At 38.9% G+C, this 72089-nt stretch overlaps 1 pseudogene; it reads left to right on the top strand.

Moving 5' to 3' along the window:
• Positions 1-29237: 29237 nt before the first annotated feature.
• LOC125914313 (cleavage and polyadenylation specificity factor subunit 5-like) lies at positions 29238-52845 on the top strand (annotated as a pseudogene).
• Positions 52846-72089: the final 19244 nt, after the last annotated feature.

The following is a 72089-nucleotide window of genomic DNA, read 5'->3' as shown; positions in this document are numbered from 1 at the left end:
ACATGAATCCTTTTTTCCTAAACCTCCTTAGCAAGTTTTGTTTATAACACCTATGGAATACTTGGATAATTAGTGTCCTGGAATTTTTCTAAACATTTACAAAGATGTATTTTGATTCCTCAACAAGCATGGGAGCCCTTAGAGAAGGACTGCATAATACCAGGCTTCATTTAAGCCACACAAAATTTCTTTGTGTAATTTTGACAAAGTATGGTATACTTGTCTGTTTGGATGTCATCGATATTCGTGATAAAACTTCTGAAAATCAATCAATCATCCAGATGATCCAATTCCACTTGTTGCTAAACATCTGAGTGACACTGAAGGAGTACCTTGCCTGCCTTCACAAGGCCAGGGTGGGCAGGCTTCTCAGAGCTACTGGGAAGTGAGCAGAATTCTGAAGGCCGAGGACAGAAAAGCCAGGGGAAGGGCCGGGTAGAAGGAGACACAGAAGTAGAAGTAGAAGGTGTGACATTCTCAGAAACCCAGGGACAGGACCTAAGAGTTTAGGTTGGGGCCAGACAAAGTGGAGCAGAAGAGGAAGACCTAAAAATAAAACAGATTAAACAAATTAGTTGTCTATAATTTAGAAAGATGGAGGCTGAAAGGAGAGAAAACCCAAATCTGCCCTTAAACCATATGCAAAATAAATTGATATAATATTATTTGATATGGACTTTTTAAGGGACATATAGAAAACCCAGTGGCATCTCTGACAGATTTTTACCCATATTTTTAAGTACTAGGAAGAAGCTCACAACTCTGTTTCAACTTGCTCCATTTTAGTTGACATTTTTTTTTTCTTATATTGAAATAAAATACCTCCTTGGTTCTACTGGTCCCAGTTTTGTCTTCAGGGATAGCTAAATATAAATTCACAAAACAGTAATTGCCATGAGCCTTGTATAAGAAAGACTGCCTCTATCTCTCCACCAGAACTGTAGGTACTTATCCTAGATGAGGTAGAATGCTGCCATTTTAACCCCATCATTTGACTTGACCACATAAAGCCTTTCATCTACTATGGAGTTTTGTTCCAAAACTAAATACTAAAAAAAAAAAAAAAAAAAAAAACCCGAAGTTAAAATTATAAAAGGTTAACACTGCACACAACAAAATTAAAAGGAAAATCAACTGAAAAAATCTCACCGTGTTAATAAACTGACCAAGAAAAATTACCCTTACTAGAAACAATCATTGCAAAATAAAACTGACAATGGCCATAACTGCATTATGGAAGAATGTGCTATTGAGTAAAAATTGACAGAAGAATCTAATTTTCTTTCCCAAATGTTGATCTGGAGAATCTGATCCAGGAAAATTGGACATGGTAAAAATAACTGCCATACAAGAAAATTCAGACTGGCAGAAGCATTATTGCAAGATTTTTTTTATACATGATTGATGAATCAAATCATTATTATAAATTTTATGCATGGAGAATTGTTCCTGAAGTAAATAATTTTAATAAAATAGAATTAGAAAAATAAGAAATAAGTAAAAGGCTTAACTATACTTTGTAGAAAACTGACCAAGGCATTAAACTGGCTTGAGTTCACTCTGAAAAGTCTTTCTCAATGAAAATTCATTGATTAGAATATACCAGTTGGTATTATTCTGATTTATTCACACAGAGTTCAAATATCATCACTATCTAAACATTGGGGTAAAAACAGCACTAGGTTAATTTAAATTGGTTTCAAACAATAAACACTAAAAATTCTTACCCCATAAAAAGCTTCTGGAAAAGTTTAGACCAATAAGTGATAAATTCAACATCCGTGTTAAGGGGATGTTAGGGTCTTTGAAGCAAATTCTTGTTCAGAAACAAAAAGTTGTATTAAAATAGCATTAATACTGTTCCGGGGTAGCCTCTCTAAATGTTCTTATATTTGAGTACCACAAATTCAATAAACAAATATTTCTTGTGCTTCTACTTTATGGCAGATCCTGTATTAAATGCTGAGGGTACAGACTGAGTCAGCAGACTTGCTCCTGTTCTTGGAGTTTATGCAGAAGTCTGCTCCACAGAGAAACTAAGAGATAACCCTAGGATCATCCAAACTCAGGGCTGTCCTTAAAAGTCACACTGTGAGCTTCCTCCCACCAACTCTTTCCTAAGAACAAAAACCTGTGCGAATGAACATAAAAAATCTTGACAAAGGAGACTGACATTTAACAGACACTACTTGGGTCAGACCAGATTTACTTAATGTGATCGTTATCTTTAATGTATCAACTTGACTGAACTAAGGGATACCCAGCTAGCTGGCAAAACATTATTTCTGGGTGTGTTTGTGAGGGTGTTTCCAGGAGACATTAGCACTTAGATGGGTAGGATGAGTAAAGAAGATACCCTCACAAATGCAAGTGGGCATCATTCAATCCTTTGAACGCTTAGATAAAACAAAAAGAGAAAGGGCAAATGTGTTCTCTGCCTGAGCTGGCCTGTCCATCTTTTCATGCCTTTGGACATCTTAACGCATGGTTCTTAGGGCCTCTAGACTCAGACCAGGACTTACACCACTGGCTCCCCAGGTTCTCGGATCTTCAGGTTTGGACTAGACCTACACCACCCACTTTCCTGAACCTCCAGCTTACAGATGGCAGATCACGATTTTTCTCATTTCTTTCTATACATCTATTTATACATCTACTGTTTTTCTATATGTCTATGTAGATATACAGATACCTCACTGGTTTCTGTTTCTCTGGAGAACCCTGAGTAATACACTTAACCAAAGGACACAAGAGAAAGTAACCATGTTTAGAAACCAAAGAAGAGAACTTAGCAACACACAGAAGTATTAGGTTTCAGACTCTCAACTAATAAAGTACACAACCATGAGTAGTGACACTTGAGTGAGTGAGAGTCCCATTAGACTCTCAGTAGGAGCAGATGGATAAAGAGCATGGACACTTCCCAGAAACCACATCATCTGGGTTAGATACACTCTGCAATCATGGGTCATGCCTACACAACATGACTATGCAGGATAATACAGACACTCAAGCACAGTTTTTCATGTATTTATCTCAGCCTCTATGATAGCATAGTCTATTCCAAGTACATTTTGAATTCAATACCATGGAACCAGAACAAGGATCAGTTGCACAGATACCTCTATTATGCTAACATACAGCTATATGGCCTATACTCAGAAGCTATCAGTGACACAAAGAAAGAAATACCCATAACTCTTATTTAATATTCCCACACGGAAGACTACCAATCATCTCTCATTATGTTTTCTCCTTCTTACATGACAGTTGAATTATCAACAGGGCAACTGGCCATCTAGTTAGGACTATCTTTCCTAACCACATGGCAAAGTTCTCATTACAGAACATTAATGCAACTGACATTGGCAACTTCTGGGATATGCCCTCAAGAAAAGGGTAAAGTCCCTTCCTGTGGAAGTAAAGAAAATATTGACATCTGGCTTGAAATGTGGATGAAGGAGACATCTTGTAGGGACAAATTATCTTTCCCAATAATATTTCTCAACCACATGGACTTTTCTCAACCTTTCTAGGCACCTTATAGTTTTACTGACATTTAAAACTTCCAGACCAGCCTGGACCTTCATGCACAAGAGAAACATACTTCTATATTCTTTGAACCAATTTTATTTTGGGCCCTTGTTAGAACCAAATTTATACCACAACAAATTAAGACATATGTATTATAATTTTTTAATTATGATTATACCTAAAGGTCTTTGTGTAAGAAAGAATATGGTACAAGGTGTCCATATTTGTTCCATCTTGTTCACCTGCCATCCAGCAGAGGATCCCACATGCAGCTTTAGGATTTAACGAACTTCATTGTTTGCACAATTTGCTTGGAATGGACTGTTTCAGTTCATCAGACTTTGACTAACTGAATTATTTTGTGCTCTCTATAGGGATTACAAATCTTCAGAAAAATAATACATTTTGACCCGGAGATTTTGCTGGATATAATTTAATCTTTAACAAATCAGATAATACTTCACAGCCTTGTTATAGCACAGGGCCATGATTTTAAATACCAATACTTGTTATGTTATAATTAGTCGGGTTCAAATTTTTTTAAACAATGAAAGAATGATGGAGGACAGAGTTGATCCTACAGGATGCATTTATTAAAACTGCTAGTTCATCACGTACTTATTGAGCATCTGCTGGGTCCCCTGTCAAGTTTTATCACTTAATTCCTATGCAAACTTGTACAACCTATTCATTTTTTTGAACTTCTGATTTTTTGGAACTTCTCTTCCTCCCCAGGCAGAGAATTCTGAACTATAGCCCCTGGTTTTGAAAGGCTATGATTCTAAGTATGTGGCACTAAGGCCACAGAACAATGGCTCCTGTCACTGCCTCGACTCGCTGCTCTTCTTATGTGGGCACTCATTCTGCAACCAGATGTCTGCAGTTGGAGATATTTCCCCAAAAGCAACATCCTATAACTGCTCCTCTACAGATTCTTTCACAAGTTGAGTTGACAGCAGTAGTGTTGCCTCAGGCCCCTTCCCATGCTGAGGCTATAAATGGGGTATCTGAACCATCAGCCCTGACTGGACATTACCTCCTTGAAATGTGTGTGCTCTTAGAATGCAGAAACTTTTGAATTCCAAATTCCCTCCCTCTGTTAGAGAAATTGCTTGCCAATAATTCTGCTGACCTCCAAACAAGTCCTTTCCAGGGTGCCCTGTCTCTTTCCCTACATTCCAAGAGGCCGGAGGTGGTTCTCTGTTCTGCCAAGGCTGTGTTCATCTGGCCACAGTGAGAAGACCAGGCAGATTAATTAGATGCTTCAGAAGGGGTGAGAATCCTGCTGCTCAAGATGAAGCAGATTTGTGGGTGAGTTAACCGGACTCCTCTGTTCAAGTTGATGATTAACTTCAGACCTGAATAATGCACACGTTGACATACTGGATCCATCCAGGCCAGAACTCTGCCTCCAAGAGCAGCACTGTGGGGCATTTGGAGGAGCAGTAAGTGTAACAGTTACACAGCGTAACAATATAGCCTCAAGATCAACATCCCTGTAATAACAGTTTACAGAGCTATAATTCATGAGTAAATCCACTCTATTAAATACATTTTTAATTTTGGACAATATTATCTTGGAACCCCACTCTACTACTTTTTAGCTAGAAAAATTTAGGCTAGCTACTTAATTTCTGATTTTGCATCTGCAGATGGAGAAAATAACATTCTCACTTGGTTACCTTGTAAGAATTAAATGAGTTATTGTAATGTAAAAAGCTTAAATGTTCAGTACGTATTACATATTGTTTTTATTTTTATAAATATGAGATAACAATTTCCAAGTCCATGAGTAGGACAGGCAATATATAACACAATGGGCTTTGGAGTCAGATCTGACTCAGAGTTTTACCTCTGGTATTTTCTAGCTACATGACTTTAGGTCACATTACTTAACCTTCTGAGTCTTGGTTGCTAGAACTGAAAATGAGAATATTAATGGCAACTTTATAAAGGTAGTGGAAGTATATGTGAAACATCAGGCAGGTACTAAGTATCTACTAAAAGATCCATAGCTTAGCCTTCTTCCCTCCCTCAGGAGAAGCAGTCTGAGCTTCACTATGGAATGAGTATGGCTTATGAAGGTGGAGCCATCTTTCCTAGGATGCAAGGACAACATTGTTCAGAAAATATTTGTTAAAAAGACATTGACATTCAACAAAATAGAGTTCTTGTTTCTCTGACTGAAAACAATTTTAAAGGTCCTACTATAAATAGCTTTTACCCCTGATCAGAGATTTTTGTGTGTGTGTGATTCTCTCAAGGGCCCATTGATTCAACAAAAAAAAACCTGAAAGAATAATTCAGAACAGTGAAATGTGGACTACAGAATAGAAATAAGGACACCCTATTTCTCGCACAAACTAGGTAAAAGATAACCCAGACCTAAAGCATATGGTTGATGGGTGGAGGTCTTACTGCTGTGCTAGTAAGTACCTTCTTTACTTGGACACCATGTCCTCTTCCAGCCAGCTTCTTATAAACATCTGCATGTTCTACCAACTGATGGTTACCAAAGGCACGAGGGTGGGGGGATGGGTTAAATAGATGATGCAAAAATGCTCAACATCACTCATCATCCAGGAAATACAAATCAAAACCACAATGAGAAACCACCTCACACCTGTCAGAATGGCTAACATTAATAACTCAGGCAACAACAGATGTTGGTGAGGATGTGGAGAAAGAGGATCTCTTTTGCACTGCTGGTGGGAATGAAAACTGGTGCAGCCACTCTGGAAATCAGTATGGAAGTTCCTCAAAAAATTAAAAATAGAACTACCCTATGACTCAGCAATTGCACTACTAGGTATTTATCCAAGGGATACAGGGTGCTGTTTCGAAGGGGCACGTGCACCCCAATGTTTATAGCAGCACTACCAACAATAGCCAAAGTATGAAAAGAGCCCAAATGCCCATCGGTTGATGAATGGATAAAGATGTGGTATATATATACAATGGAGTATTACTCAGCAATCAGAAAGAATGAAATCGTGCCATTTCCAACTATATGGATGGAACCAGAGGGCATTATGCTAAGCGAAATTAGTCAGAGAAAGACAAATATCATATGACTTCACTCATATGAGGACTTTTAAGATACAAAACAGATGAACATAAGGGAAGGGAAGCAAAAATAGTATAAAAATAAGGAGGGGAACAAAACATGAGGGAATCTTAAATATAGAGAACAAATGGGGTTGCTGGAGGGGTTGTGGGAGGGGGGGATGGGCTAAATGGGTAAGGGGCTTAAGGAATCTACTCCTGAAATCATTGTTGCACCATGTGCTAACTAACTTGGATGTAAATTATAAAAAATAAATAAATTATAGAAAGTAAAAAAAAAAGAAAGGAAGGAAGGAATAGATGATGCAGATTAAGGAGTGCTCTTGTCATGATGAGCACTGGATGATGTATGGATGTGCTGAATCACTACAGTGAACACTTGAAACTAAAATCACACTCTATGTTAACTAACTGGAATTTAAACAAAAACTTTTAAAAAATAAAAAATAAAGATCTACATGTTCTAAATAAAAATGCCAATATCCCTAACCTTTAAAAACATCAACAAAAGCATTTCCCATTCTAACCACTAAATTCAGTTTCTGAGAAGAAAATAAAAATAGGTATTAAATGGCATGAACTTAGCTGGCCAAGGTATGAAGCTTTTAAACATTTAAGACTTGAGAGAAAACATGCACCAATAGGTACAAACTTTAGGTCTTTTGCACATTTTCCCACTTATATATGATGCAAATGGATTAAAGAACAAATATAAAAATGCCTGGGTGCCTCAGTTGGTTAAGCATTTGACTCTTGATTTTGGCTCAGATCATGACCTCATAGTCATGGGATTGAGCTCCACATCAGGCTCTGAGCTGAGCACGGAGCCTGCTTGGGATTCTCTCTCCCTCTCTCTGCCCCTCTACCACACTCATGCTCTCTCTCTCAAAATAAATGAACATTTAAAAATATACATATGTGTGTATATGTGTATATATGTATGTGTGTGCGTGTGTGTATATACACACATATATAAACTAAGCCATAAATAATATTGGAAGAATGTACAGAAGAATATTGGGGTAGGAAAGATTTTCCTTTGTAAGAATAACTGAGAAGGCACAGAGGAGAACATCACAACTTATGTGACTGCATATGACTACATCATACAACTTATAAACTCTCTTAAGACAAATATATACAAACTAATTTAGAAGACAAGTAACAGAGTTGGAGTCAACTACAACACATATAACCAAGAAAAGATTAATATATGTAATACATAACAATTATTTCAATCTATAATAAAAAAAATGGCCAAATTATATTAAGAGACAATAAGCATACCTATTTCAGATTCCAGGTTCCTCTCTGTCTGCCCCTCCCCCACTCGCTCGCTCTCTCTCTCTCTCTCTCTCTCTCTCTGTCTCTCTCTGTCTCTCTCTCTCTCAAAAATAAATTTAAAAAAGCACTTAAAAATTAAAAAAAAAACAAAAGAAGCACAAACTCAGAGGAAAATACTCAATCTCTCTAGTTAGCAGGCAAATGCAAATTAAAAACAACCACTAGAATCTGTTTTGCACTGCATATATACAAAAATCAAAACTATTTGTCCTCATAAGGATGTAATGATACAGGCCATCTATCTATACCCTGTGGGGCAAAGTTTAGAACAGCTTTTTAAGGAGGGCAATTTTGCACTATCTGATATGTATACCTTTTAGCCCCAAATTTCTATTTCTAGGATACAAATCTACAAAAACACACAGATGCCCAAAATTACATTAGCAAAGATATTTGTTCCTGCATTTTTTATATTAAGAAAAAAAAGGAGGCCATCTGAATGTCCACTAAGAAGCAGAAGGTCAAATAAACTTTAGTACATGTTTAACACAGGACACTATACAAGACTCCAGACTGATTTGGAAATACATCTAAGCTACTGTAGCAGATGGTTTGTTTTGTTGTTTTCCTACATGAAGACAAGAAAATCTCCCATCCCCACAAGCTTTTCTCACAATGTAACGTTGACTTTCTTCCTACCTAGAAATGGGACTATGTTCCCTCTCTTTGAATTTGGGTGGAATTATGAGCACAGTGCTGAGTGGAAGTGACGCTGTGTGACCTCCCACGCAAGGTCATAAAAGAAGATACAGCATCCTCCTGGCTCTCTCTGTTTTGGGGTACACTTACTCTGGCAGAAGCCAACACCATTCTGGGGGGGAGCCTAAACTATCCCACACAGAGAGATGAGACAGAGACGCTCACATGGAGGGGAACTAAGACCTCCAACCAATAGCCACATCAACCTTCAGACACATGACTGAATAAACCTTCAGATGATTCCAGCTTCCATCTCTCAAGTCCTCTAAGCCCCAGACATTGGTAAGTGGAGACATACCTTCCATACCATGTTCTGTCTACATTTCTGACCCATAGAATCCATGAACATAATAAATGATCATTTTATGCCACTAAGTTCTGGGATAATTTATTATGGAGCCAAATAACTAGAACAGATACTTTATATGAAAGATACAAAGTCTCAGGACAATATATGTAGTATAATCCCACTTATGGAAAAATATCAATCCAAACTATAAATGTAGGTGTGAATATAGAAGTATATATGTGTTACTATATATATACATATGTATGCATGTGTTTTTGTATACGCCTAAGAATACAGACAACTATCCAGAAAGATACACAGTATGTTGCAAATGTTACCTCAAGAGATGGGAGAAAGAATGGAACAAGAAGATAAAGAGACACGAAACTTGGTCTCTAGATTTCTAGACTGTTTGAATTTTGTGCCAGCAGCCTATTATTTAAAGGGAAGAGAGGGAGAAGGAAGGGAAGAAAGCATGAAAGGAGGAAGAATAGATAAACAGCTTTGTCCAGGAACTGAAAATCTAGCTGAGTCCATGAATAAATAAAATATAGATCAGATTTAGGGGAGAAAGGAAGACAAGGCTGAACCTTGACTGAGAATTGGCATCCTGTTATCACCACTTATAAGTTGTATAATTTTGGACAATTCAATCCTTTCTAAGCCTCAAATTTCCTGACTATAAACTGAGGGTAATATTTTATTTTTTTTAGGGTTGCTAAAAGGATAAAATAAGATGCAGAATGTAAAGCCCCAAATATAAATGCCTGAAAGATACCATGTTTTAAATAAAGGGGAAATTTTTCTTCATCTTTCTTCTTCAAAGAATGGAAAAAAGGGCACTCACTCAAGTGAGCAAAAATATAGAAGAGGCAACTCAGTTAACAGGGACAATGTAGAGATCAAGCTACATAAAACTTGAGGCTACTTTAAGGTGAAGTCAGAGGTTATAAAGAAAAAACCTGAACTAATCATATGCAAATATGTACAAATCATTGTAACTGACCCTCCATTCCCATGCAACTCAGATACCTTTAACCATGGAAGCCAGTTGTGCTATGGCAAGGTGCAATTGTTACTGCTGCAGGATATTGAGCACATGGCTTTCTTGATCAAAAAATAAAATCTAATTTCTTCTCCTCTTATATACAGAGGACTACTTATGGCATTCCTTGGTTTCTGACCACCTAGCGATAATACAGCAAATTTCAAATCTAGGGGTTCTGAAAGAGACATAGTCCAAGGGGAGAAGAATGCACTTGAAAACCCATTAGAAACACGTGCAGAGTGTCCTTTGAAGGCTCAGCTCCCCCACCCTGTATTGTGCCCTGAGTGTAAGACCTTATTCCAAAAGGTTGAATAAAAAGGAAGATAGACTAATGATTAAAAAAAAAAAATCAGATACAGCCTTGCCCCGATAGCCCACCCATCATACTTTCAAATAAGCTGATCACTTACAGTAGAGGTTATTTAGAACAAAGTGGAGCTCCAGAGTCCATTTATTTGAATGTATTTCCATTTCAATCACCCTGTTTCAGAAGTCGCCTCTCCTTCCCGTCACATAAGGTGAACAGATGTGATTTTAAGGACTTACTTCACGAACTCCTGCTCGGAAAAAAACAGCGCTGTCTGGATAGAGAATTTCTTTTTTTTACCCCATTAGGAGCATAAGATTCAAAATTAGTTCATTTCTGATCCTACCCTTGTGAGGGCATCATATTATTGAAGTTTCCTTTCAATACCCTTAGTCATAAGGTTCCCAGATGAGTGAGTTTTCCTCCACTCTGGGCATAAATAGATTAAAGCGATCTGTTCAGGTGAGGAAGCAGAGATCAAGGAGACTTTCTAAAACTTTTCATTTCATTTGGCATAATCATTGGTATACAAAGGCATCCCTCTAACATGAGTGGAAGATCAGTTGAAGTTCCTTTTCCGGAAGATGGGAAAGGATGGGTGGATCTGAAGAAAACCAACTACACAGTTTCTTGTGTACTAAATGCAGTTGTTACAAACAGCCTTTTATTTCAAATGATTAGCCAGGTTGGTGTATCCCCAAGACTAAATCTGGATAGAGATATTGTACATTATGAATGTTTAGCCATATGCTTATTATTTCTAACATATTATAAAAACAACAATACAAACATTAAAAAGGAAGACAAGAGAAGAAATGTATCACCAATTTTTACCTTTTTCACGACTAAGTAAAAATTATGGCATTATCAACCAACATGACATTTTTGAGCACTAGCATCACCCAGGACACTCTGAGAGAAGACAACACTCCTGCCCTCCCTAATGAAAAGATAAAAATTAAACACACACAGGGCGCCTGGGTGGCTCAGTCAGTTAAGCATCTGACTCTGAATTTAGGCTCAGTCATAATCTCACAGTTTGTAGGTTTCAGCCCTACATGGGCTCTGTGCTGGCAGTGTGGAGTCTGCTTGGGATTCTCTCTCTCTCCCTCTCTCTCTGCCCCACCCCAGCATGCACTCCCTCGCTCTCTCTCTCTCTCCCAAAGTACATAAATAAAACTTTAAAAAATTGAACACACACCAAAACTATAAAAATTTAAGAATGTTCTGAATGAATGAAAAATAAATGGGGTACATGTGTGAAGGCAAGGGTGTATGGGAATTCTCTGTACCTTCCACTCAATTTTGCTATGAACCTAAAAGTGCTCTAAAAAAACAGTCTATTTAATTGGTAAAGAGACAGGTGATACATACATACATATGTACATATATACATACATAGAGAAGGTCATCTAGAATGACTTGTCAAAAATAGGCAGAGTCATAGAAAGCTTCTTAGAAGAGGTAGACCTTGATTTCGAACTTGAGAGGGAGTAGAAGTGGGATAAACTTAGTGAAAAGCAGAGAAAATCAATGAGCACAACTAGGAGCCCAAAAGGTTTCGACTTCACAGAAACCATCCTCATTATATCAAAAGGAACATGCTGGAAAGTATTTGCAAATAAATCTGAAGAGTGGAATAGATAGAAAGTAAGATCCTTGTTTTAAAGTTATAACATCAATCATTCTTACTAATTTTTGCTATAACATGCCTATTCCATAGGGTCAAAACACAGAACTAATTAATGATGAGGTTGAAGCTCTTAGAGTCAAGGCATATTATTCCAGAAAATTTGGTAGTGGCCTTACACAATGTTCACCTTTGACACTAGTGCCCAGGCCAACCTAAGAAATCTCTAGCACGATAGTGTTGGAAATATTCAACGATCCAATTTCTATTCAGCCAGACTAAGAAAACAAGGTAGTTTCTCAGGGAAAAATAAAATAAAATCCTGAATCCCGCAGAAATTTTTCTCAGAGGAAGGAGTTCAAGGGGAGAAGTGCCAAGAGCAACTGAAACAAACAGAAATAAATAAATAAATACCCTCATGTAATGGTAATTTGAAGGGTAGGAGGGAGGTGTGTGAATTTAATTATGATAACACCAGTTTGTCAGGAGAGCTAAACTCAACAAGAAAGTCCTTAATCATTAACACTGTCATCCCAGAAAAGTGCCTTCTCTCAACTGCCGGTTTGATAGATTCTGGATGACAAAGGGAGCCTGCAGACAAGAACCTGTCAATCCTGCTGCACAGAATACCAGAGAACCCCGTGTGTGTGTGTGTGTGTGTGTGTGTGTGTGTGTGTGTGTGTGATGTGGTGTGGTGTGTTTTCAGGGTGTGTATTTCTTTCCCCTTTTGCTTCTCACCCTTTGTCCTTGAAAATTCTTCCCTCGTGTTCTCTAAAACAAATTGGCAATGCCTACTTTGCTCCCTTGCACTTCTTCCTCCCAGTACCTTCTGCTTACTTTTCTCCCTGAAGGTTTTACTCAGCTTCACCGTCTGCTTCCAAAGGGGACCATGTTACTGAAAACCATTCTCAAGCCACAGTGTCTTTCCAGCATGCCCCTCCACCCCCACCTCCATCTAATCTCAGAAGAGAAGCTTCTAAACCAGTTGCATAGGTTAAGAGGTAGTTAGAGGCCACCCCCTGGCCCAGACACCCACAGCCGGGACCCGTGCCGATGAAGAGGTCAGACTTTAATTGGTCTCTTGTTGACTACTGCCACTTCTCCCCTCTTCACCAGCCAAGGAACATGGCAGGTAGTTCACCAAGACACACACAGTTCACCTCTGCAGGCTTGCAATCCACTCCTCTAAATCGACAGCCTTTTCTTGTTCCCTCCTCACTTCTCCCAGCACACAGTCTTTAAAAATCACCTACTGATTTAGCATTTAAATTGGGAACATTTATACTAATATTAGAGCTAAGTTATCTAGATGGGGTGGTAATGCTGGAGAGGGAACTGTGGGCAAATATTGAAAGATCACAAGTCCCAAAAGAGGTGAAAAATAGTTCTATTTCACCCAAGAGGGTGTTAGTTAGAACAATGACATGAGATTGAAGGAAGGTAAATATATGCTCTACTGCAAGGGAAGAGCTCCTAACCAAGAGTCAATGAGACAGCAGGATGGCTTCTGTGGGAAATGGTAAGAACTGCAGCAGCAGGGTCACTGAAGATGAACCCCCAAAGTGCCGGAAATAAACTCGAAGTAACATTCTATTCAAAGGGCTCAATTTGGTCAGCGCCCAATCTGGTCAGCACGTGGTAATAGATTTCCCCATTTGGACATCTGTCATTCTCAGACTTTGAGCAGGGGGAAACCTGCTATTCATTTTTTGTACATTTTTTGGTGCCAATTTTAAATACAGTTTTATTTAAGACATTGCATTTTCCACTTATAATAATATAGTGCTTATAAAGAATGTCCAAGATGAAGAATCCCTGAAACTTGTGAGGGGTAAAATCTGGCTTGCTGCCATCTTCTAAAAATACATTTCTAGGATAGTCTTCATTTATTTTATAATCACGGGTCTCTGCTGGGTCTTTGTTTTATTTTAATTCATCAGACAATGAAGTTAAACAGATCTTGTTTTGTACCATCTTTTGTATGACATATACTCCCTTTTGTATTGTTAACAATTTAGGGGCGCCTAGGTGGCTCAGTTGGTTGAGCATCGACTTTGGTTCAGGTCATGGTCTTACAGTTCATGGGTTCGAGTCCCACGTCGGGTTCTGTGCTGACAGCTCAGAGCCTGGAGCCTGCTTTGGATCCTGTGTCTCCCTCTCTCTCTGCCCCTCCCCCCCTTGCTCGCTTGCGCGCGCGCTCTCTCTCTCTCTCTCTCTCTCAAAAATAAGTAAACATTAATTTTTTTAAAAAAATGTCTAGATATATTGGATCAGAGGAAATTTATGGTTGCTTTCCATTCCAAGCTTTTTTAAAAAATTAATCTCTACACCCAAAATGGGGCTTGAACTCAAGACCCTAAGATCAAGAGTTGCATGCTATCAACTTGAACTAGCCAGGCAACCCACTATTGTAAGCTTCTATGATTCTTTGGCTTGAAGCAGAGAGGGAGAACTTGACAATGCTTTTTAAAAGGTGTATGCTTCATTCTTAGAAATTCCTTTTGGTGATCACAATTCCTATAGATTACCATTGAACAATCAGGAATGTTCGTATGTCAATATCTGGTTCTATAAATAACGTTTTCTGTAAATTTTCTGAATTGAAAAGATAATTATCACCTTCAGTTGGGTGTCCTTGCCTTCTTCCAAGAAGGATATGATAGGCTTTTCAGTGGTGGGTGTGGATTTCTCAGTCTCCTCTCTCATATCCCTCTGCAGATTATTTGCTCTTTTCAAACAAACTACTGTCGTTGTTGTTGTTGTTGTTGTTCCTGAAACTGCCATACATCTTCACAGTATGCTGTTCCATTAGCTGGGGGAGCCCTTTCACCAATCTTCAGACACATCCAACTTCCCTTGAGCTTTTTCCCCTTGGACTACCACTATTAGCTACTCCTTCCTACACACAGTGGCTGTGTGCCTAACCCAGGGCATTTCACTCTGCCTGATGTTATAGTTCATTGTTTGTATGGTTCTGTACTCTCACGGCCTGGAAGCTACTAGAGTTAATTATGACTATCCCTCATTTATCTTCTTTCCCCTAGACAACCTAGCTAAGGTGAACTCTAAGTGTTCATTAAATGCCCTGAATGAGTGAAATGATAGATGAAGTAACCATAGAAAGCAAAGATCCTTGATTATGAAAAACTACACTTGAATTCAAAAAGTTTAAACTGGTTTCCAACTTGTATGTGACATGGTTTAAAGTAAATTTAAATTAAAAAAAAAAGTCTTACCCTCCTACTCCCAATTACCTGATGTTCTTTACACTTTATCAAAAGGCAAGTGAAAGGAAATAAATTCTTTCTGCGGTTTCCTGGCCCTGCTTCTATACTCCACAGAAAGAATTAATAAACCAACATTATTCCTGGAACTGGGTTGATATAAATTGATGGTTCTAGTGCCCAAACCAAGATGTGGTGGTTGGATAAGACTGTGAGAGCATAAATTTTTGTTAAAAGAAGAAACTACATTAATTCTATCACCACATATAACAAACCTAAAATTAAAAAAAAAAGAAACATAGAAAGGAGAAAATTACAACATTTCCTTTGTGGAGGTGAACATAGAGAAGGGAGGGAAAAACGCATCTGTTCTTTTAACTTATTTCTAAACCAAGTGAAAGAAATTAGACATAGGAATGAAGACACTTGCTAAAACAGAGAATATTGCATTGAGTTTGTTCTCACTGCAAAACTATTTCTTCTATAAACTGCAGAAGGGCAGTATACCATTAAGCACAGGACCCAGGACACAAGAGCTGACAACTGCTAACATGAACAAATTACTTCATCCTGGTCAGGTACTGTGCTAAGCTCTTTACTTGCTTATAATATTTTATCCTTACAATAGCCCTCTGAACTGTGAATTGAGTACTGTTATTATCTCCATTTTTCAGATGAGGTTTAATAATATTAGGCTGCCCAAGATGATGGAGTTAGTAAGCAGTGAGACCAGGATTCAGATCCAGGTAGTGTGATTTCAAAGTCTTAACCACTTCCTATTCCTAGTATGCCTCAAGAATAGGAAATCTGGAATATAATCTGAATTCTATATTTGAGCTAGATTTTGAACATAGGCAGAATTTCAACAAACCCAGGCTGAGGATAAGACTTTTCAGTTTGAGAAACCAACATCAACTAAGATGTGGAAGTGAGAAAACAGGAGGTATCCCCAGGGATAAAAATGACCCAGTGAGAAAAGAACACAATATCTATGGAGACAGTGGGGCCCGTAAAGTTAGGCCCTGGAGGCCAAATCTGATCTACCACATGTTTTTGTACAGCCAGTGGCTGAAGAATGGCTTTTACATTTATAAGTGAATGAAAAAAAAATTTTTCAAATAACATTTCAGAATAAGTGAAAATGACATGAAATATATAAACTTTGAATAAAATTTCAATGTCCATTAATAAAGTTTTAGTGGAACACAGTCATACTTATTCATTTTGTACTGTCTCTATTGTGCAAAGTTATCTGTAAGTAGCCACTTACAGAATTGAATGGTTACAGTATAGACTATGGGGCCTAAAAAGCCTAAATTATTTACTAACTTGCCTTTTACAGAAAAAAACTTACTGGCTCCTCATTTACAGAAGTAATAGAGGAATGTTTAGAAGGGTATGTATATGACAGGCAGTCTTAAAAACAGGCTGATCAATCACATTTGAAAGGTACTGGATCCAAAATTCTTAAAGATTTTGAGACATAAAGTGAAATAATCAGGATCCTAAGTTTTTAAGATATAAGACATATTCAGATGTCTTCTGTAATGATCATTTTTGTAAGGTCACAAAGGGAAGCAGGACAGCAAGGCAACTGCCTTAGGAGCAGTAAAGCCATTCTGAGTCCTGGGGCTTCCAACTTCCAAGGAAAGCAGTTCATCTACCCCAGGCCTCACCATGACCTCAGGCAAGCCACCAGCCCTGTGTGCTTATAGCATTCATTCCTCCAAGAGAAACTATTTGGTTGGATTAGTGCCTTATTCCATGAAGTACAGTGGTTAGCCTCCTGTTTATCCAGCCTGTCCATGGCTGCCCTTGACTGAGACCATTCCTTGTTCCAGACAAAAGGAAGTGAGTAGTTTCTGAGGTGCCCAGCAACTACACAAGAACTGTCCTTAAAGCCTGGTCCATTTTATCTACCACTTTAATCACTTATCTTTTCTGCAGCATTCTTTTACTGCAGTTACTTTTGTTCTTTTCCAAAAGAAGGAAGAAAGGGAGGAGGGAGGAAAGGGGACAGAGGGAGGAAAGGGGACAGAGAGAGGGAGGGAGGGAGGGAGGAAGGGAGGGAGGGAGGGAGGAAGGGAGGGAGGAAGGAAGGAAGGAAACAGAAATGCTCTTGAGAGTATATCTCTCCATTAGTGATTGCAAGTCAGTCATTTATTCTCCTTTGAAGATCTTTATTTGTGTCGTACTTACTTTGAATATAATAGCAAAAGATTATCTATATAACTAGCTCAGCAAGTCCCAACAGCTCTCAAATCTGAATCTTTAAAAGGCTTTTTGTCCTCTCTTCTTAAGTATTTAAACTATTTGAAGATTTGAAGCCAAAATCCAGAGTTTGGCTGGAAACTGTATGGATAGAGAGAACCTGAGTTCTAATCTTCACTCTGTTACTCATAGGCTGTAAGATCCTAAGGAAGACAAAACCTTTTGGAGCTTCATATTGGTCAGATATGAAATATGAATACTAGTATTTCTGTGACATACTGCACATATGGCTCAAGTGATCAAATGGGAAGATAACACATTTCAAGCTTCAGAAATTGTCAAACATAGAATACATATGAATAAAGGATACAAACATTAGTATGCACAATATACATCACAAGGCTACAGAACAATGAGTCATCATGCCAGGCCAGATTGATAAGGGGTTGCTTTGTGAATGATTTAAAATTTCATCAGGATCTTAAAGAAACAGGAAACATCTTAGGCCGGAACAACGGTATGGAAAAAAGCTTGACGTATGTTTAGATGAGTAACTAGCACAGTGGGAGAAAACTAAGTACAAAGTCAAGGGAGATGAATGTGTAAGAGGTAAACTGAAGCCAAACTGTTAGAGTTGTTGAATGCCAGGGTTAGAAGTTTGGAGTTTTCAGGAGACAAAGAGAGATATTTTTAGACCAATGATTTGGGAATAGCATGCAGGATAGATGGGGAAAAGAATGGGGAACAGGGCCATTAGAGGCTATTGCTGTCACCAATCTAGAAAGGAGATCAGGGCCTACTGAAGTTATGGCTGCACTGGCTACCATGAAGGATTTATCAAATGATGAGGATGCTATTGTTGTAAATGGTGAATTAATAAGTGGGAGCCATCCTAGAAGAAGAAATTAACTCACTTTCAGCCTCGGTTTTTGAAGTGAGGGCATTTGGGCTTGAAAAGATTCTAATATATCACACAGAAAAGGTTTGGGGGAATGAATGAGCACGAAAGGGGCTTGGAGCCCCAGAGAAAGACAGGAGGCAAGCATTTCCCCAGACTTATGGATTGAGTAGGTTCTCCTTAAAAAGCATGAGGGAGACTTAGACCAATATAGCCAGAAGGGAAGGCAGCTCCCTTGGGAGCCTGAGTAATGGAGAAATAAATGTAGAACTGTCATACTGTAGCCCTTGATGGTCTAAACCTGACCTTCTCCAGAGATGTCCAACATAAAGGAAAACCACAACTCAAGACAAATGTTTTTGAACCAGGCAAATGGGGAACCAAACACCAAGGAGAGCTGATTTGTATTTAAATACAATATTTTTATTACTTTTCTAGAAATTTGACACCAATCCTCATTTTAAACTAGACAAAGCAGCATAAATTTTTTCTTTCAAAATGATTGACACTCAAAAGGTAATACCCTTTAAATTCCTCCAATTAAAGTAAATTTAATTTTAAGTTTAATTAAAGGAAACTTTAATTAGAAAGAAGATTAAATTTTAATTAAATTTCTCTAAAATCTTCATACCGGCCTTTACAGCTAATATTTCTGTCAGAAACCAAATCCCTTCTTAATATTCTTAAATTCTATTCTAGCATTTTCCTTCGTATTAAAACAGCATCTCACCAGCTGAACCTGCCACTGTGAAAATTATTCCCATCTTAAAATACTGGAAATGCAACTGAGGAACCAAAGTCTCCCTGGGCAGAGGAGGGAAAACAACAGATTCTATTATTGATGAGATTTTTATTTTCAATCTCTTCCCACTCCTTTCTGAGGCGATTAGGTACGGTGGGCCTGCTGTGAGCCAGTTGTACTGAGTCTACAGCATCAACAAATGTTTATGGAACACCTACTGTGTGCGTGGCCCTGCACTAAGTTTGCTGTCTAACAGGGAAACATTGTTAAAATACCAGCTCAGGCAGAGGGCCCAGTCCACAGAGCCTGGACCAACTTTGCCTCCTGGATTCTTCGGCTGCTTCCCTCTTCCTAGAGTCAGGAAGAGAAACATCATCTGACACCTGACTGGTACCGGAACTTTTCGCTGCCCCACACTGCTCCACAGCTCACTAGCAGAGGAAGAGCCCCAGAATAAGAGAGAAAAAGTCAGATTCTAGACCTACACTGCTGCTAGACAGCTATATCATCTTTAAGGAAAACCTAAACTCTCCATTCTCATGTTCCTCGTCTATAGAATGGGGTAATAAAACCTGTCATGCCTAACTTTCCAAAGATGTCATAGGATCAAGTGAAATACCGTAGATAGAAAAAAAAAGCTTCTGAAAACCGCAAAGCGCTACATATACCTACAGATAATCACCTCCTATTGCCACATTGCACATCCTCATTTCATTCCTCCCAGGAATGAATTCCTCCCAAGCCCTGCTCTCTTTTGATTCAAACCCAACTTCAGCTCATATTTTATCTCCTCCTAAAGCCAGCACTGAACAAAGACCCCTGAAAAAAAATTCTCTTGCTTGGATACTCATTTATATATGAACCCTGGCTTAGACTGCCTTATATTTAGAGATACTGATATATAGCAGAGCCCTCCCTTTTGACATACATGAAGCAAGCTTCAAGATCCCAAGCATTGGAGTGAAGTTAAAACAAAATGAGAATAAACAATTGCATTAAAAGAATGTTACCTTTAGTTTGCGTGACAGGAAGCAAATCTCCTCTTTGCAGGTTACTAGATTAAGTTTCCAATCACTGTGAACAGAGGGCTGTGCTGAGCTCTGTACCCACTACTACATGTTCAGTTAAACACCCCATTTCCTTGAGTAGCTCAAATGCTCAGGGGCCTAGGCCGCATGCTACAGAAAAACTTTAATTTTTCTGTTATCATCTCCTAACAACCCATCTCCCTGGCATCTCAGGGTACCTTTTGGCCCTGGGCGTGGAAAGCCTCTCCTAAATCTACTTACCTAGCCTTCAAAACTGTCACCAAACCCAAGATCTTCCAAGAAGCCTATCTGACCCCCAGCCCTTCCTTCTGAATTCCTGGATCCCTAGGACTTGATAACACACGATGAAGCCTTTGATGCATGGCTTGGCTCCTTGCTGTACCCTGGGTCTCAGTCCTGTTCCTTCACCTGCCTGCAGTTTCCACAAGGACGATCTGTGTTTTATGCTGTAGCACCTGCACTCCTTGGGCCACCGCTAAGCAGACATAGGAGGTAACCAGGAAACATTTATTCATTAACTGTTTTCAAGGAAGGAGTAGAAGTCCTATTCTAATTCATTAAGTTCAAGGTACACCAGAGACATAAAAATTCTCACAAAGCACAGAGACAATGATTATTCAAGAAGCAAGCAAAAGAGAGGGACAATAAGAAGTGGAAGATGGAATGGAAAGGTGTTTAAATCAGTGGGGTTGGCACAGGGTAAAGATGAGAATGTGGAGGTGGTTTTTCCCAAGGGGGCTGAGAGGCCCCCAGCATAAGAAAGAAATCAAGGGGAGAGGACTCAGAGAAGACTGTGGTTCCATGGCCAACTCTGGGCCTAGGGTGATCCATTATTCAACTGTAAAATGGGTACAGGGTAATTCCCATGTTCCTACTTTGAGGACTTTTGTGAGATCTAATTATTTATTGTTTGTAAAGGGCTTTGAACTCTCCAGATGAAAGATACCATGAGCAGTTCAAAGGATGACTCTAGACCATTATTAGCTGTAGTTAGACTCAAAGTGAGAGGAACGACATGACCATTTTCAGCACACCTGTCAGCTCAACCTTTTTTTTTTTTATCATTTGTAGGATTTTTGTGGCTAAATTAGAATTGCTCTTCATTACTTTTTCACTGGCAATTAAAAAAAGATCAAAATGGGACTTGCAACAAGGAGGCTGAATGCTAATTTTTACTCTCTATAGAAAGGCAAAATATACATCTCAGGAATCCTTTCCTATTACATTTACAGTCTGCAAGAATTTTAGGGGAAATGGGACTTTCCTCTTCTGTCTCAGAAAAACTAGGTCTAAAAGAACTGAGGTGAGAAGGTAAAACATCACGTTTAAGTGTTGATTTTTCCTTCTTTATACTAGTTACTAAACTTCCCTACTGCCAAAAGACAGAACACCATTTTATTTTTTGAAGTTGAACCTCTGAATAGAATCATCTTTCTCATTATCAAAAATGCTGCCAACAATGAATTCTAACATTTTCTCTTCTCCCCCTCCTACTTCTCCCATCTCCCCTTCCTTAAAGGGAAGGTGAGTTTCTCAAGGATCCAATGAGACTGAGGTATGACCATTTTCTTTTCCTGTTCTAGCAGAAGATTTCTTTGGGGCCCCTTTTCCATCCAGGGCTACTGGCTACAGGTCATGTCCACCTCATGCTGAGGTCCCCATATGCCCCTGGTTTTCTTTCTTTCTTGCCTTTCCCTTGACCTTTTCACTTGCAGGAATATTTAACCGAGAATTAGTTTGCTCCAATCTTTTTTTTCTTTCTAGCTTTATTCAGGTATACTTGACAAATAAAAATTATATACACTTACATAGATGTGACATTTTGATATATGCAAACATTGTGAAGTGTCACAATTAAGCTAATTAAAATATCCACCACCTCATATAGTTATGATTTTTATGTGTGCATGGTGAGAACATCTCCTATCAACTGTCTTAGCAAATTTCAAATATATAACGCAGAATTCGTAGCTATAGTCATCACGCTGTACATTAGATCTCCAGAACTTATTCATCTAACATAACTTAACCTTTGTACACTTTGACCTATTATCTCCCAATATCCCAGCCCATTCTCCTCTCTGTTTTTATGAGTATGACTTTTTTAGATTCTACATATAAGCGAGACTACGCAATAACTGTCTTTCTGTGTCTGGCTTAGTTTGCTGAGCATAACATTCTCAAGATTTCTCAATGTTTTCATAAATAGCAGGATTTCCTTCTTTTTTTAAGGCTGAATAATATTTCAGTGTGTGTGTATATGTGTGTTTGTGTGTGTTTCACATTTTCCTTATCCATTCATCCCTCAACAGACACTTAGGTTGTTTGTATATCATGGCCATTGTGAATAATGTTACAGTGAATATGGAAGTACAGATGTCTCTTCAAGATACTGTCTTTATTTCCTCTGGATATATACCCAGAAGTGGGGTTGCAGGATTAAATGGTAGCTCTATTTTTTTTTTTTTTGGTGGCTGTATTTTTAATTTTTTGAAAAACCTCTATACTATTGTCCTAAGATCCTGGAGAATTAGGGCTAACCATAGTCATGGTTCTTGTTTCTTTCCAGTAATTTCCCTTCTTCTCTCACATACGGAAGTCAATACACCAACATGGATATGCATGGAGTCACTAATGGAGATTAGAAAAAGCAAAGGTGTCAACTGCTCCTTCTCCATCTTAGATTAATCCTCACAGATAACCTAAGAATCTAGATTTGTAAATAATTCTTGAAGATGACAAGACTAACCTAAAACAAGGAGTTGAGAACGAGTTGACTGGAAAATAAACTTTTGAACTGAAATGCTTCCTGTTTCTCCCACCAAAGCTGGGAGATGGCAGGGTTTACATAACATTATGCCTCCACAACAGCATCTAACAACAAAAGATGGTGAAGTAACCCACCCACATGAGCTAGTACAGCAAAGATCCACTTTTCCCCAATCCAGGAGAGTTGTAGGATCCCTGAACTGTGCCGTGGGTATATAAGAAACTTTCCTGGCCCCCCCCCCTTCAAAAGTCCGGTGTCCATATTCAGAGTATTCATAAGTATTCTCTAAAGGGCTTTTCATCCCACAGCAATACTTGTGTACCACAGGACTACTCAATCTAAAATATCTTGAATGTGTGTTTAATGAGTCTACTCTTTTCATAAACTGTTTCTCCAAGAACACAAGTTTCTCTTTTCAATAATTGTTTCTCATCTTCTGTTGTTGCTGTTGTCACTGGGGTATACATTGTATAATACAAAACCAAAGGCATTTATTTCAATAATTCCTTATGATATAATAATTCAACAGCAATGGCAACAACAATTAAAAAAACCTAAATATTCAGGAATAGGAGCAATGACATGGAACTTTTAAAGACTTCACAACATTCTTATTTCTTTACTCCCTATCCCAGAGTCCTTTTTCCACGATAATCTCTACCCTATATCTTCCACTTTGCACACACACAAACAATACCCTTTCTGCTCTCATACCCTATACACACATCAACATGGTACTTCTCAATAGCTTCATTTCCAAGACTGCTCATTATTTTCAAATGTCTTCAAGCTTCTTTTGTTCCATTACAAAACCCCATATTCATCTGACGTATCACCCATCACCAAACATTTGAATAAAAACATTAAAAATAATTATTCAACCCATTATATCAAGCATTGGGGTAGGAGACAGGCAACCTGTATTCTGATCCCAGCTTTGTAAGTAATTAGCTTTGTGACTCTGAGTAAATTCATTTACTCTAATTTCTTTATCAGTTACACAAGGAATATAACTGTCCTTCCTATTTTAGAACGTTGTTATGAGATATAATTAAGAACTAAATATACACCTGAAGCCAAATGTTTATTACTGCCTATATCTTCATTATTATCTCTGTCTCTGGCATCCTCTCTGAGACCTCTCTCTGATGATCACCATCTCACCTATTTAAAATTCATCCTTTCATTCATTCAGCACATGTTTATCATATACCAACTATATGCCAGGCCTCAGGAGCTCACACACTCATGGGGAAGAGATCTTGGCAGAATTGCACCCCCATGTGAGAGGTGTCCAGTGTGCTGGGGGACACCTCGCCCAGGCTGTGAAAGCACAGAAAGACTTGAGACAGTCCCTCTATGTATATATGGAGTGGACATGTGTCTTATTTTGCTTTTCCTTCTCAGCCACTCAGCATTCACTCCTCTTTCCTAACAGGATCTTCTTTGAGAAATCTACTCTTTCCCCAATGGGCCAAAAAGCAGACTCAACCTTATGCTAATTGTGTGCTCCTTCTCTGACACATGAAACTTGTTCAGAGACGGTAGAGATTTTAAATAGCAGGAATTCACTGATTATAGCCACGGTCCCTGACCCAGCTCTCCCTGCTAAGAGACTGTTTCAGTCATTACCATTTCTGCTCCTCCAGAGCTGGCTCAGTTCCTGTCTTCTTCCAAGCCTGGTCCTCAGCCTTCTCTGTGAGTTAGCTGTATCCTTCCATTAAATTTCATGTTTGCTTCAGTTAATCAGAGTTGTCTGAACAACAAGAAAAACCAAATTAAAAAAAAAAAAACTAACAATAATATGCCTATATGCTATACACAATGTGTTTCTGTGAAAGTGTCTGAAATCTACAGGTCTACCTAAGGGCTCAATCCACATTCATTCATTCAAGCAGCAAATATCCACTGAACACAAACTATGTGTCAGGCACTATGTCCATGTTCAGCTCACAGTAGGGCAGGGAGAAGAGTTAACAGGTAATTCGATGTATAAGATGTAGCAAGAAAGCCAGCCCTCTTCTGAAGAGTATGGAAGGCAGCCTGGAACTAAAAGGGACACTTTCTATGAAGAAGTCATATTTTACTTTAGACAGGAAAGGAGGAGGAGGCAGCTAGGTAGAGGCTGGAGAGATGGAGTTCCAGAGGGAGGGAACAGTATGTTCCCCTAGTAGAAGACCATGCACACAGCCACTGCCTCTCTGTTTCATAAGTCACCAGGGCACAGGGTAAAGGGCTATAAAGAAGGAGCCAGGAAGCCGAGTGCTAACTCTGGTCCTACAGATAACTCACTGAGAACTTAACAAGGCACTTCCTTTTTTTTAACGCCTATTCCCTTGTCTGTGAAATGAGGGTAGAAGGACACATGATATGGAAAGTTTCTAATATTTTATCATTTTATGTTTATTTTTCATGTCTATAATAGATAAAGGAGGGGCATGAACTTCATCTGAAAGGACCACCCATCCTATCTTCTCACAGTCTTCTCTCTGTTGCTCTTACCACAGGATAGGACCAATGTGGTGCAGACAACTTTGGAAAGTAATAAAAGGGCACAAAGGCTCAGATGGACAGGGTGTAGAAGGCAGAAAGTTGCCAAAAATGCAACTAATATTTACTCTATCAAGAATTAACCCTACAGCACTTGTACCCCAATGTTTATAGCAGCACTCTCAACAATAGCCAAATTATGGAAAGAGCCTAAATGTCCATCAATTGATGAATGGATAAAGAAATTGTGGTTTATATACACAATGGAGTACTACATGGCAATGAGAAAGAATGAAATATGGCCCTTTGTAGCAACGTGGATGGAACTGGAGAGTGTGATGCTAAGTGAAATAAGCCATACAGAGAAAGACAGATACCATATGGTTTCACTCTTATGTGGATCCTGAGAAACGTAACAGAAACCCATGGGGGAGGGGAAGGAAAAAAAAAAAAGAGGTTAGAGTGGGAGAGAGCCAAAGCATAAGAGACTGTTAAAAACTGAGAACAAACTGAGGGTTGATGGGGGGTGGGAGGGAGGGGAGGGTGGGTGATGGGTATTGAGGAGGGCACCTTTTGGGATGAGCACTGGTTGTTGTATGGAAACCAATTTGACAATAAATTTCATATATTAAAAAAAAAAAAGAATTAACCCTACAATGTATCCATTTTCCTCTTTGCTGCTACTTAAGACAGCACCTCTTTCATGCAATGTTGACCACATTGTATTGTCTGTATGTATTTCTCTTGTTTTTCTTATTACTATTTTTAATTATGGAAAACAAATATAAGGCACTGTACAAAATTGTGAGAGTTGGTGATTCAGCATAAACGATGTGATCCCACTGTATGAATTACTTACAAACAAACCCACTCACCTATTGGAGAGGAATTCTCTGGGAAGTAGGTGGTATGAACCAAGAAAGCTACCAGTAGAGAGTACATTTTCTCAGTCCACAGCCCTTTCTCCCTAACACCTCCTTCCTCTGAAGGCCCAAGGAGGTCTGAGTAAGGGGCAGCCCAGAGAAGGGAGATAAGCACACCCCTGGGAGGACAGCCCTGTGGCTAGAGAAGACAGTGGTCTTTAAACAAACTGCCGGGTGGCTCAGTCCCTTAAGCATCTGACTTCCGCCCAGGTCATGATCTCACAGTTCGTAAGTTCGAGCCCCACGTCAGGCTCTGTGCTGACAGCTTGGAGCCTGCTTGGAATTCTGTATCTCCCTCTCTCTCTCTCTGCCCCTCCCCAGCTTAGGTTCACACTCTGTCTCTGTCAAAAATAAATTCAAAAAAAAAAAAAAAAAAAAAAAAAACCTTAAAGAAACTGCCCTAGGAAAATCCGGACTCCTCACACTTCCAAGACACGAGCAATCTTTGCAAACATCTCCCCTACGATAAAATTTAGGCACAAAGCTGTGAGCAGCTTCCCTCCCCCGCTCCCCATAAAATTTACTAAAAGAGCAATGAACATCAGGAAAGTTTTGTTGGTAGCTGGTATTTCACATCTCTGGAGTTCCACGGTGCAGTTAGAAACTGGCATAGTGCACGGCGGGGAGGGAGTCGAGAGGCCAGCCCCTCCCACCGGGAGCAGGTGGCGTGTTTCACAGCAGGGAACTCACCCAGGAGGCTTGCGTTTCCAGGGGCCTCAGAACCGCGCAACTTCCCACAGCAGGGTCTGAGGCTCTCACACCAGGGAGGAATTGGGTGCCGGCGCGCATGCGTCCAGAGGGTCTGCGCACCACGTGCTCACTCACTCGCGGCTGCGCTCTGGAGGACTGCTTCGCTGAGGGCCGGTGGGGCAGAACGTTCGTGCTGAGGTCGTGGAGGGGTGAAAGGGTAGGGAGCGCCCCGCTTGCAGGGGTCCACCTCTCGTCTCAATCCGCTGTCACGTCGTCTCACAACCTCTTCCAACAATAGCTATACATTGTCCCTGAGTATGAAGAGAAAAGCAACTCAAATCCAACATGAGTCCCTACAAAAAGGTTATGGTAACGTCAGCCCTGCTGAGGAAACACTTCTCAGAAAACCAATGCAGGGAGCCAACCTTACTCAGATCCAGCAGCAGTCCCTCCCTCTCCAGGTCACAGAGTGCAGTGCCCTCAGGGCTCCAGAGCAGGATCTAGGATGTGTGAACTGCAGCATTATTCCCAGGGCTTTATTCTGCTGCTGCTCTTCTAATCTAAAACATATGTGGCCTTCCTTAAGTCTTTGCCACCCTGTTCCTAAGTCCTGGAACTCCTTTGCCATTTTTCTCCACCTGTCTACATCCTACCATCGGGAAGGTCCAGGTGAAGTTTGGCTAATAACCACTGGGAAGCTGTCCCAACTTAAACCCTAAGTGACATGTTTTCATCTCAATTCCTATAGCAACCACCTTTTGAATCACTCATTCATTTGACGCCTACAGTATGCTTATTATTTTGAATTAAATCAGATAATGGATATGAAAATCCATTAAAACTAAAAAGGGATGACCTAGCATTTTCAAAGCATGTTTCACAATATAATAAATGTATAATATTAATAAATATTACATTTAATAAGGGTTGCCTAGTGAGTGTGAAGAACAAGCAAAACTACTCTGTGCATGAGGGTAGAAATCAGAATAGTGGTTTCCTGGGGGCAGGGCAGGTTAGGAGGAAGAGGATTGAGTGGCAGGAATCATGAGAAAGCTTTCTAGAGCTATACAAGTTGAGAGAGCAGACCTAGGCAGGCTGACTAGTGACTATGTCCCCGACATGGCCGCAGAAAGAAGTTCCTGCTCAAACCTCAGAACAGCCTCCTCCCCTTGAGTAACTTACGTTTTCTAAGAAAGCAGGCTACCGATTGATGCATTCTTCCGAAGTCTGAGGTGGGAGTAAGGGGAGTGTGAGAGGCGTGGAAAGTGTGAGTAGAAGAGGGAGGGCTTCTCTCAGGTAGGGGCCAGAGGCAGGAGCCCTCAACCCTGTCCAGGCTTAGAATGACCTGGGAGCATTTTACCCCTCCCCAAACCAATTAATCAGAGTCTCTGGGGATGGTGTTTGGTGCTAGGTATTTATATAGCACAGCAAGGCTGACAGCCAATGGTTCATAGGTGACCAGTGAGAACCGTTCTGTATACACTGAGGCCAAACATGTCAGAGATCCTCAGACACAGTGGTTCTTCAACTTCAGGTGCATCAGAATCTCCTGGAAGACGTTCAAACACAGATTGCTGAGCCCCACCCCGGGAGTTTCTGATTCAGTATGTCTGTGACCACCAGGCCCAACATTTGCATTTTTAACAAGTTCCAGGTGACGCTGATAATTGCTGATCTGGGACCACACTTTGGCAGCCAATCGGCTGAGTCCACGACCCTTCCCCAGCCAATCGGCTAAGACCATGATCCCTATAAAACCTTTGTGCTTTTGAAACTCGCTCTCTCTCTCTCTCCGGTATCTCACCGCTGCGTCAGTGCAGGTAGGGGATTGACCTCGAGCTAGCTGACTAAAGGCTCTTTGCTTTTGCATCGGACTCGGCTCCCTGGTGGTCTTTGGGATCACGAATTCTGGGCATAACAGAAATATTATAGATCGTTAGGGTTTCGGTTGCAGGAGAGTATCCACTGGTCAAAACTTAACCTCTGTATCTAAAAAGTGTATATGTTGCTATATGTAATTATATCTCAATAAAAAATAGTACAAAGATATTAAAAATATTAAATAGATATTTTTATCACAAAACTTCAAAAAGCTTCTATCCTGTTACTGCACATGAAAAATCTCCAAAAAGTGGATATAGCACCTTTTATCCATAGCACTCCTCATTTTTAAAGTGTTCTGAGATGGGTGTATTATATGGAAAGGTCTGTGCTATTATATAACATTTGTTTCTATTTTCTACTATTATGTTAGATTCTCCAAGGCAAAGACAGGTTTTATGACTGTCTGTACCCACAATACCTGGCATAAGACCCTACAGACATGTGCCTTGTTGCTGCTATTGCTGAAAATGATGCAGATAAAGACAATACAAGATATTGCAATAAACATAAGGGTAAGTAATTTGCCCCGGGTCACGGGATCAGGACCATAGCAACCTCAGCCCCAAGAGGTATGTGTGGAATCTCTTGTGACAGAGGCAGGATGAGGGGGGATATTTTAATGTGAAGGTTCTATTTAGTAGCTCTTAAATCTCATGAGGTGGCTGCATTCTCTACTCATTTAGCAGATCATGCTGCCACTTTCTGAGAATTTACTCACCTTTAAAACACCCATAAAACATTCTGGTGCTAGGCACTGGGGAATCCACAGTGAATAAAACACAGCATTTGCCCTCAAAAAGCTCATGGTCTTGTGGGGGAGAGTGTTAAAGAGATGACTTAAAATGCAGCGAAGTAGAAGCAAGTGCTATATGAGCTCAGAAGAAGAAATAACTCATTCAGCTCTGGGACGATTTGAGACACTGATATTTGCCAGTCAGACACAGTAGTGGAAGACATCCCAAGCTGAAAGAAGATAAAGGTAATAAGGTAATACATTTGGAAAGGACCTTACATGTCAAGTGACTATAACTAATATGCCTTATGATCTTATACAAGTTATTTATCGTCAGCTTTTTCATCCCTGAATAAATATAATAGTAGTTTAGATGTGTTTAGTGAAGCTGGAACACAGTTTCTTGGCATGGAGACATGGTTGGATGAACTGGGGCCAGGTTGCAAAGCTCTTAAGGATCCAAGAACTGTAAAGTGGTGTGGATTTTATCCCTCAGGATGATTTTAAGAAGAGTGGCATGACCACATATGTATATAGAATGTCACTTAAACCCATACCACACAGAAAATTCTATACAGGCTTGTGTTTTTTCAGTATCCCCCCGCCCCCGCCCCAGAGTGTTAGTCTTGTTTACCCAAACACATTGTAACCTACATGAGGATAAGATCCTTATCTCACACTAAGGTCATAGAGTACCCTTAATGTGTATTTCTTGATTATCTCTTATACAATTATCTGACTTACTACTAGACATCTTAATAACATTTATAAGGTTTAATACAATCATATGTTACAAAGCCGATGTAAGAAATCCTAGAGCACAGGATTTTGTATTTTACACATTTTACGGAGAGAAGCTTGTCTTCATTTCCCAAAAGCCTTACATTCACCTCATACTTGCAAGTAGCTGGGTGGGTATCTCTCCATATGTATGGAGAAGTCTCTGGATGGTAAATTAGGAGGCTGTTGATTGTAGAGGTCTATGTAGAATTAGGGAATAGAAGCTACTATGTGCAACAAATCCCAGCTGAAAACATTAGAAGGCAGGGAAAAAGAGACATGGTGAGAGACTGAAAGTAGAATAAAGGAAAAGAAATGGAAATGATAGAGGCAACCAGGCTACAGATCTATTCACTGGTGAGTCCAAACTCTTCTTTGGAGACCACTGGATTTAGTGGTTCAGAGGCAAAAAATGAATATAAATAAAGTGAGAAAAATCAATGATGACTTTGTAGACTACTGAAGCCTTGACTTGAGTGAGTTATTTTGTTTTCCTTTGTTAATCTTTGCCCATAAGTAGAAACACACAACACAAACACTTGGACCCAGTGTATCTCAGCCCCTCTTTGGGTTCACAAACCCTGGATACTGCCCTCTAGACCACACACTCCCTCTCCTCCTTCACGAAGATAAATTTCGCATCAGCCCAGCAGTCAGCCATCATCTATTCTCAGGGGAAGAGTATATAGCATGACCTCCCTTGAAATATTAGCTCTATTTACACGGGTTTGCGTGGACCACATTACTTATGAGTCACCAAGGGGAAACCGAGCCTCCAGTAGATAAAGCGATCAGCACAAACCTCTGTAAATAAATCTGAAATTTCAATGAAGGTCATGCCAAGCCTGATTTATTCCTCAGCACCCTATGAAATAATGTTGACCAGGTAAGTGGTTTTCATTTTTTTCCTCCATCCACATAAGGGAGAACGTTTTAGCTCTAAGGAGCTTGTCATGCATGTAACAATGAGCATCTGGCTAGAGAGATAATACACCCTGAAGGAAATAACCTTTTATTATTATATTAGATTCTCAGTTCTGAAAGGCCAGGTCATATAGCAACAATTTGGTGTTGTTTTTAAATTTAATCTGGTGGTACAAGTTCTCATAACAAAACTTAATTGAGGAGCTATTGCTCTACAATAGAAACGATTTTTTATTCAATAAACAGAAATGGAGCGTCTACCTACAGGAATCACTGAGCAGAGCATGAGGTTAACCCGTATAAGGGAGATGAAGATAAATATGGCATGGCCGCTGAACGCCTCCCTGTGTCTCCACTGAAAACCCCCAAATGTTCTCAGAAGTCAAGCAATGTCAATGGCATATTGACTAACCCGTCAATTTGATAAGCAAATAATCATTCAATTAATTTATATTTATTGAGCATTTTCTAAGGATAAGACTTTATCCTAAATATTGAGGTGGGGATAAGAAATAAAATGAAAGCATAAAAAAATTTGCCTTAGAAGTTTACAATACAGTTGAATCCTGTTACAAAAATAGTCATTCTAGTGAGAAAAAAAATAGACAATCAAATTAGGTGGGTTTTGTTTCATTTTTTTGTTTTGAGCTCAAGAACCACTTATCCTTTCTGAACTGAATTTCCTACTTTTCCATCTGTCCTATTGTATATAGCCCATATGTGTAGCAAAAGGACTTCAAGACCCCAAAGAATTGTCCTTTAAGCAGGAAAAAAATATATGATGACCCTAGAAGATCTTAAGTGAATTGTTGAAAAAAAAAAAAAAAAAAAAAAAAAAAGTTCAGAAGTCAAAGATAAGAACCAGACATTAATTAGTTCTTTAAAGAAGAAGATAAAATGCCAATAATGCTAGAAGTATGCATCACAATATGATTCTCCAGGTTTCGTAGGAACGTACAGAATGAATGGTAACAGCTTCTGCTTTCACTTCTGTCTCGAATCATGACAAAAGGTAACTTCAGTGTGTATGGGTGCCCTTAGAAACTACACCCTAGGAGAACAGGCTGTCCCTCTATCCAGTGTTAAAACACCAATCTCACTCATTCTAAGAAAACTTTCTTTGGTTCTCATTAAAACTCTCATTTATAGGCAAACAATTGATAAATTACTCATAAGATACTTCTTTCTGTTTATAAAGCATCCTTTTCTTAAGGAGTCCATTGTATACCTAAGATTGAAAAATCTGGATTTCCTTACACTGACTCATTCTTACTTTAACTGATTTCTTCATCTTCACCCTCTCTTAAAATCTTCTCAGTTTTTCCAGTTTCACTTTTTTTCAAACAAATATTTCTTCCCTGGCAGCCTGGACTCACCCTGTTGGAGAGAATGGCTCAGGTCTTTCTATCTGTGGTAACTCTGATCTCCAGTAAGGCATGAGCAACTGTTTTGGATAAGATACATATATGGTAATTTTGTTGGATTTTCAGTCTCTGCTTACAAAGGTTTCAGAACATTTGAACTGGGTAGGGCATTATCGAAAACCTGAGGGCCGCTCTTTGTCATGCTGAGGCGCTCGCCTGTATCTTGTGCCTTTTTTTCCATTTGATCAGGCTTTATGTGTGCTTTGATCCCGGCAAAACATAACAAAGATATTTTTCAGTTGCAAAACTCCAACTATATATTCACTGAGGGCAAAGCTAAAACCGTCATTAGGCAACAATGATGCTTTGAAATTCTGGCTGTAGAATTTTGTGGAGCATATTCTCCTTCCCCTTTATGTGAATAAAACTCTTTATAATGCTTCGTATTCACGATGCCTCCTGGTTTCCCTGTAATGCAGCCCTGCTTTGTTATTCCCTCCTTGCTGCTAAAGAAAAAGAGGACAAGAGTGACTAAGTAACTTGCCCAAAGTTATTCACATGGATTAAAATGAGAATATTAAAACTATTATAAAGAATGCAATGAATGTCTTTGCAGTCACTGGGTCTTCCTGTGGCATGCTAATATCGCCTGAAATGCACACTCTCCCTCAACTACCACCTGCCAGTTCAAATTGAATCCTTTAGGGGCTAGATCAGGTCCCACCTCCTCAAGGTCCACTTCTTCCAAATCAACCTTCTATGAGCTTCTCTCAGATTCACCAATGAATACGGGATCAAGTTCTTGAGTCTATACTGTATTTCTGTCTATGCAATCCAAATTGGTAAAGTCTTAAGGATAGTAACATGTTTCCTACTTCTTTTGTACACAGTGATATTCATCCTACTTCGTGGCAACAATAGTAACAATAATTATTTCATTAGTTGACAGAAAGCACTAGATTAAAGTCAAAAAGAAAGCATGAACTTATGTTGCCATTAATAAGCTCTTGAAAAACCTGAACAAGCTAAGATTGAGTTTTTCAATCTATAAAATAAAAATGGTAAATAACATGCTTTCTGACAGTAATTATAAAACTAAAATTCTATGATTCTGTCATTTTACTTGCACACATCCTTTGGGATGCTAGAAGGGGAACACATTTACCACTCCTTTTCCTCCTGCTTCTAACTTTTATCTGTTATGTTCCTTCAACCCTGACCCAATTAGATCGGCATTTTTAGAAGTAGAGTGTAGACAGGTGTTACTGAATGAAGATACTGCTAGTCTATTTAACTGGACTATACTTTAAAACACGTATTTTAAATTGACTAGAGTTTTTAAAAAGGAAGTTGAAATTGTATGTGAAAATGCTTAATAATTGAAGGAGGAAAAAATTGTCACCGGTATTATTCATCCTCTGATGGACAACACGTTCAATTTGACATTATGATATTTGAGTTTTAGTTCAACCCGTTATCTAATTAGGTATTTGATGAATTAAAATGGTCTCTAATGTCCCTTCCGGGACCAACACTCTAGTATTTGAGAGGTCTGATGGGCCTCTCCTACCTCCCTTAAATAGCTCCATATCTAAGTTTCCAAGACCCTCCTTTCCCCCATGGTAGTGTTCTCTTTCTCCAAGACATGCCCTCCTAAAACAACTTCCAATGGGTGACCTATTCTACTAGCTTCCACCTATGTTAGTCTTACCCACATTTATCCCAGCTCTTTAGAAACCTGCTACTGCTTTAAATACCTGAGGCATGAAGCAAGCTCATGTTGTCCATTAACATGCATGGATGAGAATACAGGATCTCTTCGGAATCTGTCCAACATGGCAAAAGCAGCTCCTGTCAGATCAGAGGAAAAAGTGACCCATATTCCCTTGTCTGTTGACCAGTCTCCTCAATTTTCAGCAGGTACCTGCTTTTCATTATGATTTGATATTTTACAAATACCAAATGATACACCAGCATTAAGGAAACCAACCTCACAGGACTTTTTGCCAATAATTTTGAATCAGCTAAAACTCTCATCTTCCATATAAAAGTGACAACATGGCATAAAGAAAGTATTGGCAGAGACCCAAAGCAGGAAGTTACCTTAACTGGCCTCAGTTTCTTTATAAAGTGGAGTGGTTGTGCATGCCCAAAATTACAGGAATTACCTAGTATCTTAAGGTAGATCGAGACAACAAACTATCATGCAGCCATTCAAATCAAAAGTACATAAACTGTAATAAGATGGAAAAAAATCTAATGTTAAATAGTAGTAGAAAAATATTGTATTTTTACTTCAGTAACTATACAAATACATATGTGTATAAGTAAAAAACACTACACAATAAGTGAGAATCATTTTAGAGTGGTAATGAGTGATTTATATGGATAACAGCTTGAATAATGGTGGACTCTTCAATTGACAGTATGGTGGTTAGAATGACCGCTCAAGTCTCATCCAGCAATGGAATTCTGTGATCCTTTTATAAATACATTCATGCCAGGGCACCTGGGTGGCTCAGTTGGTTAAGTGTCTGACTCTTCGTTTCAGCTCAGGTCATGATCTCACAGTTTATGGTTTCAGGCCCCACATCAGGCTCTGTGCTGACAGTGCAGAGCCTGCTTGGGATTCTCTCTCCCTCTCTCTCTGCCCCTTCCCCTGCTCTCTTTCTCTGTCAGAATAAATAAATAAACTTTAAATACATTCATGCCAACATGCTTAGCAAGTATAAATGGGGTAAGGAGCTTCTCATCAAGATAAAAGATATGTAAGTATTTTAAGTATGGAAAAAATGCCTTTATGAAAAAGGATGGCTGAAATAGACTCATTTATTTCTGTAGTTTCAAAACAAGGGGAGATCTTTTGACTCTCATCTGAAGTTTTCCTTTAGCCGAGGAAGGATTAGGCACCCATGGTTCCTTCTACATACTTTTTTTTTTTTTTACAGATAGCAATTACCACATTCCACAAGGACTATCTTTATGTCTCACTTTCCCAGGAAACTGTGACCCCATGAAAATAAGAATGGGGCTTTATTAATTTTTGAGTCCTTCAGAACCCAATACAGTGCTTGGCATACAAACAGGGGCCAAATTAAATGTTGGCTTGAATGAACAAATAAATGAGAGAAAAGGAGTAGTTAGCATTCTTCTCATAAAAATAGATACTATAGCCACTCAGGAATTAGTGTTCCATCCCAGGACCAGTGGGCTGGGTTGTTGTTGTTTTTCTTCTTTTTGTTTGTTCTCCCCCCCCCCCAAGCCATCTTTATATACACAGCCCACTGGGCTATCTTCTTGTTGCCAAAAAAACTACAATTTACTTCACAGACCCAAGGTTTGCCTGACCAGACTCATTAAATCTGATAATGCTTATTGTTTTAGTCATAATTGCTAATAAACCACCTTTGCTCATATTGATTTATTTCTTACCTGTGCTCATCTTTGTAGAAGGTTTCTCCCAACCCCCTTCACTCCCACAGTGAAGACCATAAATATATTGGGGAGCATATTGGCTCTCTGATCTTCTTCAGAGAGAGAAACTATGTTTCCTAAGCATACTGATACACCATTCCTACAAGTCCTTCGGGGGTACCCAGGAAAGCAGTTCTAGACAGAAGTCCCTGTTGGTGTCTGGATACAGAGGCATATATAAAAATAACTTGTTTTTTTACTTGTCGATGTTGTTTATTTCACAACTGTTTTCTCGTTATTCAGAATACTCCCCCTGTGTTCTCTGTCTTTAAAAGTTCCTTTGCTACTGGCTCCTTCTAGTCAACATTAAATATGCCTAAAGTCTGTTCCATCCAGACATCTCCCTCTCTCTTACTTCACCAGTCAGTACTTTAAAGTGTTGCCCACAACCATTGTCTTCACTTCCTCTCCCCTTCCAGCCCCTCCTTACCCCACTGCTCCAGTGAATCTATTCTTCCAAAGGTCAGTAGATACAGTACCTGGCCTCTCTGCAGTGACGAACATTGTTTCCATTCTACTGAAACCCTTGTGCCCACTCTCCTTGGCTTCTTTGGAAACCCCATTCTTTGTTTTTTTGTTCTACCTCTCTAGCCACTTCTTCAACGACTTACATTCTTTTACTGCACTTTAAATATTTGGGTTGTGTTTCCATTTCCCTTCTCATTTTACTTTGTCTTCCTGGGAGAATTCATCTATTCCTATGACTCCAGAAGTTCCTGTGTGCCGATGATTTTCACAGTCCAGCCATATCCTTCTCCTGAGCTCCAGAATCATATAGTGAACACTTCCATTTGAACATCCTAGAGGCACCTCAAATTCAACATGTCAAAAAAATGAACTCATTATTCCACTTCCCCAAATATGCACCTCTTCCGTATTCATAATTTATCTCCATAAAAGATAAGATCATCTATCCACTTACCTGAGGCAGAAACCTGGTAGTCATCCCCACTTTTCTCCTTTTTCTCCTTTTACCCTCCTCCCACTTCAATCACCAAATCCTGTGCTTTTCCTTCCTCTGTGACCCAAACCCATTCACTTCTCTCTATCTCCACTGCAAATACATTAATTCAGTTTACCATCTTTCTTCACCTAGACTATTTCCTTCATTCCACCCCTTACCCTTAGAAGGTATAGTAGAATGAAATCTGAAATGATTCATTACTTTATTCTCGTAGTCAAATTATTTTCATTAGCCTAAACATGTTTCAGTTCTATGTAGTTACTTTACCTTGATCTTCAGATTGCTTAGAGATTACAAATGAGGCTAGATGCTCAAGAACATCACAACAGTGTCTTTTTCCCTCTGCCATCCTTAATTTTGAAATTGGAATTTATCTTTTGTTTCATTCACAGTCTCATTTCCTTCATGGTATGAATCAACCAGAGCTCATAATGCAGAAGAGTGTTACAAGCACTTAGGTTACAATGCAGCCCATTTGCTTAGGTTATAATAATTAATGTGTGACTTGGGGTAAGATATTTAATATCCCTGGGTCTCAGTCATACGAGGATATGAACAGTGTGTACCATAAAAGATTATTGTGAAGACAAAATTTGTTAATAGAAGTAAAGAGTTTAGGCCTGGCACATGGCAAACTATGTTGGCCTTTCTCATTATTGTTTTAGTTGGCTTATTTCTTCTCCTTGCAATTTTCCTGAGCCTACTGCTCATACTCCACACCCAGTTGCCCTCTTTCTGTCACTAGGAACACCCTTTTAGGCATCCCTCCTTTTCTTCAGGCTAGCCTCACACCTGTACCCAAATGATGGCTTAATGACCTTCCCTTTAGAAGGGAGGGAAGAAGAGCTCAAGAACAGGAGTGACTACCACAGTTACAGAGTAAGTTAATGGCAGAGATGGAACCAGATCCTTGTAGCTTATAGCTCATAATTTCTCTGGTCTCAGAGAAAAGGATGGCTGTCAAATGATGGCTCCATCCTGCCATGGTGTCTACAACTCCCATCATTAAAAAGACTTCCTAAAATACCCTGGAGAAACTTTCTCTTAGGAAGTCATTCCCACTGTTTTCCTTCCATTCCACTTCTCTCTCCTTCATTCCACAAAGCACCTTATAATTATATCAGAACTTAGGGCAATTCATTAAAATTAGTTGTTTCTGTGTCTCCTCTCGCCATCCCCCTCACCTATCCACCCAGCCACCCAGTAGCTTGTGAGCTCTGTAAATGGAAGGACATCTCATTAATCTTTAAATTTCTAGTGCCCAGCATGGGGCCTATCTCATGGAAGATAATTCAATAAAAGTGTATTTTATGAATTAGTAAATATATGCTCTAACTGGGTCAAAGAACAAAGTATTTGAAAAATGGCAACATCCCAAGGGAATGTTTTAGATGATTTTACACAAGCCAGAATACATCAGAACTCTCATGAGTTTAAATCCAGAATAGCTGGTTTTCATGGCAGGACACTTTCATCTGCAAATAACAGAATACCCAACTAAAAGTGACTCAGATTTTAAGGGTACTATTTATTGCTTATTTCACAAGAATTTCAGAGGTAAATAGTCACTCACCATCGGTGAACCAAAGGAGAGAGGGCAAGGGTGTGAAAAATCCACTTTCTCTTCTGTGAGGCATAAATTTGCCTTATCAGGTTTTTCCTCTCCTGCTTTTAAACTTCTGTGAAACTTCCTCCCCAAACCATTTTAATTTGCTTCTATTTTATGCCCATAGACCATCTTCCCAAGTAGATGTTAAGCTGGTCAAAGGGAAGAATAGTGTCTTCTGCATATTTGCATCTGTCACTGAGATAATTATTATGCCCTGATAGGCACTTACAGCTTAGTCATTGTTTGAGTAATTAATTGATTCAAAGTTCTACTCATGTCCTGCACACAAAGGATTTCCACAAAGAACAATACATGTTCCCTATTATGGAACACAGGTTTGAAGTGGGGAGGGAGTGTCTTCACTTGCTTATCCAGAAAACGAACCCAAACTCACTTGCACTTTCTTGGTTCTCTGAAATGTTACTGCATGAGTCTATGATAGGATTCATTTCAGATGAGTTCCTCAGAGTCATGCCCTTATACTGTCAACGTTGCCACAATGTTGTCCGGATTGAGTTGAAGCTCTGTTGATTTAATCCAGAAATTTATTTCTGACAGACAGCTGGGTAGCATTTGTCACTGTGTTCTGAATCCAAAGTCAAAGAGATTGAGAGTCAGTGTCATCACAGTTTGGGTGGTAGTGAACCACAAACGTGGTTTATTTCCATCATAAATTGTTATTTGTTGCTTTTACAATGTGCATAAAACCATAGGCTAAACAACGGGAATACTTTATACATTTTACAAATAAAGACGTGAACACTCTGGAAAGAGTACTATGTTTTGGTATCCAAGTTTCAGTATTTTATTAAGAGGGCCTATTCTCTTTAATCTAGACTTTTTCCTCATTTATATCAGCCAATGGAACAAAAAATAAATATATGTGCCATCAAAACTCACCCCCTTCCTTTTGCACATATTTAGCAGAGGACGCTGTTCTTGGCCTCACATCTCACAGATTTCTCTGACAGCCTCAGCAGGAGAGATATGTGAGACAATCCATAAAAAATGTAGGGCTGGTGTAGACATTCTGTCAATGAACAGAAAAGTAATTCAGAGCCCCTGTTATAATTAAGCTTTCTATAATATTTGCCAACTAAAGTCAATTTGGAAGTAAAGTCCCCATGTGGAGAAGCCAGAAACTCTAAGTACATCCCCAAACAATTTTTTAAACTATTGGCTGTTTCCTAAACCATCACCATCACCACACATTATTTAGGGTGAAGTCTAGCCAACCATTTCTATTTTACTTCACTTGAAAGATGAATTAACTTGCATGAATCAAAGAAGGGGATTGCAACTTCTTAATTTCCCAGAACTCTGTGAGGTTGATGTCCATATGTAGGGTTAATCAACTGTTACAGCAGATGAATCCTGGATCAATCAACTTGAGATAAATTCACTATGTGATTGATTATTTGTTTTGTACCTGGTTGTCCCTAAAGGATTTAAAGTAGAATTCAAAAGTGTACATAGTATAATACAGAGCACATACTGGAAATGGAACACAAATTTGTCTCCAAACTTCCAAGAGAACTACAATAAAAAAAAAAAAAAAGGAAGCTAGCAGTTACATCACTTAATGTTTGGAAGATAAAACCCAAGCCAGGTTCACAGAAGAAATTGATTCTTCTGGTACTAAGAACAGAGTCCTCACAGAAAAACCCTGTCATGCAGCGAACATCTTTTTTAAAAAACACATTCACATTATGAAAGCATTAATGGTTTTCATAAGACCATTTCCTAGAAAGCCTCTCAGTGTGCTCATTGACATGACACTAAAGTTCAACACAGTGATAGCATTTTCCGTGGTACTGCCATTACTTGTGTAGATAAGTTAGGCAATAGAACAGGAAATTAGCAAGTAACATTTGTTTATCATCTACCAGGGTAGCCTGCTGAGTCATTTGCATCATATTTTAGAGGTGGGCAATAAAAATTAAAGAGATCTTTCTTTTTAAAAAAATACTCTAAAATTAGGGGACAGATGGGCTGTTACTTAGAGTGCTCTGGCTTTTTGAAAATCTTCCTAAGATTTCTTGGACCCAGAAGCTGTACCTATCTAAGCACCCTGAAGTAGAGATATAATTACTTAGAAACTTTGGCAGGGGAGGGGGTTGGAGAAAAAACCCAAAAACCGATTTTCACTAAAATGGCAGTTGTGTCTAAATTTATATAGTCTGGCTATGTCATCGACCAAATCACTACATAGTTTTCTTAAATTTCTATTCCCTCTGCCAATACATTAGCTTCTCCCAGGGCATCAATTACTGCAAGCGATTTTTTGGAAAGTATTCAAAGGCAGCTACCCTAGCAGTTCAGTGAACTGTAGCCATCCCCCAATGCAATCTGTTATTTCTACAACCCCTACATGTGTACTAAATTTCACCAAAATCTATCAAATATACAGAAGATATTCCTCTTTGATAAGTTTGCTCAGCTTCCATTTTGTCTCAAGATGAATGACTGTGTTAAAAATAAGAAATACAGAGACATCTTGATATCCTATCATAAGGTATACAATTTCAGCAAAATAGGTCAATGTAGAACAAAGCCATATTAAAACAAAAAGTTTCTGGAGGGTTGAAAGAGAGCAACTACTCCAGCGGAATGAAAAACCCCATGAACTACCTACTGATAGAACGGCACACCTTTTATTAAAACTTTAATGAGATTGTGCACTCAAAGCTCTCTGGACTCAAGCTAACTTTCCTTACTGTGTAAGAGCCCATATTCCCCTCTCTGTGACCTACACACACCCCTTACTATTCTCAGGGGAAAAAAGCCTGTGGTAGAGTGTATTTTCCAAGAGGGCTGCAGCAATGTCTCCTATCTCATGTGTTTTTCTGCAGAATGTATTCTTCTTGCCCCTGAGAGGTGGAGTCTATTCTCCACCCCCCTTGAATCTGGATGAATCCTTTGAAAGTTTTGATTGATAGAATAGGTCAAAGTGATGTCGTGATTCTTCTTGTCATAATCCTTAACTGAGCCGTCAAGTTCCAACTCCTGCCTCTTGCAGCTTCTGTAAGAAGTCTATGCTACTCTGATAGATAGGCTCTTGGAGGGTACTGAGACACAAATGCCAGCCATTTGGACTTCCAGTTCAGTTGAGCCTTCAGATGATCTGGTCCCAGCTATTCTCTGAAGACAACTGCTTTAGATACCCTAACAAAAACTCCTTAGGAGAGCCTGGTTACCCCACAGAACCACGACAGAAAACAAGAAGTTGTTTTTTAAACCACTAAGTTTGGGAATGCTTCAGAATAAGTCAAACTCCCTAAATATCCTTTCTCTCATATCTGTTCCAAATGCTTGAAATTCTTTTTTTTTTTTAAGAGAGAGAGAGCAAGAGCAGGGAAGAAGGAGAGGGAGAGACAGAGAGAGAGAGACAGAGAGAGAGAGAGAGAGAGAGAGAGAGTCCCAAGCAAGCTCCACGCTGAGCATGGGACCGATGTGAGGCTCAATACAACGCCCCTGGGATGATGACCTGAGCCAAAATCAAGAGTTGGATGCTCAACCAACTGAGCTACCCAAGCACACCACCAACTGCTTGGAATTTTATTCCTCCTTATTTTTGCCTTTTAAAAATTTCACTCATGGGGTGCCTGGGTGACTCAGTTGGTTCAGCGTCTGACTTCGGATCAGGTCATGATCTCACAGTTCCTGGTTCAATTGCTATGTCAGGCTCTGTGCTGACAGCTCAGAGCCTGGAGCCTGCTTCAGATTATGTGTCTCCCTTGCTTCCTGCCTCTTCCCCCACTCATACGCTGTCTCTCAAAAATGAATAAATGTTAAAAAAATGTTTTTAATAAAAATAAAATAAAATAAAACAAAATAAAATAAAATAAAATAATAAAAAATAAATAAAAATCCCACTCATCAAAAGTTGGCTAATTCACTCCCTCTACCTAACACTAACTTCTCTTTCCATTCTAGGCTCATAATAATTTTTCCATATCTGTATTCTATGAGTTTCCACTATCATAGGATATAGAATACACACTCTTCATTCATGGATTCATTCATTCCAGAGTATATATTGAGTGCCTCCTATGTTCCAAGAAAAAGTGAATGCAATGCAGTGCCCAACTTAAAAGAAATTAATGACTGAAGGGGTGACAGATATAGACAAAATGGAGGCTCGGTGATTGTGGAGCTTCATAGAAACACTGAGAACAGATGGCAGGAAGGCAAGGGGTTAGAAAATACATGAGCTCAGCTTGAAGAAAAAAGGAAGGATGTTCCCTATAAAAAGGACCACATACACAAACAAACTTCCCAGTCGTGAGAGGCAATATGGTACTTCTGGGAAGCTACCAGTACTTCGGTATTACCTAGATGCAAACCAGAAATTTTAGAGTGGCTAGAAGACTGAAGAAAAAGGGCATATATTAGAGACAGATTACAGACAGCCTCCTGTACCATGGTAAAGAACTGGGATTTTGCCCCCACAAAGACCCTAAAGAGAGCCTTAAGAGTGGCAAGGTGAATGCCAGGGTCAGATCAGAGCTATAATTTATTTTCTTGGCATATATATGGAGGGTAAGACAAGAGGAGAGCAAATCTGGAAACAGAGTTCAATTAAGAATCTGTGGTAATAGTACATCCTAGAGATGGCAAGAAATTGCCCAAGGGCAGTGGCCATGATCATGGGAAAGAGAATTAGTCTAATCCAACTCCTGCACTTGTAAGAAGGAAAACTAAAACCTCGGAAGGGTAAGAGGTTTCCCCTATGTTCTAACAACAAATCGGGAAATGTTGACATTAAATTCAAGTTAACTGATTCCTCACTTTCTCCATTATATTAAAATGATATTTCCAACCTCCTAGATTATTTTCTCTTTAATAAAGTGATCAAGTACTCCATTTTTATATTTATATCTTTATATTTTTCATAACATGTAGTGCTGACCCTTATATATAGTGAGTGCTTGAAAGTATTTGCTGACTTTAACTGATGCTTAATTCACATTCTGGTGGCGTAGTATATTCATGTATACCATACTACTGTTATTAATATTCTTTTCAAAAAAAAGTTATGAATGTGTAGCAATTTGTAAAAGACATTGTTCTGATATAAAGAGCGGAAATTTGGGTAGCAACAATGTGTCATGGTATTTTTTTTTATTTGAGAGAGAGAGAGAGCATTAGCAGGGGAGAAGGGAAGAGGTAGAGGGTCTGGGGAGAAAATCTTAAGCAGGCTCCATGCTCAGCACGGAGTATGACTCCATGCTTGATCCCATGACCCTGGGATCATGACCTGAGCCAAAATCAAGAGTCGGGTGCTCCACTGACTGAGCCACCCAGGCATCCCATGTAATGGTATTTTTAAGAAAAGTATTTACTCATGCACGTTTTCCCCTTCTGTAAATATGAATCCTATTCCTCTGCTAAAGACCACTTAGCACCAACTTCAGAGAGGTCTCCCCTGATCCCCCAAACTCACAGCTATCTGCAAGTAATCATGTCTTCTCAAGCTTCCATGATACCAAACGTTTAAGGTACTTTAGAACTTTATCAATTATTTCTCATATTTTTCTAAAATTGTTTTATAAATGTTGACCTTGTTTTCTCAAATGTACCATTGTGGGTTAGATGGGCAGTGAACACACTTGCTTCTCCTTTTCATTGCATATGGTAAGGAAACAGAACATAGTTATAAATACTTGACCAGGCAGTTTATAGGAGTCTTGAGCTTGCCCTTGCCCTTACTATATTTATAAACAAAGACACATTAAATAATTATAAAATAGCATTTAAAGGAAATAGGCATGATGGCAAAATGAGGAAAAAATATTTAATAAGTTAATATAGTATTTTCTTGTACTTATAGTCTAGTTAACTAAATGATAAAGTCTTTTGTCTAAGCTGTTTCATAAGCATTATGTCCTTTACCTTAGAAAAAGATATATTAAGGAACACAGAGTAATTAAAACATATTGGAGCTATATATAAAGGATTGAATTACCAACTTTATTCTAATCAGTCAAGGCAGACTTCAGAAGTAATTGTGTGCTAACATGAAGTTTTGTAGAGTGAAATGATGTTATTTTACTTGGTCTTTGTCTATGAGATCTATAAAGAACGATGTCTCTCCAAGGGAATACACAGGATCTTGAAGATGTCAGAAGATGATTGCAAACCTCATGTGGAATTCTGAAATGTAACTAAAAGTAAAATGAAGACAAAGATGATTTTCTCCAGTACCCTGAATCTAGAAGAAAATTATTGCATCATTTTTAGCAAATAATTAATTTTGATTTCTTATAAAGGGACTGCTATAGAACATGTAGGAGTCAGCCAGTTCCATTGTCTTCCTCCTTTTCCTCACATACTCACTCATGGTGACTAACGAAATGAGCCAATAATTATTTTTCCCCTTGCAAGTTCTTCTCTGCATAGAGTGGGAGCTCATCTAGCTAACCACTGGGGATGACCAAAACCAACAAATAAAATAGAAGAGGCAGAAGACTGGATAGATCACAGAGGTATGTCATAGGTCTTTTAATATAACAATATTTTTAAATAATAGATCATGTTATAGTTCCATGGGCTCCTTTGCTACCACGAAAACAAGAATTGCCTCTTGTGCACAGAGTCCAATAAACATCAGGTAGTAGATTTCCAGTACATGAAATATACTCTACTACATTTTTCCATGTTTTTTAATTCAATTTTTATGGGCCTCTGTGGCTGAAGGAACTATGGCTAAAGGAACAGGGTGTGCTGGGTATTTTAACACAGGCTGATATATGCTCACAGAATTACAGCGATGGAATGGACCATGAGAATCAATTTGTCCAATCTCCCTCATTTCATAGGAAATTGAGGTCTGGAGCAGTTCTTCGCAACTATGTACATATGATGACAACAGAGAAAGTGGACACATTTTTATGCAACAATAGGATTATCTGTAAAGGCCAATCATAGCTAAAGGCAACCATCTGGGGGCACCTCAGGCCTGCTTGGCCACCAAGAAGGCTATGGGATCATTATCTCAGCACATCTATAACCCATTCACAGTACTTCAGGTTGCTAAGGTACACATCAAGGGGGAGCTCTGGTCTAGAGTACATATACTCAAACAGCAGATTTATAAGAGTAACATCTGAATTTCTAACTCTCCATAAGGTACTTGTATTGTCTTGGCCAATTGGCCAGGGGCAATGGTTAGAAGTAGGATGGTCCACACTAGAGATGACGTGATACAAATCATGGTTGTAAGAAATTTCTAGCTATCTTACATATACTTAATGTCTCTACTTTTCAGATCCTTCCAAGATCTCTAGTCTTAGAAAATGGAAATGTAAATCATTGCTCTATCCCACTCTTCCCTCCCCACTCAATAAGGTTTATAGTAACTAAACAGAGTTGTGATTTTTAGAATAGAAGAAATATTAATGTGAATAATTGCTACAAGTTCCATACATGCATGGGCACACACACATGCACGCACGCACGCAAGCACTGATGGAAGTCTATTCTGAAACAATTAAAATCCTATGATGTTGCATGGCTCTCACTTTAATTTTTAAAAATTCATTTCAACGTACCATTTTCTTTAGCACTTAGGCAGAGGCAGGTTGCTTCCTGGGTCTGTGGGTTGTCGAATCTCCACCTCAGTAGCCTTCCCTAGCTAGTCTCAGAAACCTTAAAGGGCATCTAAACTATTTATGAACTTTGTGCTTCATCTGATTAAAACCTATACGAACCATTCTTTATTTTATATGGCGCTTGCGGCAGTGCCAAAATCAAAAACACCAAGGTAACTGGGCAGTGGTGTTACTAACATTCTGTTCATTAGCCCTTCTTCTCCATCATAACTGTTTCCACAATGAGGTCTTAGCTCTGAAAGAGACAGGGAGAAAATACACCTGCTTATGAAATGTTTTCTTGTATACTGCACGCTTGAGAATGTAACAAGATCCTTGTCATTCCATTAAAAATTACTACTTTAGTACATTCCAGGTTGAAAACAAATGACTACAGAATGATTTTTCTAAACATTTGGAAACCTTGCTTTTTAAACAACTCCACTTCTGTTTCACAGAAAAAGCCTCAACTATTTATTCATTTCATTTGACTACTTTTTAATCTCAGTTTTTATGAGGACACTAATGACCCTCACAGATTGTTACCCTCCAGTGAAATAACAGAGCTTTGGCAGTGGCTGGATTCCAGTTGAAGAGTTCTGAAACTCACTGTAAATCTTCCTGTTTTGTTGTTCTTCAAACTAGGCTTTGCCATCTGCCTTATGAATTGAATTTTTGTTGCAGTATTTCACATGGTCTAAAATATGGTTATTGCCATCCATAAACTGAGGTTCCTGGAGAGTATTAATTAAGTCCAAAATATTGCACCAATGTGCACAGTGAAATACAACACAAATGTCATGGCGTGACCATCATTATAACCCTCTTTGCATTCCATGATGGCTCCTCTCTCAAAAACCGGAGACAATTTGGTTGTAGCAGCCAATGAAGTTAAATCTGAAGACTTAAATTCAGGTGTATGAGATAAATTGAAACAGATCTTATTGCTCCCAAACACTCTCTTGGAAATAATGGCATCTTGACATTTTATCAGTCACTCAAGCGGTCATTCTCAGCAGTATCAGCCGGAGCTTGAAGGATAGAGCTGTAAAGAAAGGACTGTCAGCCATAAACATTCCTCAAAACCATGAAAACCACAAATGAGAGCTTAAGTAATGGAGGACGCAATACCCTTGATATTTCAACAATTACCTGCAACAACAGGCTTTGTTCAGAACCGTGGTCATTTTTTCAAAAGCTTTACTTGTCAGGCCCAGACTGGGGTAACTAGAAACGGAAAAGAGAAGAGGGAGGAGAGAAAAGGTGGATCTGACATCCTTAGGTTAAAAAGTGAACTTAAGTTCACTGCATATTTAAACTTACGAGAATTTTTCAGCAGCAACAAACTACAAAAAAAAAAAAAAAGAATAAAAATAAAACCACTGAAGATTGAACCAAGGACATTAATATTATTAAGCTTGTGGTGAAGCTTTGAGATCATTAGAAAGGCATTTACACTGCTCAGCTGTTTCCTGTGTGGCCATTCCTGATGTCAAATTATAGAAGAGAAAAATAGCAGGGAATGCATTGCAGGGAAGAGAAGGTAGTAATGGATAAGAATGTAAGTATGGGAAGGCAAAATGAATTTAACTTCATTATACCTTGGGAACATATCACTGTGTTGTGGAAGAAGAAAGACTAATTTTAAATGGAGTTGGTGCTATTATCTTGGCAATTGGGACCCAAGAAAACTAAATGAAATTGAGTATACACCACAACCGAGTCACCCAAACTCAAGAGACAGCAAACGTGGAAAGGTTAAATGTCCTAGAAATTGCATTTGTGGAGTTTCTCAACACAAGAGATTAATGGTTACTCAAAGCAATGGATAAATATTAGCTGAAGACCATTAGCGGGGGGAAAACACATCAGTGCATCACAGTTCTCAGGGCTTATCAGATCAATTTTAAATAGGTTTATCTTGGACTTTTCTAACATTTAATGAGGAACAAATTGTTTTGTTTTGTTTTGTTTTTCTGTTTCCTCTACCCATGTTGACTTTTTGATATTACCTAGGAGAGAACAATTAAAATAAATGGGTCTGTGACAAAGTGTTAATTTGCTTGTCTCTGAAGCAATTGGAAAGGGTCATTTTATGATTGTTTCCTCCTATTACACAGTTTATCATAAGTATTTAGATTGACTAGCAGATTCTTTAGATGCGAAAAGAGTTTGAATGGTCATTTGGCTGTTTCCACAGACTTCATATAGCACCTACCTAAAAAATCTCAGACTAATGAGAATCTGCCTACTTTTCGGTAGCTCTCCGTTCGTGTTAATCAAACTGTCAGTCACTTCTCTTTATGTTTAACAACAACAAATGAAAACAAACACAAAATATATATTATTATCTATCTGGTGCCCATCACTGGGCTAAGTGTGAGGGGAATTTTAAAAAATAAATAAAGCCCAAATCCTTATCTTAAGAAGTTTAGCATCTAGTAAACCTAATTCACTCATATGAATATAAGTCCATTTCTTTTGTTTCTAGGAAAAATAGGGGGGAAAGTGCAATTATTTTACCAATAGCCTCTTGAATGCATACAAGAAATACTTAAGTCCAAAGCTTCCTGATTAGGCATTAACAAACCATTTGGAGGAAACTAGAGAATAGTACCTCAAGATTGTAAAGCTTGAATATCAGCTTTACAACTTGGGGTTCTGTGCAATCAGCTCTTCTTTGTCTCTTAGTCCAGGTTTACTTGGTTCCCCCACCAACTATGTGGCCTGCTTGATCATTCCTTGTGAAATCACAAAGACTTCTATATATGAATTTGCCTCTTAAATTTTACTGTACTCTTGTTTGTTTTTACTTTATTTTTCTATGGTTACACTCCCAAATTCAATAAGGACTTTGCAAGACCTATCTAAATCTTTTGATAAGCAGCAAATAAAGCAACACAAATGTTCAAACAAATGGTTCAATTTTGAAGTAGCAGGTGACATTTCTGCTTCCTTCAATGAACCATGCATTTCATCTTTATTAAAAGAATCTCTCCTTTTATTCTATGTCAGTAGCTCATAATAAGGCATCAGTAGAGTAGTTCATAAGCACTACTATGCTATGGCTTGGCTGACCTGTGAAACAACTTCCCATGATCCCAATATTTCTCTTTGTGAACAGTACACCCACATAGGACCTGCAATGTCACAATAAACGAAATAGCACAGAAGACCATGTACACTTTTCATATACTGAGGACTATCCAAAGTTGCAAATCTGAATACATTTGTTGTCTGAAAGCAAAGTTCATGAGTAAAGGAAGCTTTGAGAAGATTATTTCATGAGAGAACAAAAGACAAGTCTCCTCTAGTGATCAGAAAAGAGAAAAAGTGTGCATAATTTTGCGTGTTAAAAAGTTAAAAAGAGAGCAAAAATCTCACATAACTTCTAGGTCATATTTTGCTTTTAATAAACATTTTTCTATCTAGAGTCTTCAAAAGAGTGACCAATATCTATCCTACCCTTTCAGCTAGAACATAAATGCCCTTCGTCCTGCTCATAACCAAACCAAAACAAAACAAACCTATGAAAAGCAACAGTTGTTCTAAAAATTGCTTGGAGCCCAATTATAATAATTGTTATTATTTTTTATTTAAAAAAGAAGAAAAATGCATATCTAAAGGGCAATGCAGTTAGCAGGAAAGATGACAGAAACTAACCTGGAAAGGTAGGAATCCAATAAGAAAGGTAGACAGCAAGAAGTATTTTGAGACAGAAAAGGAATTTAGCTACTGTCTATCAACCCTCACCCAAACACAAAGGACCAATGGATAGGGCCTCCAACTGTACGGTATTTCTGGGCTCACCCAAGCAACAGGTTAAGTGAAGAAACCATCTTGTTTCTCTATTTCCTTCCCCACTTCATGTCTATACCTATTTTTCTTTCTTATTTATCTATTCAGCCAGACAAGTATGAATGAACTAACTTTTAAATTTCCTATAGGAGTAGCAAAGATGCAGGATTCTGTCTTTATGCTTAAGGAAATTTGCCTGTAGATGGGGAGTGAAAATTTATATTTGTATTAATAAGTAACTAAAAAATAAGTAACTGAAAATATAAGTCCTTGATTCTTCCAAAAGAATTTGATAATTAAGAAGTTCTACAGAGAGTGTCTAGCTTTGCAAAGAAGGGCCAAGACCTGAATTTAGAAACAGGAACAGACAAGAGCTGAATTTTTTTGCATAAGAAAATGAGGGAAGATACTGGATTTTGTTGGGATGGGGGTAGAGAATGAAGGAGAAGGAAAAAAAGAGTCGTCCAGCAATTTACAGAAGTGGGAGAAGGACTTTTAATGAGAGACACTGTAATATTTGATTGTAAGATTTTGCTTTGCCAGGATATAGACTCCATTTCTCTCCTCAAACTTTCAGTAAAGTCTGCAGAATGCAAAAAACAAAAGCAAACAAAAAACTGGTATTTTTGTGTAAATGAGAAAAATGGAATAAGACCCATGCTTAGATAGAGGCCGCAGTGGAAACAAACAAAGAGAAAACACAAAAGATGGTAAATCTGGAATTCAGAGAAGGCAAGAAGCTGGAGCCAGTTACTGACCTTGATGATAGAACCTGCCTTCAAAAGGCTGAAAATCTTGAGAAAGGCAGGGAACAGGAATACAGGCCAACCTAGATTTTAAGAAAGGAGACCAAAGCTGACATCTGGGTTCTCCATGTAACTAGTCACATGAGGCTACCATATGTCTGTGTCAAATATGTAATAAACACCAGAACGTGCTAGAGAGAAAGTAGAAATAAAAGTAGGCAGAGAGTCAGGAAAGGATTTTAGAAAAAGTAGAGTTCAAAGCATAAGCTTTGACCTGATCTCCCTTGCTATTGTAAAATATGACCACTTCGTTATAATGTTAACACAATGTCATTTGGTAAGCTGTGTGTTGGCTTCAAAGGTTTTGTAAAGATACCCAAAGCCCATAGGGACTGGTCATATGTAACCCAAATTTTAAAAAAAAAACTGAAGAAAATAAAATTTCTTCAAAGGATCTCCCAGGAGAGTTCTAGTTTTCTTTGATCTTTTCAGCTAGGGTCTAATGCCAGTAGTGTCTTTCCTATGAATTCTCAACATAGGAAATATAAAGAATGCAAACTTAGAATCCCACTTGCTTCTTATGTGACAAGAGGAATAGCATAGTTGTCAGATGTCTTTGAACTCACTTCTGACCTGTCTAATGGTGTGACCCTGAGAAAGTCATCTGACTTGTCTGAGCTCCAGTATTACCCTCTGTAAAGTAAGGATGAAGGCAGCTACTTCATAATGTCATTAAGAGAATTACGAGACCTCATAGGTAATACACTTAGCACAGTACCTAACACACAGTAAATATTCAATAAACTGAAATCTTTATTTCTATAAATAGGAGTTCCTATCATAAGCCACTCCAATGTAAAATTATTTTCTTTTAGATGTATATTCATTCATTTTTACAAATATTTGAACTCAATTGTATTATGTAGATGTTAAAGGAACTACCAAAAACATAATTTTTCCACCTTCTAAGAATTTGCCATACACACCACATAATATTCTTTAATACAAACAAATGTCATTAAATGCCAAAGGGAGTAAATAGCATATACCACAGTATAGAGATTTCACTCTGTCTCTGAAAAAAAAAGGAAAGATTATCAGAAAAAAAATATTTTCAGATCAGCAGAAAAAAATGTATTGCTCATGCCAACTTAGTAGCTATTTAATTCAATATTTTGACACTGTTACTGGGTCAGGCAAAGGTCCATCAATAAATCAATAAATATTTAATGAGCATCTACTATAATCAAAGATTATTGATGCTCTAGGGTTAATGGTGGTGGCACTGCTGAGCAGAATGCAGAATACCACTGCCAGCACAGGGAAAGTTTCTGGGCCTCTCCCTTTCAGCTCACCACCAGCTTGAGATTACCAGCATGTTCATGGTGATACCTAATTGCAGACTGCTGGCTACAAAAGGAGAGGAGCGGGCAAAAAGGGGTGGGGTGTCAACCAGTTTGGCAACAAGTACATCTAGCCAACCAAGCCCCTCCCCCTGGGGTGCCCCATCCACCTGTACCCTCTTACTAATTATACTTTTGGTATAAAAGAGTACCTCTATGAGAAGGATAGCTTTGTTGTAGCTAGGTTTCATTGCATGGGCAAGGAATTTGATAAACTTAGAAAGAGGAGGGTCGTAGAAGGGGTTCTGATTATGCATGAGTATTGGCTGGCCCATGCATTACTGCTACAGCTAGGAACAACTTTCTTCAAATTACCAAATGAAGTGTTAAATTTAACCCAGGAGAAGAGGTTGAAAGACTAAAATGCTTAATGGCAGAGATACCAAGCCCTGTAGGTCATTGATGACTGCATTGGTAACTGGCAGAAACCAAATTTTGAATCTCATCAATATCCAGACCTTTCTGCACATATTACACAACCCAAGGAGCATAAGAATTTGTTTTTGGTTCAGCTTCAAGAAGAAACCTTATATGCAATCCCTAAAACTGCAGCTGGTAGCTGCACCATTGTTTGAACTGTATGATGATGCCCTGGGATAAAGACCCATCATTTCTAGTCTCCCTTGGCTTTGGGGCAGGTTCAATTTTATATACAACTGAATTTCTGAATGATGGAGAAAGTTGCTCTGTGAGAACAGCTGTACACAGTATAGAATAAACATGGTAGAAGAAGTGTTTTGGGTTTTTGTTTTGTTTCATCTTTTTCCCAATCCCTAAAATGCCAGCTACTATCCACTGTTTGAATAGTAAAGTTAATATAAAAAACTAGACAGTGGTGTAGCCAGATGTGAAAATATTTAACTTTTTGTTCTGTATTTTTTGTATATTAAAGAAAGTGGACTCCAAAAAATTTTTTTCTAGCATACCATATCCTCTTTAGGTATCAATGTATTATAGAAACCTTAACCAAATCTTATGATAAATACACTATAGTCATGACTGTGCTTGTGCTACATCTCATCCTTATGCTAGCCTTTTACTCTGGTATTTTATTCTGATATATTAGGACCAATCAGCAATCTCAAAATGCTCAGCAGTATGTGACTTCTCTTTCTTTTCTTCTTTCTTTCCTTCTTCTTTCTTCCTTTCCTTCCTTCCTCCCTTTCCTCCTTCCTTCCTTCCTTTCCTCCATTCTTTTCTTTTCCTTTTCTTTCTTCCTTTCTTTCTTTTGTTCTTTCTTTCTTTCTCTCCCTTTCTTCCTTCCTCCTTTCCTCTCCCCTCCCCTCTTTCTTCCAAAAAATCCTGTTTATGTCATTAGGGTGGTGCTTTATAAACTTCAATCAATTACAGAAATTACCAGGGGCCCTTGTTAAAATGCAGCTTCTGATTTCAGTAGGTCTGAAATCCTGGTGATGCTAAATTTCTGCATTTCTAGTAAACTCCCAAGCAGTGTTGCTGGTCTATGGACCATACTTTGAGTAGCAAGCACTAGTTCTTAAAAATCCTTTATATCATGATGACTATAGTTAATAATACTATATTATACACTTGAAAGTTGTTATAAGAGTAGAGCTTTAATGTTCCCACTATAGCAGCAAAATGGTAATTATGCAAGGTAAAGGATATGTTAACTAACATTTTGGTAGCTATTTCACAATATATGCATGTATCAAGTCATTACATTGTATACCTTAAACTTACATAATGTTACACATCAATTTTATCTCAATAAAACCAGAAGAAGAAAAAAAAACCCTTACAATGCTTCAATTCTAAGCATTTCTTTCAATAGCTAGACATAGCTGGGGAGGCAAGAAATACAAGAGGAGTCTGCCTGCTTCTATTTGCTGACCATCCAATAATTATGGTTAACAATTCCTGAAGACTCTCTTTTTTGCCAAGCATTGTGCAGTGTGCACTGAATTCATTATTTCATTTAGGCTTTACAATGACCCTGTGAAGTAGGAATTATTATTTCTGTTTTACAGATGAGAAAACTGAGGTTTGGAGAAGCTGAATAACTTGTTCAAGGTCACATCAACTAGCTAATCCATGACAGAGATAGGAACTGAACACAAACACTCTAGCTTACAGTCTAAACTCTTCACATTCACTGTCCTACTCTTTCATACTGTACTTACTGAGCAAAAACATAACCACATTTGGTTCTAAGGCAGTAGATTAATCTGTTATTCATTTGGTGTCCTTACAACTGGAAATCCTTAAGAGCTCTCTCCCAACTATTGGGAAAGGGTGAGATATAGGCGATTTATAGAAGTACTCCCTACTTGGCCTCAGGGCATGTCTACTAGTTAAATTGCCAGACCTCTAGGTAGCTCACTACCCACTAGCCATCATCTATTCTTTTTCCCCTACTCCTGTCTCTATATTTGCCACCATGGACCTTCCACTGTCTCTGAAATTCTTCCCTTGGCTCCATGATGAGCGTTGAAGACCAGCTCTGGCCACTTCCCAGACCACACTCCCAGACCCATCCAGGCAGATTTTACCCTCCCCCACCAATCAAGAGGGAAAGTTCAGACACTGAGCCAGCTGTAAGCCACAAAAATGAATTCAGGCTTATTAATTTGCAGGCAGGAAAGGCTTTAACAAATCAGGGAGCATTTTGCTTAAGTGACCTCATCTCCCATTTGTACCCTTAATGGAGAAACTGAAATTGTCAAATCAGTGGAATATGTTGCCTCCTTTTGCACACAAATAATTTATTTTAAGACTTTTCATGCCTTCAGGGTTCTCTTTTCTGGGTCACAAATGATAAAGCGCACAAAATTTTATTCATTTCTATCATGGTCCTGGAGATGTTAAAAATCACATTCTGCTTTTAATAGCTTCTCTATCAATACAGGTAGTAACCTCTTAACCAGCCTCTTGTCTCTAACTGCTATTCCTGCCAGTCTGTCTTAACTGTGGAACAATTCACTTGTGTGAGTTCTCATTTATTAAGTGCAGACTATAGCTAAGTGCTTTGCAGAATATATACAGCATTAGCACTTTGTGGGTTTCATTGTGGTTTTGTATATTGATGACAATAATATGTGTTACATTCACGTAGTTCTTTTTATTTTTCAAAGGGCTTTTTGTGTTCCTTATCTCATTTTATCCAAAACTACCTTGCAGGAAAAGTAGAATAAATATTATTCTATTTTATAAATAAAAAAAAACTCGAGTGTCATAGAGGTTAAGTGATTTGTTCTGGGTTACACAAGTTTTGTCAGTGTGAGTTTGGAACTGGGGGTTCCCTAACTCACTGCACACTTTTTTTAGTACAGAAAAATGAAAAACAAAACAAAACTTGCGCCAATCACCAACAATAAATGTTATTTTTTTCATGGAAGGAGGGAATAGTATTTCTGGCCTGTTGGTTCACAAAGGAGATAGAATTTTATCTCACTCTTGAAAGATAGCTGAAATGTTAATGACCATTAGGAGAAGGAATTGGTATAAGCAACAGTGTGGGTATATGATCATCTATGGATATGCAAGTTGAGTTTATGAGGCATTGAGTACAAAAATATGACTAGTGCAGGAGACTTAAGTAGGAACGTTAGTAAGAAGTAAGTGGAGATCAGGGGCACCTGGGTGGCTCTGTTGGTTAAGTGTCCAACTCTTGATCTCAGATCAGGTCTTGATCTCAAGGTCTTGATCTCAGGATCATGAGTTCAAGCTCCACGTTAGACTCCACATTGAACATGAAGCCTACTTAAAAAAAAAAAAAAAAGTAAGCGGAGATCAGATGGTAAAGAGTCTTGAATATCAGCCTAAGGAATTTAAGACTATTCATATGTGCATAGTTGATACTAACATATAAGTGGTACATAGCTTTTTAAGGCAATCCATTAATCTCAACAAGAACCACTAGGCTTAACGCTGGGCCAATTACCAAAGGTGTTTGGCCTTGTGATCTTTCCACCTGAGGTCCTACCCCATTATCAAACAGCCCTTGCCCAACCTTTGATCTGAATCACCATATTTGTACACATGCACTGCAAGGTTAAGGTCACAGGTCTCAATGCTTGACCATTTTTTTGTTGACAAGTATTTGCAAGAAGTCTATCATGGTAATACTTCAAGTAACTGAAATCCATTTCACTAGTTACATCAATTGGCCATTATTTTTTTCATTGAAATCAAGCAATTGAACTTAAATATTAAGGAAATGCAGAACAATAATAGTATACTTTATGTAGTCATATGTTTTTTTAAAAAAAGAAAAAGCCCTGGACTCTATATACTGTGGGACTCATTACATTTGGCCCAGGTCCAGCATCTTGTTACCTATCTCCATCCTTGGTGATGAGAATCCCAGTCAAGAAAAAAAAAAAAAAAAACAGTGGGATTCTGTAGAAATTCCTTGGTGACAGAATACTGAATTCTGTTCCCTAGAGCCTACTGACAACATCAGAATTTCTTTACCTTGACACTGTTAGCATTTGGGGCCTAATAATTCTTTGTTGGGGCTGGGTTGAGTGGCTGTTCTGTCCATTAGAGGATGTATAGCAGCATCCATGGTCTCTACCTACTTGATGCCACTAGTTGTGAAACCCAAAAATGTCTCCAGATAGTTCCAAATACCCTCTGGTTGGCAAATCGCCCCTGGCTGAGAAGCACTTGACCACAACACAAAAAACTCAGAAGGATTTAACAATAGGTTTGAAAAAAAAAAAAAGTAAGAAAATAAATGAACTAGCCTCTCTATTTCCCTAAGCTTCCCAGTGCATCAAGATTTTGCTATATAATCTCATTTGCCCAGGTAAACCTATCCAAACCAATAATGAGAAGGGAAAAAAAGAAAAAGGATGACAGAAAATAAATCCCAGCTATGAACCAGTTAACTAACATTCCACATGAAGTTATAGACAATTTCCCCCAAGAAATTAAATTCCTTTACAAAAGTACCCTGAGGACTTTAACACAAATCACTCTTCTTACTTGAGACTATTTATCATTTTTTAGAGCTTATAAATTATACACACCAGCAGCAATTTTATACACCAACAACCACAATAATCCAGACACAAAACAGAGCAGTTGAAGGGTACACTCTAACAAAGAGAGAAAGAGATGGAGGGAGGGGGCAAGAAAGGAACCAACTGTGCTCTCCTTTAGAGCTCTCCTCTCAGGGACATCGCTTTTCCTTTCTGTCCTCACTGTCTTAATAGATTTCATCTTCCTTTAAAAGACAAGTCACAATCTGTCCCTGAAGACAGCCGTTATCATTAAAACGCTCCGCTGGGGGCAGAGGGGCAACATTACTCAGTGTGAGACAGGACATGTGAGAGGATGTGTGACACTTTTCCTTCAGGGCCAGCATTTTGGAGAATGGAAGGACTAAGACAGGACTCCCAGAGGTCAACCCTTCCATCCTCTGCTTGAGGCTGCCACCTAAGCCATTTAAGAAGGAAAGGAGTCAACTCCCTCCATTTACATTTCCAGAGTAGAGTTGTTTTCTCATTTCACACAATTAAAAAGACTGAAGATAGATCCCAGAGCAATAACGTTCCTCTCCCAGTTATATCCTGTGCTCCCCTTAGTGCTCCTGACCTGAACATCACTTAAAGCAATCAAGAATCAGATGCTAGATATTCATCTGTGCAGCACACAGAATATATCACTCCTGCCCTCCTGTGTTTGGGGTGAAAGAAAACAGATGAAGGACACTCACACAGTGGTCAACTTCCATGGCAACACTTCTCCTGTCCCCATTATTGTAGGTAGTAACCTACATATCACAATTAAGCTGCACACCATCTACAGAACTCAGTAGATAGAAAATAAAGTAATTACAGTATTTAGAGCAGAAGGCACCTTGAAACATCTCTATTTCCAAACTCAATTTACAAAAAGGGAAAGCCAGAGCCAGAGAGGTGAAATAACACTGCTCAAGGTCATTTGGCTCATCAGTGACCAGTGAGAACCAGAGCCCCTGCCTCCCGACTCATTGGAATGCTCTATGACAGTCATTCTCCTTTTCAGGAGCAGTGACAGAAAACCCAGCTTACACTGGCACCAGAAACCCCAAAGCCAAAAAAAGAAAAAAAAATGGGAGTTCTCAAGTTCTCATAATGAAACAAATCAGAGATGGTGTTTGGTTTTATGAAGCTGCCCAGCAACCACTCTGCTTCCTAGTACCACCCTGATTCCCTTTGAGACGTCACTGTGTCTCCTATTCTCAACCATGTGGTTTGGGTGGATTTGGACTTACTGTAAGCTCTATGTATCCTCCTTTTAGATTCACATTTAGCTACAAACCCTGCACAGTAAATAAATTTATCAGATTGCTCTCCTCCCAGTGAAAAGAAATAGGATCATCAAGAAGAGAGGCACACTGAAGGTAAGATTGGAACTAGGAATCCCAAATATACACCTTTTTGTTTGTTTGTTTGTTTGTTTGTTTGTTTCTTTGTTTGAAGCTGACACTAAGAAGTGGCTATCATTTTATCGCTCAAGAGGCTTGGGAGAGCTCATGACTACAGAGGCCCAAGACTTCCCACCAGACATCACAGGGCACCGCTGCAGGACATAACTCCAGCTGACTACTTCAAAGTCCCCTGGACCCAACTGGGAAATAACGAGAGAGGTCTCAGAGAACTCTGCCAAACCACAACAGAACATTGTGCTTACATTCCAAACCACTTGGGGTAAACACCCTAATCTTAAATGAAATCCCACATGTGCTGAAAAGCAATGACTCCGTTTATTACTAGTTATGAGTTTATGCTGCTCAAGTTATTATCAGAAGGAAGAACAGGTCTCCCTTCATATCTTTACTTAAAAAAATATTACCCAAGTAATAACAATATTTTACATTTTTAACTTAAAGATCATACTTGAATAGCAGTTTTATACTTTTCAAAACCTAGCATAATGGAGAAAGACAAATACCATATGACTTCACTTATATGTGGAATCTAAAAAACAAAACAAATGAACAAACAAAACAAAACAAATAGACTTATAGATACGGAGAACAATCTGATGGTTGCAAGAAAAGGGAGGGGAATGAGGGAATGGGTGAAATAGGGGAAAGAGACTAAAAGGTACAAACTTCAAGTTTTAAAATAAAACATGGGGATGCAATGTACAGCATTGGGAATACAGTAAGTGCTATTTTAATAACTTTGTATAGTGGCACATGGCAGCAAATTTACCGTGGTGATCCCTTCCCAATGTACATAAACACTGAATCACTATGTTGTACACCTGACACTAATATTGTAGGCCAACTACACTTCAATTAAAATTTTTTTTTAAAAAATCCTAATATATATTGTCTCATTTATCCTCACAAGGCATCGTTTGTCCCCATTTTATAGATAGAAAACTGAGCCACGGGTTCAAAACGATTACCCAGTATTACATACACAGTAAAAGAATGGTAGAACCAGGGCTCATGACATAGGATTAAGACATTTATTTAATATGATGCAAAGACTAGGGGCCCTTTATTTTTCTTGTAATGGCTCCAAATATATAATTCTCCTCCTCTGTCTTCAAAGCTTTGAAGGTTTATCTAATCTCCATAAAGACATAGATAAATCCTAAAGACAGACACAAAGAAGATGCTTTTGAAGTGATGTGACGTTGTTGTGAGAACTTCTGACAGGTTCATTCAAATTTCATGAAACTCTGGCTTGGTGCCCCTGATCCTGATAGAGGGCTTGCTACTGCAGTGGGTGTGTATGTGCATGTGTGAGCATGCAAACACATGCATGCACATGCACACATCAGTGTAAAATAATAGAAGGGCAACATGTGACAGACCAGGCTATGAAAATGAAAGGCTGAAAACTGCATTAGTTTCTACATGGCACTATTGACTTCATATTGGGATTCATTGTTTACACAGCCACTTAGGTCCCCTGACATTCAAAGTGATTCCTTAACTATGATATTTACAGTCAGATTCTTACTCCTCTTTCTACTAAAAATAAATAAATAAGCATTTTGGACAATGACAATGATCTTGTGTCTGTGCATCTGGAGGTGCTTTTTAAATCCTGTGCTCTGAGAAGCAGTGCTAAGTCAATCAGAGGCAGTTAACTCTGCCATCTAGCTATTCATTTACCTGAATCTGCTTTTTCCATTTGTTTTTACAATCATCAGTGATGAGGAAATTTGGCCACTCCACTGAAGTTTCAGAAGATTTAGTGAGAGGCTTTGAATTACTTCCCAATTCACGCTGGAAAGATCCAGAAAGGCAGCAGAGGCCTGCAGCAGCCAATTCCTAGAGCAGGGAAATGGAAGAGCTGTTTCAGGCATTGTCACAGGAAGAGAGAGAAGGAGACTGGGTGTGGAGAGGACTCGACCAACCCACCAGTGCTTCAAACGGGGCAGCTCCACGCATCTGTTTTAATGTGTTGGGATTTTACTTAAGAATCAACATGTGAAATTCTGGTTCCAAAGACACACCAAAAAAACCTTTGAAATATCTGAGAGCCATTCAGACAAAATGATTGACTGGACCCGACCCGTATGACATAGTCCCTGCAAAACAAGGTTCCCAGCCTAAGTCATCCGTGTCCCAGCATCCATCTTGTCAGCAAGCCACATCCTCCTGACTTCCTACCGCCAATCTTATGTCATCCTTACAGCGACCAGGCAATGTACATAATATTAGCCTTATTATACAGATGCGAAAACTGAAGTCCAGAACTTCAGAGTATCTTAGCCACCTAGACTAAGGTTGGAATACCTATATCTCCTGATGACAAGCTCCCATGTTGCTGGCGCTATATGTGCTGTCTCAGTGCACGTGTCAAAAGACAGTGGGTTAAAAAAAAATGTGAGCCATGCTATCTCCTTTTCCTATTTTAATTTAAACTGTCTTCTGTAGACGCCACCTTGTCTCTTCTGAAATGTTCTTTGTCCTTTATCTGTGCGTCCGTTTCTTCTCTATTAAACCGATTGTGTCTGTGGTGCCCTTCCAAGATGACCTCTGCCTGGCACAGAAAGCCATCCAACAGACCATTTGTCACACCTCATCTCTTCTCTTTTATGAAAGGGACAAAAGGCTGTCTTTTAGCCCCCTTTGGAAGTGTTTTCATGCTAATCCAAGAATTACTGTTGTGTTTGTTTTCTAGCTGGTGCAGTGTGAAGCCATTCATGGGGCCGCATGGACCTTGTCTAGTCACATTCCAGGCCATTCTTGGAACATTTTGGGGAAACGCATCATCGCTCTGCTGGTGGGAGACAAGTCTGTGTCCCTGCCTGAGGCTGGCAGCCAATGCATCTACGCCCTTGATTGCACATGAAAACATCTCCTGCCATCTCTGCCAGGAAGCCCACTATACACACAGAGGGGAGAGCAGAATTAAATGTTCATCCAAAAACAAAACAGAAAAAAAAATAAATAAATAAAGGAAAAAAGACCAGGAAGAAAATAACAACCTCCTAATTGTGCATCTCTCTGGAAAACAAGAAAAGAAAGAAAGTAAACTGAGCACTTTAGTCAAGGAGAGGCAAGCTTTTCCCAAACTACCTGAGTTGCTATGGGATAATAGAAATAAATCCAGAATAGGAATCAGGAAATATGAGCACTAATTCTGATTCTGCCACTAACTAGCTGTGTGACTTTGAGCACATGCTTTTATTTTGTTCCTTATAAAATGGGGCTAATATTTCAAACCCCATAAGGGTTAAGTGAAATACTGTTCACTGATGCACTTGATAAACAAAAGAAACCAAACAAATAGCCATTGTTGTTGCTCTGCCTTCTGGGTGTCAGTCCCTCAATCTATAAAATGAAGATAGAATTATGTCCCCAAAGTCAGCTGTGTACCTGAAATACCTAGGGAGCTTTTAAAAATCCAAACTGGGGGCTTTGCTAAAAGGTTAGGGCCCACGAACATGTTTTTATAACCTGGTTTTACAACCAGGGTATTTAGATACAGCCTGCCCAGGACTGGTTTTTGGATCTCCTAAACCATCCACCAATCAGCAGCTCGGTGTTTTGTGATTCTCAAAGAAGACAAAAGAGCTAATATGATGAGCTAAGTTTGCCTGTAATTTCACCATTAACGATTCAGTATTTTGGGGTGCCTTGGTAGCTCAGTTGGTTAAGCATCTGACTTCAGCTCAGGTCATGATCTCATGGTTCACGAGTTTGAGCCCCGCATCAGGCTCTGTGCTGACAGCTCAAAGCCTGGAGCCTGCTTCGGATTCTGTGTCTCCCTCTCTCTCTGCCCCTCCCCCTTTCATGCTCTGTCTCTGTCTCTCAAAAATAAACGTTAAAATTTTTTTTTAAAGATTCAGTATTTTGAGTTATAAGAACTTTCTTTTCAAAAGGTCCCCTATTAAAAGGTAAATATCCTTCATTGGGCCATTATCCTAATCCACGGCAGCTTATTTGTCGACCCTGGTCAACTGTACTGATTAAGAGCATACAGAAACAGTGGAACACAAGCAATGCCTGTGTATGTGTGAGGGTAGAATTTTCTAGAATATCTTTATTTTCAAATATGGTAACCAAGCCCCACACAGCTTATAAGTAGAGTGATCATATAATTTTCATCCAAAATGAGAGTAAAAGGGGGATCCTTAATAGTTACATTAGGCAGAAACCAGCACATACAAGAATATGTTCATCCTATTCAAAGGAATTGTCTACCTCACAAATAAAGTTAATATTTTAGAGAGAGAGACTAGAAATATCAAAGAATGGGACTAGAACTTCAGCTTCCAGACTTTTTCATTGACCCATGTCACAGCCTGTGTGATTCAAATTCATTTCACTTTGAGTCCATGTTCACCCTTATTTCTCAGAAACAAGCTAAGAATATGTACCTTTCTCTTCTACTTTTTCCTATCTCCATTTTCTAGCTAGCCCATTTTGGGACTCAGACTCCATCACATCTGTAACATTCTATTGACTCAGAAAATTCACTAACAGTTGAAGGTGACTTTCCTTTGCATAAGCAAAGATATCTGCTATGCAGGATCAACAGAAGCCCATGTGAATATCAGAAACCATACCCAGATCCTTAGGAACATCCCCATCTGAAGACAAATGTTCTTGAGGCTGTTGCATGACTCTGACAGTCCTATCCAGAGACTCTGTGCTTTGCCCCTCTGATTCCCATAAATGGTGCCTTAACTAAACCCAAGCAGCCAGTATGTCAATACCCCACCAGGCAGCAGAAAAATGTCTCTTCCCAACATTAGATTTTCTAATATCACTTGTGTAACAAAGGTTATTTCATTCTGGCTTTATTTATGAGAGATTCCTATGCCCCTATTCTCAGCAGCCATATTAACAGGTACCAAATACTGGGCTTGGGATTTAAAAAAATAAATACCGTCGTTTTCAGTTCCCCTTCATGCTTGAAAGGAAATTTGTAAATTGTCAACTTGACTTAATTTTTCCTCTGGACTCACACCTATTTGCCGTAATAAGAATTCCCCTCCTGGGTTTCACTCATCTGCAGCATGTGGCAGGAAAAAAAAGGGGATTAGGATTGTATTTGTCGACTTTTCCGAGCGGATTTTCTTTCAGCTAGTCTGCTATCAATTCTGTCTGCCGAAATAGCATTTTAATGTGTTACCTGCCGGTCAAGTATGTTCTGTTAAGTTAACTTCTGAATCTGCTGTGTTTTCTGATGCTGTTTACCATCATTTTTCCCATTGTTATCAAGCTTATTATTTTTAATACAAATGTGGATTATACTATTTTGATCATGTATCTATTTCTGCAATACATTAGTTGAAAAGAAAAAAGCGGAGGGTATAGAGAAGGCAGCAAACTGGGCCTTCTCCTGCTGGAAAGACTCTTTTAATGAGTTTTATTCTGTAGATGGGGAGATGCTCTTAACCTCCCTGGCCCAGTAAGATGTGATTTCTTGACACTGAGCGTATTGCAAATGCATTTTTATCAGAGCCATATAAGGTGGACACTGAGGGGATTTCTCCAGTATTTAACAAAGCCATCTATTTGCAACACAAAGTAATGCTTTGTTTACCCTTCCTCTTTGTCCTGGGCATGGTATTATTCTAGAGGCATTGCTTCTCCCTTGCAAACTGTCAGTGGCCAAGGGTACTTTTCAGTGTGTTTGGGATCATAATTGGCAAAAATGTCTGCTCAGTAGTGAAACAGAGGTAAAGGTCAGACACGACCCTGTGGGGGCCATTCTCCAGTTCGCATGACACAGACACCAAAGTACCTTGCCCATTCTCCAAAGTTCACAGACCCTTCTCCGTATTCCAGGGACACAGCCTTTCCTCCCTGCCAGATAATTAGCAGCAGCAGCAAGCCCAGCCAGCTTGTCACTGGGCACTCAATGGTGCTCCTTTCCTCCAAGCTCATTTCCTTGGAAGGTGAGAGCCATTATCGTAAAGAGGGATATTGTAAATTCTGTTCCTTCTGCTACACCGTGGCTCTGAACAGAGAAATTTGTGTTTTCTGCCAGGAAGAAGAATAACATTTATTTAATGGATGCTGAGCAAAAGGTATTCACATTTCATGCTTCGGGGCTTAAGCCGATCCTAGATCAGTAGGGAACTTTTCCAGGCTCTGAATTGTGCAACTGGGTAAGTGCTTAGTGCTAACAACCCTTCTGTCCCCATCCAGGCATGGTCTGAGGTCACCATCTCAGGGGTGCCCCCACATCCCCTCAGCTCCTAAATTTGTTCACAAACCATGCTTTACATCCCTGCTTCTGCCAGCTTCCCCTACAAACTTAAAATCTATTGGTATTTTTTATAGACAGCTCTGCTCCACTGATTTCCAGTTCTGCTTCACCAGCATCTGAGACCCTTCAAGGGAATCCTCTACAGTGTTAGAGCTATGATACATGAATGTTTCCTCACTCCACATTGGGGACAGCTGAAAACCAAGAGGACAGAGAAATTCTGGGACAGGAAAAAGAGGGCAGCTTTCAAGCTAGAAAGATCAACATAGATTTAACTTTTTTTTTTTTTAAGTTTATTTATTTTGGAAGCTAGAGAGGGGGCGGAGGAGGGGCAAAAAGAGAGGGAGAGAGAGAATCCTAAGTAGGATCCACTCTGTTAGCATGTAGCCCAGTGTGGGACTCAAACTCATAAACCATGAGATCATGACCTGAGCAGAAACCAAGAGTTGGATGTTCAACTGACTGAACCACCCAAGTGCCCCATAGATTTAACTCATCTTTTCACCCTAAATAGTTGAGTAATCATAAATTGTTTTTCTCATTGACAGTTTCCTCACCTACAAAAAGGAATAATAAATCTTGGCTTACAGCACTATTGCAGGAACCAAGTAAAGTCACATGTAGATGTGTGCTCCATAGAGGACAGAAGTTGGATCATGTCTCCCTTCACTCAGGGGATTACAATCTAGTCTGCCTCTAACACTAACTTGCTAAGTAACTTGTGGCAAGTCATTCAAATTCTCTGTGAGTTCATCTCCAAAATGAGGAAGAGAAAAACCTCTATGCTGCCTTCCCTGCAAGATTATTATAAGGATTAAATGAAATATTCATTAAAACAGAAATTTCTACAATGTAAAAAGAAGTGTTGCCAAGAAATAAGGTGTTATTATTATGCTGATGCTTACTCTTATTATCTTTAAATTCATGAAATTATACATTTTAAAATATTATCCACAATTAATTAGACCCATCTAAAAATACAACGATGTGTTTTAATCACATATAGATACAGGCCACAATGCTCTGATGGTGGGAAGGCTGGCATAATCTTGTGTCTTGAAAATAGGTTTGCTTTCAGAGCTGGGAAAAAAGATTCCTGGTGGCTTGGTCTATACATAAGATGAATAAGGACTTGGAAATTTTACTGTATTGTAATTAGGTGAAAGCTTTGCATGTAAACATGTGAAACACAGACACTCACTAACTGTCAGATTTCAACTGTTCATGGTTTGCCAGTCAGTCTTGGCCTTCCTCCTCACTTCAATGCTGGCCTCTTGACCTTCTCCACCCTTCCTTTCCATACACTCTGCCACTCCTGCCCCTAGTTCCCAGAACCATCTGGACTTGAGAAAGGTAGTAACCAAGCACTTCTAGTTGCACACTCAACCTTCTGCTAGCCTTCCTTGGGCATAAGTTCCCAGTCTCCTAGATATTTTAGGAGTATCTAAAGTATCTAGATACTTAGTTAGATAAAGTTCTGGGGGATTCTGCCTTGCTCTTGGTTCTTGGCCCCTTCCTCACTGATGTCCTGGGAGCTTTCATCTCCATTCACAGGACACCTTTCTACTCCCTACTTGACCTCAAATCTTCCAGGATTTAAGACTCTTCTGTTTGCAAATAACAAAAGCCAACTGAATGTACCTTATGAAATAAAAATTAGAAGGATACACTAGAACACAGGATTGCCTCACAGAATCCAAGGCTTGAATTATGCTGAGCTTCTCTCCATCCATGTCTCTTTCTCATTGCTTGGTTTTTCTGTAGTGGGCCCCTTTGCTTCCTCAGTCCACCTGAAAACTGACAGCCTTGGAGAGTGAAATACACAGATCTAGCTATCAGGAAAGAATAAACCAATTGGAGCCCAATTGCAAATTCACAGATAACGAAGACTAACTAGTCTGGCCTAGTTCATGTTCTGCTCACTGTTGACCAAAATTTGGGGAATAGCAGGACACTGTGAGCTGGATGCTCCAAAAGCATCCACTTCACATGGGAGGGTGGTCATCAGCATTGGCCTACACTCTTGTTCCAGCCCCATTAGGTGATGTCTTCCACTGAGCTACCCATAGCCTAAACAACACTATTAGGCCATGCCAATGGTATGGCCATTTCCCATGCTTTGCATGCCATAGTAGACAATTGCACATAAGGTTTGATACTTGGTTCACTCTGGTATCTGCATACACTGGGCAATGCTGCTACTTCTGCTATGCCTCCCTATCCACACTAGAAGACATAGCCCTTCTGCAGAGTCTCACCACATCCATTAGGCAGTGAGGCAACTTTGCCTGGAAGGTTCCATCACTGCTGCTATAGTTCCCACCTTGTTGTACCTTTTGGACAAGTCTAAGAAGTACCTTCCACAAGGCTGTGCCACAGTTCAGATATCATTGTCTCTACAGCTGTCTTTCTATTGCCTGCACTTCCTACCAAGTACCCTTACTAGTACATGGATTAAAGAGCCAAGGTACCCGGGGGTGATAGAAATAAGGGGATAGGGGTGCCTGGGTGGCTCAGTCGGTTAAGCATCTGACTTTGGCTTGGGTCACGATCTCACAGCTCCTGAGCTTGAGCCCTGTGTTGGGCTCTGTGTTGACAGCTCAGAGCCTGGAGCCTGCTTCGGATTCTGTGTCTCCCTGTCTCTCTGCCCCTCCCCCATTTGCGTGTGCGCGCGCTCTCTCTCTCAAAAATAAATAAACATTTTTAAAATTAAAAAAAAAAAAGAAATAATGGGACTAGAAAGAGAAATAAGGCTTCCTGACTTCTATTTCATTCTGTGTCAAAGTCTGTTAGTGGGGATTTGTACCATCTGTGTTACAGAGATTTAGGTAGAACCCCATTTTCTGTCTTTTATTTGTGACCCTCAGCATCATTCAAAACACAAGGCTTTGCCAATGGGTTAAAATTTTAATGTCTGGTTTCTTCATCCCCTAACATCAATTTTCTACTAAGAGACCACTTAGCTTTCACAAAATTCATGGTAGAATATTCTCAAATCTAGTTGTTTGATAAGCATAGACACATAGGGATCTCATCTTGAGCTGGAATCTTACCACAATTAGAATTGAAGAGAAATAGCTGTGGATTGGTTGTGAAGCTAAAGTTTAATTTAAAAGTATTTTCTTTTATTTGAGATTATCAGAATTACCGTTCTTGGTGAATGGTGAATCTCATTGTCTGGTCAATGTCTGGTCAACTAGGACTTTTTTTTTTTTTTTAAATCAAAAGTGGTCTCTTACAAGGAAGAAGTATCTCTAAACAACTTAGTTTTCTTTGTATTAAAACCTGCTTTGTGTTGAAATTGTACCACAACAGATTTGCCACATATTAGAGTAGTTTGAAATTGGTTATATCTGCAGTCAGGCCAAATGAAAAGCTGGTTCACTAATGGTCTCCAAGGTGAGGGAATATGGTGGTGGGTTGGGTGAGGCTACGGCAGGGAAGGAAGGAGAAAGAGAGAGGCAGTAGTTGGTAGCTGCTGTAAAACACTGTAAAATGTTGCTGAGGGCATCATCCTGAGCTCCTTCTCCCTGAATCCCCTGGAAGAACTGACAACTGCCTGGCCTTTACAAAATGAAATTGACATTTGCAGGCTTAGGTTCAACAGAAACTGAAAAGGGAGGGGTGGAGGATGCTGTAGGCAAAGCCAGAGCCCAGTTCCCTGGATCCAGGGCAGCAGGCCCATAACTCTGCTGTGAGTGATGGGTCAATATCCAATAACTCCAAATCAAAAGCTGAAGTCTTCTTGAGTCAGCAGAGCTGAAGCCTCCTTCAGGGGATAAGAATACAGCACTGGCCCTTCTGACAGAGCTGGAGTTGCCAGTAGCCTTTAATCTAAGGAAACCACAGGCAAAGCGAACTTGGCATGTAACTTTTCCAACATTAATTAGCACCCTTAAGTTTAAAGGGGGAAAAATAATAATACTCTTGAGAGGGCAGTTAGAGCTCAAACTCAACTCATTTGGATTCAGCACACAAAGTCTCTGGGGAGGGGATGATGGGGCAGAGAAAAGAACACAGGCATGGAGTGGCAGAGAGATTATTTTCAGGTCAGCTGAACAGTGGCTCTCAGAAGCAGGCCATTGTTTGAATTCTGTTTCATGATATTGATTAAGAATCATCCTTAGTAGTTCTTCACCTTTTTGGTCAGGCTCTGCCTGTCCTATTGGAAATGGGATGCAGTATGTCCTGGAGCTCTGCTAAATGTGTTTTCTTAAATGCAATGAGCCTGTTTGGAGGCTGGGCTGGTGAGGGTGGGGGACAGAAATCAGACATGGTTTTAAAATGAACTTTTAATAGGTCATTATCTAGTTAAGGAAAATAAGCTAACTATTTTTATTTCCACTAACTAGAAATCAAAAACAAATCAGTGAGTGAAAAAAAAATTATAGAACAATATGTACTGTTTGCTATTTATGTGGATGTTAAAGACAGACCAATAAGTTCTTTTTATTTTTTTTTTTTAATTTTTTTAATGTTTATTTATTTCTGAGGCAGAGAGAGACAGAGCATGAGTGGAGGAGGGTCAGAGAGAGAGGGAGACACAGAATCAGAAGCAGGCTCTGGGCTCTGAGCTGGCAGCACAGAGCCCGACGCGGGGCTCGAACTCACGGACCGTAAGATCATGACCTGAGCCGAAGTCAGACGCTCAACCGACTGAGCCACCCAGGCGCCCCCAATAAGTTCTTTTTAAAATGAACTGAAGATACACACATCACGCTCACAATACTGATTCCAAATGGTAAGGGGGACAAAGGACCAGAATTGAAAATGGTGGACAAAGAAGCTTTATCTTACCATTCTCATTTTTCTCTTTGAAAAGAAGAATTAAAATTCATAAACCACTTATATAATTATTTATAAAGAAAAAAGAGAAATCAATGTTACCTTCTATCTTTTTTAAATTCCTAAAGTTAAAACAAGGAGTTGAAATCAGACAGATGGTTATTGTTTCTGTCTACTTTGCATTGGAAGGTGACTTTTTAAGAACAGTTTTTGGACAAAAGATAATGGACTCCTGATGCTGAGATTATATCAAAATGGTTCCTAGGTTTTGATACAGATACATGTCTGAGCCTTGGTTCCCTGAATCAGGCAGCAAGGCAACAGAAGCGAGGTTCTATGCAAGGAACCATTGATGCTACTTTATGCCCATCCTCAACCAAGAAGCTCATTGGCTTGAATTTATCACAGAGCTCTACCTCATTTTATTTTTATATTTTTTTTGTTTATCATTATTTCACATGTAGCACATTTTAAAACAGTGATCTAAAATATTTTTCAATGTTTATATAAACATTTAAAATTGTAAACAAGAATTGAAAATTGTATTTCATTCTCCAGTTACAAAGTATTGCTGCATATTATTTAATTATCATCGTATACTTTGTAAAAGATGCTAGCTAGGATTGGTATCATTTTACTATTTTGCGAATGAGAAAACTAAGGCCTCAAAGTAACTTCTAAATAATACCAATAACAATAAGAACCATAACTAGAGTTCAGATCTAATTCTTAGATGTCCATCTGTTTATTCATTCAGCAAGCATTTATCAAGCTCCTATTAAGTAGACTCTTTCTTAGAATTGTTTTCAGTGCCTCTGGTAACTGTTTCCCTAGCTCTTTATTCTACATTATAAACTACATTATTCATTATAGCTCCATTTTACATGCCTTATCCTCTATCTCATCTGCCCAATAGATTATAAAGTCCTAGGGTAGTTCCTAGTTCCAAGACATAAACTTCTTTCATATCCCATGGGGCTTAGCATAGGTCTGGGTATATGGAAACTTTCAGTGTTGCTTAACAGATTTACTGACAATTATTCAACAAGTATAAAAGTCTAGATGCTAATGATTAACCCACAAAGCTCTAATTATTATAAGGAGGTAAAACCATACCACATATGTCCCAATCTGCCCCAGACATGTATTGAAGATAAAACCCAAGAGCTGGGCTGAAACTTCAAAGAACATTCTCCATGCCTATGTTACTGTTCTAAGATTTTCTGTTTCATTCCTAATTATAGCCTGTTACATAACATTGAAAGCAATCAGATAAGACCTTCTGGTTAGGAAAAAAAAGTTAAAGAACACAAAATTATGATCTATCAACTGTTTTTTTATTGAGATCCTGTTATGTGCATAATATTTTGGATGACATTATGAAAAAAATAGAGTAAAGTGCATGGACACTTTCTTTTTCCTCAGTGTGAACTGTACTTTACAATTTATATATATTATCTCATTTGGAACTTTATAGTCCAGTTTGGCTGTTATATGCTTGAGCTCTGAGCCACAGTCTAAATTTAAATCCCGGCTCTACCACTTTCCAGCTGTGCGACCTCAGGCAATTTGCTTAATCTTGCCAAGCCTCAATTTCCTCATTTGTACAACCATGATAATCGGGTTCTTGGGAAGATTAAAAGAGATAATTCATGTAAAGTACTTAGCACAGTGTCTGGCACAGAGTAAGCCCTCAGTAAATGTTAGCAATTCCTACTATCATCTTTACAATCACCCTGTGAGATAGATAAGGCACACATTATTTATACATTAAAGAGAAAACTGGGGCGGAGAAAAATTATGTTAGTTGTAAAGGGTGACAGAGCTAGTAAAGGCAATGGACTTCAGGCATTCTCTCTCAAGTCCTGTGCTCACCCCCTATCATACTTTCCTTCTGATGGTAGGGGTAAGGGGAAAATCATACCAACATGAGGAAAAGTACAAACGTGGAAGGCAGTTGAGGGGAAAATGTCCTTGCTGACTGAGCTCTCCTGTGCTTTAATCAACATCTGATCTACTTACCAACAGATGAACACATACTTGGTATCATGAAGTTCTTTTCAGTTAAGCTTATTTTTTTAATCTAGGCTAGTTTTTTTATATTTTAATCTCATGCAGACTTGTTGGATTTTTGACACCACACTGTGCTTTTGGATTGAATTGAATAATACACACATGTATTCAAGGGATAAACATTATTCACTGATGTGCCCAGAGGACTTAAATGAAGGAGGCAGAATTCATCCCCAATCCTAGTACAGCCCCTAGATCTAGTTTACATACTTCAGTAAGCATCACATCACAAATTGCTGGGCCCACCTTGTAGACTCTGATTCAGTAGGTCTAAGGTGAATCCTGAGAATCTGCATTTCTAACAAATCCTCAGGTGTTGCTACTGGTCTGGGGACCATGCCTTGAGTACTGACTGTCCTATATCTGTGTTTCCCAAAGCACAGTCCCAGATAATCTATACAC

Source organism: Panthera uncia (assembly GCF_023721935.1).
Source record: "Panthera uncia isolate 11264 chromosome D3 unlocalized genomic scaffold, Puncia_PCG_1.0 HiC_scaffold_8, whole genome shotgun sequence".
Classification (NCBI taxonomy): Eukaryota; Metazoa; Chordata; class Mammalia; order Carnivora; family Felidae; genus Panthera; species Panthera uncia.
The sequence above is the reverse complement of the archived record's forward strand: the minus strand, read 5'-3'. Positions and strand labels throughout refer to the sequence as shown.